At 37.9% G+C, this 72,089-nt stretch overlaps 2 protein-coding genes across 4 annotated transcripts; both read right to left on the reverse strand.

Moving 5' to 3' along the window:
• Positions 1–20,835: 20,835 nt before the first annotated feature.
• LOC147396545 (uncharacterized) lies at positions 20,836–41,931 on the reverse strand. Of its 3 annotated transcripts, XM_086451338.1 has the most exons (12): positions 41,789–41,931; positions 41,369–41,479; positions 34,728–34,886; positions 34,325–34,549; positions 33,967–34,044; positions 32,827–33,164; positions 32,579–32,689; positions 31,745–32,232; positions 29,428–29,596; positions 23,345–23,584; positions 22,200–22,334; positions 20,836–21,337 (listed from the first exon to the last, which is right to left on the reverse strand). In XM_086451338.1, exons 1-12 carry the CDS (start codon positions 41,832–41,834, stop codon positions 21,215–21,217), a joined length of 2,223 nt encoding a protein of 740 aa, XP_086307464.1. In that variant the 5' UTR covers positions 41,835–41,931; the 3' UTR covers positions 20,836–21,214. The 3 variants fall into 3 exon arrangements, with proteins under 3 accessions (XP_086307464.1, XP_086307465.1, XP_086307466.1); XM_086451339.1 differs by lacking the exon at positions 34,325–34,549; XM_086451340.1 differs by lacking the exons at positions 33,967–34,044; positions 34,325–34,549.
• A 22,551-nt stretch (positions 41,932–64,482) lies between these two features.
• Positions 64,483–67,371, reverse strand: LOC147396546 (uncharacterized). Its single transcript, XM_086451727.1, has one exon. It carries the CDS (start codon positions 67,263–67,265, stop codon positions 66,354–66,356), a length of 912 nt encoding a protein of 303 aa, XP_086307853.1. The 5' UTR covers positions 67,266–67,371; the 3' UTR covers positions 64,483–66,353.
• Positions 67,372–72,089: the final 4,718 nt, after the last annotated feature.

The raw sequence follows: 72,089 nt of genomic DNA on the forward strand, positions 1-72,089 counted from the left end.
GCTTTGCTCAATCCCAGGGCGACAATCAATGGATTTCGCTTCTGAAAAGGACATCAGCTCTGAAAGAGCCGACCCGGCTGCCGCGTAAACTACCGTGGTGATCGAGAGAGAAAAAAAACCCTAAGAACGAGCCCAGTAGTTGAAGGCTCGCTTAAGGCGCCTTCAGCCTTATCACCAAGTCAATAGGAACTCTCTTATCGCAAAGCTCGTTGAGCAAAAGACTTCGGAATGGGACCAAAAAAGTCCGAACGAACCGCCTTGACTTATTCGAGCTTTTCTTGCTTTTTTGTGTTATAAAGTGTTAAAGCCTACTGCAAGGGGGATGACAAGGTTGATAGGAACGTCGTGGAAGAATTCAAACGAAGGGGGCCCTCCACGAACCATCTCACCCATGATCTTGACAGCCAAGTCACAGAGATCATTGAATTGCAGGAGCGCAGTCTAGTTTTCTTCTAAAAAACAAAGCATTACACTTATAGCACTACCGCGACTAAGACTTTCTTTCTACGGGCTCCAAGAACAGAACGCTAACAAGTCGAAGTGATAAGACCGGAAGGATTGATCCTAGATGGCCAAGTGTAGTACTACGTTCTCGGGGGTACGTTATACAGAATAAACCCCAATTTTGAATTAGTTTAGTATATGTCGAAAATGGGACTTTTTTGAAACAAGTATTATCTTCCTTCTTGTTATGTAGTTCCTTACGTGTCTTTATGATGTCGCTTAAGGAGTTCCTTCTACTTGGCTTTCTTCTTGGTGAGTAGTACTTCTTGCCGAGTAACCGATTCAAAGAGCACTAAATTCATGCCTGACTTTTGGAAGGGAAGACGGAAGGTTTAAGACAGGTTGAAGGAGGTGTGCCCCCATATGGTGTAAGACTAGTTTAAGAAGGTGCTTTATTCATCCGTTAGTTGCTTTAAGACTAACTTGATGGATGTAGTCAGACTATTCAATCATACCGGGGCGCCTTCATTCTACCTCCCACCAACCAGTCATTGACCCAAACCCTTCACTTTGTTTCTTTATGTCCGTCTTTCCGACAACATGAGCAAGTGGATTTTCTAATGGATGCCCGGGGAGATGTAAGTTCAGTCTCTCAATCTTTATTGAAATCGGAGATCCCGGCTACCTCACCTCATGGGAGAGAGCCCTTATGATATCCCCAGTTTATTAAAAAGAGCTCTTGGGAGGTTAGCTTCCCGTTGTTCTCCGCTTTCTATCACGATGTGGGTTGACCGCACCGTCCCTAGGATCCCATGTCCAAAAGGCGACTATAGGATGTTTTTGGGTCGGGTCTTTCTTATCTGAATCTTAAGGACAGGACCCTACCAATCATTCGATTCCTCTGCCGAGCTCTACCCTGCCCGCATTTCCTTTTGAAGGGGGCCAAAGAAATGTCTCCACCTGCTGCCAACAGTCTTTCTTCGGAATTCTACTTAACGGCCTCCCCTCCCGTTTGTTTTAGCAACTTATCCGTCGGTCTCCTCGCCAAGAGCTCCCCGGCGACGACAGAGGAACCAACCCGCCTGCTGTGGCGGGGCGGCTTTTTTGTTTCACAATAAGACCTGGACGATTATCCCTACCCTCGGTAGCTTACGAGTAAAAAAAGATTTTGTCCATTTACCACCGATCCACAATAATAACTTTGTTACCGTGACGGATGCTAGGGGGAATAAAAAAATTGGGGCCTCAGCAGGTTGTTTGCAGGAATTCGAAGGGGGGTCTTGTCTTTCTCGGTATGTTGTTAAAGCAACTACAGAACATGTCAGGTGATCCGCTAGAAATTTGGGGATATTCCATTCTGGCTAGCGAAGTAGGGACTGAGCTTTCTAGTGCAGTTGCTTGCTTGGTTGCCGGGTCAAGGCGACTTGTTATTGTTATTCTTCTTTCCTAAACACCTTTTGCTTCTTTGTTCCGACCTTCACACTCTTCTAAACGAAGAAAGAAGGGAAATCAAAGTGGTTCTTCTTGCTTGTTCATTTAAATCCGCGTTGTTACTAGCTTTGTCAGTACCTTGAGTTGATCTACCAAGGCTAAGTTCTTTCTTTTACCGAGCTACGGATCCAGGAGCTTCACCTTGGCGCTACTATTTGCTATAACAAGGAACCAGCTAAAACGCTGCGCTGGCCTTTGAGACTGAACTTCGATGCCCTCGCCTGACGCAGCCCCCTTCTGCTACTGTTTTCTTGTTTCGACCCCCCTCGCACTCTTAGATCTCGCTAATGATCTCACCATTTTATAGTCGTTTTATCGAGTAGATATGGAAGATCACCATTTCTCACTTCTGGATATTCATATTATCTTTCGGAGCCTGAGCTGATCCGAATTCTGTAGTATATCATCCATATTTACCTACCTTGCTTGAAAGGGCGGAAATCCTCTTCTTCTGAGCTATGGTTTCATAATTGTAATTTGCTGAAACAACAACATATGTCTCCGCTCCGCTGTTTATTATACTTGCTGGCTCATCGCTGCCTACAGAGACGGGGTTCAGCCTCCTGGTCTGGAGAACAACCCTAGTCAAGATGGTGGTGCTGCTTCTGGTTCTCGAGATGGAAAGGATGCTTCGCCGAGTGGCCCTTCAACTCAATTACATCGACCCTGGGACTAGATCTTACTCAGTTTGGTAAGCATCTCAATCTAGGTATGCAATAACATATGCTCCTACCTACCTTGCCCTTGTCCCTGCCTTTGTTTCTATCTACGTTTCTAATCTACGGGCTAGATCGATGCTTTATCATCTCGGATGTTGAGGTGAAGTGCACTCAATTCCAAAGGGACTTGAAGTCAAACTGGCCGAAAGGTTTTTTGGTATCAAACTTTTTCTCAGTGATGCGATCAGCCCGGCATCCGTTTTACGTGCCACTGCTTCTTCTAGTGAACCTGGACACTCATTTCGTTCCTCTGCTGATAATAGAATGAGAATGGAAAGTGAGAACTTTCATTATTGCTTCTAACAATGTGGATAAAGCTTTGCATGCTTTCGACTTAAGGAGTACGTACCCCTTGGAGAAAAGGCCTGCTTTCGAGGGAGCCCAGACATGGATTTCTCAATGCTTTAAAAGCCAACCACTACCTTTATAAAGTCCACCCAACCCCGGGCTTACGCCATAGTAAAGACTCTCAATCTGCCTTTCCCGGTTGGGATGGTGGGTTAGGATTGATGATCATACATTGGATGAAAGCTAATTGAGTTGTCCCAATCGGGCACGTAGAACAGATATCGGAAAGGCTGTTCTGGCAGGGCAGAGGGATACATAGAGATAGATCTCCATCTATGCGCATGGGAATAGCTACGCGAGGGTTTGATCGGGATAAGTAGGCCGTTATATCTAGTGCCTGACCTCGCCTGCCCAACAGTAGTTGGCCTTGACTCAGTGAACCCCCGCCTATTTTTGGCCTCTAGTGATACGCACGGAAACGGTTTCAGGCACCAGCTGCCCTTTCATTACTTGGGCGTGTAGGTTAGCCTAAAAAAGCTCCATGTTATGCTGCTGCAAGACCCGGTTCCTGTTTAGCGCGGGGTTCCTGTCGAGTATGATACAGCTGGGCATGGAATTACGGACATGCTTCATATGATGGGTTGGGACTGCACCTTAGTACGATGAGATGAGTTGGATGTGGAATGTACAACGATGAGTCTTTCTTCGCGATGAGGTTATAGTATCTTACTACTCTCCCCAGAGGAGTGCAAGGGGGTGAGGGGTGCATTCAATGAAAGGCAATCGAGAACTTGATAACAGGAGGAAGTTTCATACTGGTCCTCCTAGTCTTGTGCGAATAAGAGGTCAGTCAATAATTTCTAATCGAAGAAGGCAACCCACCTGAGGACTGAGTTCAAGGACAGGGGGGTGTAGACACCCTATTTTTGCATCCGCCTGATTAATCAAGTCGTCAACCCGATCGCAAAGGTTCCCAATGATGGATGTCTATCCAATGCTTTATTTCGTTACCAGATATGTTTCAGAAATCCGGATGAGGTATTTCAAACTGACAAAACTTAGAAACCACGCTACGCTAGGAAAATACTACCCCAGAAACATAAAAATCATCATCCTGCAAACCAAAAAGAAGCTTCACGATAAAAATCACTAAAAATGACCAAATTACCAAAATACCCCTAACATCAAAACAACCTTAGAGCCTACATTACGCTTAGGAAAATCCGTTCAAATACATAAAACGTCAAATCGAAAGCAAATAAATCATTTCGCCAATTTTCACAAAATTTGACAAAATTACGAAAATACCCCTCATAAAATTCACGACCATTTCACACAAAAATTTTTATAAATGACAAAAACCAACATTCCCATTGAATTCCTTACGAAAAACTGATTTCAAAATATCCTGGAACATTGAAAAACGACTTAAAACGTAAAAAATCCTCTCCGAGGGCAAAATGGTAATTTCATAATTTTAATAATTAAAATTTTCTAAATTAATAAATAAATCATTAAATAATGTAAAGTGAAACATTAATAAAATTAATTATAAAATTTAAACCAAAAAATTGATCAATCAGGCTTTCAAAAAAAATTGTTGATGGTTCGCAAGATATTTCTTTAATGACCCCTCCATTTGGGGGTCCAAAGAATCAAAGATATAATAGAGGGGGGTTCTCCAAAAATTTAAAGTCAATCAAGCAAGACTAAAGTCAATCAAATAAGACTAAAGTCAAAATTAAAGTCAATTAAGTAAGACTAAAGTCAAGTATTAAAGTCAATCTCATAAGACTAAAGTCAAAACCCTAATCTAAACTAATCGAGTCAATCTCATAAGACTAAGGTCAAAACACTAAATCAAAACCCTAATCTAAACTAATCAAGTCAATCTCATAAGACTAAAGTCAAAACCCTAAATTAAAACCCTAAAAACTAAGTCAAAACCCTAATTGAAACCCTAATCAAACCCTAATGCTTCTAAAAACTTTATAAATAGGAGCCTCCACACCCTATTTTCGTATCAAAGAAAAAACCCTAAGAAAAGTAGGTAAAGAAGCCTCCATAGCCTCCCCAAAACCCTAATTTTGGAGTCCCAACTCCTTTCCTAACACCCCCTACTCCGATTTTAGCCTAAAAAACACCCAAAAACCTCTCAAAAACATCCCAAAAATTCACAACAAATTCGAAGCACCCAGATCCAAGAAGAAGATACCTTACCTCGGAGATTAGGAATCAGATCCGGAGATAGAACGAAGTAAGGAATACGGTACAAGGAGCCATTCTCACCAGATCTGAGGGAATAGCACTTTTGCAGATCGAAGGTAAGTTTTTTTTTAATCTAGGTTTGTCATTAGCGATGTAACTTTATTTGGGATAAGTAGAGACCGGCATTGGCCGGGCGAGGTTGGTGCCTAACACCTTCCAACCCCGTAACATGATCCCCGGATTCGAATTTTCTGTAGTAGATTAGTTTTTATCCATTTTAGAGTCAGTTTGGTTCCTAGACCACAATAACTAGGTGGCGACTCCCAAACCTCAAGGGTCAAAAGTGGATCTGCGCACCCCGCGGATCGAGGGCACTTTCAGGGGGAATTATAGCCACGTGACCATCAATGAAGGACTGCTGCTTGAGGGCTATTCTTTTTATCGATCGTTATGGGTAGGAATTATAGCCAGTGTAGGAAGGGCACTCGACCTTAGTCTCGCATAGTAGTTCTCATATTACATTGACCCTGCGTCTCCTGAACCTTCGGCTAATCAATTACATCGATCCTGACGTCCCGGACCTTTGAACTTGGCGGAACAGGCTCCGGATGGATTCACTAAATCTGTTTAGTCGGTGAGGGAGAGAGGTAAGAGCGCTTTATCAGGAGTCCTCGTCTTCTTAAGGAGAAAGAAGAGAGCTCTTACCGGGCCGGAACAACAACCGATAGAAGCAGACTTGTTTTGTCAATCCACTTCAGTTCCTGATTGATAAATCAATCTATCTTCCCGTCCCCCTTACCGTAAATAGGGCAGTAGATTGATTAAAAAATACACTCCAAATGGTCAGTCAATCAAAGTCCTGTTCGGGAAGACCTTAAAATGATCTGGAAAGGATCAGTTGAAACAAACCCCCTGTTCTTAGATGGGAGTAGAAAGCTTGAAAGCTAGTCTCTATCTCTGTATCTGGACAGCCAGCCTTTTCTCATCTCGGTGAGCCTTGCCCCTTAGAAATGAGAGAGGAGGTCATGATAATAGTTGATGAGTGAGGATCTGCAAAAGAATGAGCTAGTGATCGATTCTTCAGTCTCCCCCAAACAACTGGCCAGGATTTCATGGCATGCGAAGATGGAGATGCAAAAGTAAAAGCGAAGCTACCAGGTGTTGGTTCAGCTAACCGAAGGGAAAGCTGCTGGCTTACTCGGTCCAAGTGCCCTCTTTCTTTATCCATGGCGCTAGCAAACCCGGCCCCTTTTCTTTTCTTTTTTATTTACTTTATACTTTATTATTCTACATATGTGTGTCTTCTGCCCATGGAACCCTTCTTCCTGGATCACTTCCTGCCTCGTCTTCTGAGTCTGCTTTCTCTTCTGAGCAGTCATAGGTCCATAAGCGAAAGGACAAATGTCCGAGTGAACCGAAGCGAACGGAGGGTGCTCGTAGATCAGATTGAGCTTAATTGGTAGCCGCCCTTCATGCAGAGGGAAGCGAAGCGAGTCGTTCTAGTCTCTGTCCGGCAGGTGGCTTGAGCTAAAAGGTAAGAAGAACTACGGGTTCAAGAAGTTGTCCTGCGGGGGCGAAAGGTAAGATTCGCATTGAAGAGAAATATCTTGCTTTCAATCGGGCTCTTGGCCCTGCCCTAGCCTCTGATCTTCATTCCGATTCGACACAGAACTATTGTCAGATTTCCACGACTACGGATGAATACTATTCTGATGATTCAAAAGAACAGGCCAACAACCAGCATGTGCCTTCATCTGGAACTAGTCTAAGGCTTGGGAATGAGTTCTGAGATTTGGTAGTTGAGACAGTCTAGGCACACGTTCAATAAGGCAATAGTTTCAGCAAGCCCATTAAACCATTCGCGCACTGGCCAAGTCGCCAGATTCACCAAGTAGGAGCATGTGGGATTTGAGTCATCGAATCTGTTTCACATCCTGTCTTAAGTTTAGGTTTTCGAGTCTCTGAATCATCGTCAATAATTTCCTAATTGGGTGCTGGGAGGGTTGGGTTCTTCTTTAAAGATTAGGCGAGAAGATGAGGTGCGTGAATTGAGAGGAATGGGTAATTGAATCAAAGACGAGGTTTTCCGACTGAAATCTGAAACAAGGGTGGTCGTAGATCAGATGCAGTATCCGAAGTATATGGAAGGAAGTTAGTCATTTATTTCTTTATTTTATGGAGGAAAGGGTCGATGTAATTGAGAAGGAAGGAGGGTCAATGTAATATGAGAAACACTAACCCATTCCCAACCGAAGGGAGGGGCCGCATAAAACTCAAATGAAAACTCCCGGGATTTTAAGGTTCAAAAGCGGGATTGATTATCTCGAGCCAACCTCCTCCCCCTTTTGTTTATCACGGATCTCTCTTTTATAGTCAAGAGCCGACGCAGACAGAGGGCATGGTGGGAGCAAAGGACGGGAAAGCATCAAAACTGGGGAAACCATACGTGCGATTAATGAGAGGGGGTAGTCCCACACATACGGCTAGGGGAGCTTCTCGACTCGCATTTACACGTCCAGGTCATAATCTTGAGTGTCAGAGCTCAGGAGCTCTTTGGTTTGGTTGAAGTCGGCTCCCGGTCAATCAACCATACTGGCTAAGTATTACTAACCTACGAGCTATTTCCTCGATTCTAGGTTTTATCAGTCCCAGTAATAAGCTCCCATTCCAACAAATCTCTTCTGTGGTTCAGCTTTCTCGTTAGCGATTCCAACTGAGATTGTTTGAATTAGGGCTCATTTAGCGATTCGGTCTCCTCTCCTTCGGACCCTCTATTCGTTCTGATCACGAATCTCTGGTTTACAAGCCGATCGATCTTTGGAATCTAAGCGCCTCTACTTAAGAAGGACCTTGGCAATAGGTTTGCAATCAACACAACAGGGACATTTCTTTTTTGGTGAAGACTCTAGAATATTTGGAGTCGAGCATAGAAGGGCGATTTCTTTTCTAACCAATCACCATTGGATTGGAAGGCACCCTAGAGATAAAGCAAACTGAAAAAGGAAATACATTAATCAATCATAGTCGGAAGCGCCGCAAGCTGCTTACTAAGAGGGCATTATTTAAAGGGCACGCTCAACAGCAAGCATCTGTAACAGCAACCTAGCTCAAAGCTCCCCAACCCTGTAATGAAATGAAGGAAGCCCTACTTACCCCTATCTAGTAAAGCTCCTTGCCTCGAGACCATAGGATAGGGCAAGCAGTGGTGCTCCGTATTAGGTAGGGCTACGTAAGGCTGAGTTTGTTTTGCTCAAAGCCACTAGGCGCTAAAGCACCTTTACTAGTAAATGGGGTACTGACTTGCTAGTGGCTCACTCGACCTGCCCTTGATCCTAACCCTCGGAAGCCAAAAGGCGGATCTCAAGATAAGAATAACTGCTTATGTATATAGTGTAGTACCGTCAGGGTCGATGTAATTGAGTTGGAACTGCTGAAGCTAACGCGTAGAGTACGACAAAGCGAACCGAATGATTGTACTGTATGGACGGAACGAGTGGTGCTAAGGCATGGTCCTTCTGGCAATAGAGTGTCTCTTTCTTCCTTATCTGTATGAGCTAGGGTCATTCCTTTCGCGAAGGCTGACTACTAATGAGTGCCCACTGTAACTGGTCATAGGCTGCCTGCCGAGTGAGGGGTCGATGGATAGATCTGTTTCCGGATGATATGTGTCTGGGTAGTAGGTCCAAGGATGTAGGTGCAGTAGGTAGAAGTAGGCGAGCCACTACTTTCGTTGGGTACGATGAACAATGTGATATGGGAAGCAGGTAGACAGTAGGTGTACAAGTAAGGGTAAGGGCCTTTATCAACCAAGGCTGTGCCTATCTATGAACCATCGCTTCTTAGCGCTTGATTTCTTCCAAGTACGCTCTAACTAAAGGTACGCTCTAACTAAGGGTACGCTCGTAGATCAAACCTATCTTTGCGGCTTCAGAAGATAGAGTCAATCCTTTCCCATGACAAATCAGTCTATTAAAATAGAGCTTAGTCGCACATTCTTCCGACTTTCTTAATGTTTTCTTCGTGGCTTCTGCTTGGCCGGGGGATAATAAGGTGCGGAAAATCGATGATTTATCTTGAACTTCTTGCATAGGTACGCCACTTTCTTGCTCTTGAAATTAGGACCGTTATCGGGGAAGCCGGCAGGTGACTTTTTTTTTCGTGCGACCCCTTCTACCGGTTCGACCCATTTCGTGAAATATATTCGGAGTAAGGATCGATAGAAAGAATAGCCCTCAAGCAATAGTCCTTCATTGATGGTCACCTGACTATAATTCCCCCCTATCCTTGAACTCAGTCTTCGAGTGGGTTGCTGATGGTCGATAGTTGTATGTAATGTTGAGGGTCCGAAGGAGATTCGGATTCAAGAGGTACGACGGGATATTCCTCCCCGGTTCGGAACTAAACGTTGAGCGGCAGATCAAGTAAAAGCTGGCAATCCTCCACCTAACAACTCCTCCTTTACAGTATCCGCTGTTAATAGGCTCTAATAGACAACCAACCCCATCTATTCTGGATAAACCGGGACACCTTCCCAGCTTTATCGAATCGAAAGGGGTGGGTTCCGGGCGGACTCGGCCTAGCCATAAACCTGGGATGGTTCAGACGAGGAGAAAGGTGGGTTGCAGAGCTTGTTTGGTGCTTAACCTGTTCTGTGCCTTGGACGGGTCGCTTATTAGCTCGTTTGGCGCCTTGGGTGGGCCGCGTACTCCTGTTTCGCACTTAGCTGCTGCTGGACATGACTCGCGGGCATTAGTCTGCTTTTGCTATCGCACTTTTTTATCAATATGATATGGCTCTCGCTCTTGCTCGTACTTCCGGGTGACCGGAGCGGGCTACGTCCAACCGAAGGAGGGCGGGCTTATTAAGGCTGTTCAAGTTCATCAGCTCGGTCAACCGTCTCCGGGGCTGGATCTTTCCTTGCAATATTGAGCTAGTCCCAAAGAGAGTCCTCGTTTTGCTTTTATGCTGCGTCGGTGGTTGAAAGCCGCTCCTCTCGGGCCCCTCCTAAAAGGTGCTGAAAAACGAATATAAACGCGCGCACTTACGCTTTGGCGCGCAACTCTGCTTCTCGCTTCGTAAAGCTCGGCTAACAACCTGACGCGTTGCGGCTCCCGCCTACACTTGCTGCTCCGCTCGTTGCTTTTCAGCGCATGCTCCTACGCCGCTCGCTGTCTACTAAATGAGCCTTCACTGCCCGCCCGGCCCCTATCTAAAATCTTAAGTAAAGTTCAGTCAAATCAAGTTTAGCCCAACCTCTTTGTTTGAAGCTTTGCCAGGAAGCTTCTACTTGCTTGTTGAAGCTTTGCTTCCCCTAATTCCGAAACACAACAATAGACTTGCTACTATAGTATAGGAAAAAGCTTCTCTTTGATAGCGGTCATAGGGGGGTTCAGAAAGGATCTGATCGTAGATAGAGACTAAAAATGGCGTTTCCACGGGGTAGAACCTCCTCAGGGAATATAAGGTTTTCATGAGGCTGATCCTGAGCCGCCATCCAAGCACGAATACCTTCGTTTAAAAGAATATTTTTGGTGTAGAAAGTCTCAAATTCAGGATCTTCCGCTGCACGGATTTCCTGGGAAACGAAGTCATAGGCACGTAGGTTCAGAGCCAGACCGACTACTCCAAGAGCACTCATCCATAAACCGGTTACTGGTACAAATAACATAAAGAAATGTAACCAACGTTTATTGGAAAAAGCAACCCCAAAGATTTGGGACCAAAAGCGGTTAGCGGTGACCATTGAATAAGTCTCTTCAGCTTGAGTTGGGTTAAAAGCACGGAATGTATTTGCACCGTCACCATCTTCGAATAAAGTATTTTCTACGGTAGCGCCATGAATAGCGCATAGCAGAGCAGCGCCCAATACGCCGGCAACTCCCATCATATGAAATGGGTTCAACGTCCAATTATGAAATCCTTGGAAAAAAGGAGGTCAAAGAGAAGTGTTGGAAAAGCTCAAAAGACCATTTCTTTGGATGAAGTTTCATCAAGATTGGCAAAGGGCCTTGGTAAACAGGAGCAAAGAATCAGGAGGCCACTTCCAATCAGTTCTGATTATGCAGGCCAGGGGCTGGGAGGGGTCCCTTCTTTGCATAATATAGGGGGAAGACAATGTCTTGCCTTCTATTTTCCAGGACCCCACAGATACATTAAGGACAGTGATGATGAAACTAGCCCAAAGACAAAGGTGCAGGGAAAGGGAGTTCGAGAAGATACAAATCCTCAATCTGATCTACGAGCACCCTCCTCCTGCACTGTTCCAACTCGAGGGCAGGGGGCAGTGCTCCATCAGGGAGCAAACAATCTGCTCCAGGTGATGGAAGTGATGGTGATGATGGAAAGGAGAATGGAGAGAAGGGAAAACATGATGATATTAAGGGAAGGGTTAGAGAGGAGGCATTTAGGTAGGGAAGGTGGTGCTTGAGGACAGAGAAGAGAGAGGCTGCCGGCTGTGGAGATAGAGACAGTGGCTTTCTGGCTTTTGAGATCAGATCTGCTTTCTGGTCAGGGGAGGAGAGGTGGTTGATTGACAAACTATCTCTGTCCCATCTCGACACACGACTAGCTGTGATTAGTCTTCCTTGTCCATGCTCAGTGTTTTTGATGATATCACTCAAAAATAAAAGCGAGGGCAGCAGCAGCTTACTATGGCTATATATCCATTTCAATATCCGGATTATGCTACTCTTTGACTTAGGATTCATCCTAATAACTTGCCGGATGTAGCGCCGAAGATAGACTTTTGAAGATTCAACCGCAATTTCTACTTTCTGAGACGGTCGAACAACTTCTGCAGGTTGGAATCGGGGGGATAGATGTCCAGCAAGCAAATGTCTTCATGAGTAAGGGTCAATGTAATATGAGTGACCCACTCAACAACAACTAATATCTTTACTGGCCAGAGGCGGCGCATCTCGAGTGAGATCAGCTTGAAATTGGTGATGTGTAGGGTATAATGAGAGGTGGTCGTGAAGAATTTGAGGTTTGGGAGTTGGAATGAATGGAGAGATTGGCCATTCTGACTGGGAGTTGGGATGATAACTGGTTTGTTGTGTCTTGTGGTAATGCATTGATGCTTGATGACGTTGGTTCTTTTTTCAAATTGACTCTAACCTTAGAGCCAATGGGTGCTATCAAAATTGAAGGGTTGAAGCTTGGTTCATCCCTCTCTATGGCATTGACTGTCGGCCCATTACCTCCCCCATTATGCGTCGGTAGCGGGTTCTGATTGATATTCTGCTGAGGTGCTTGGGTTGCCGGACCATCCAGGATGATCGCTTTCCTATCGATCAGATTTTGAACTTGGTGCTTCAGTTGCCAACATTGGTCAGTGGCATGCCCTGGCGCACCCATGTGGAATTCGCAGAATTGATGGGGATTGTACCCTGGTCCCTTTACGGCCTCTGGGTTTGGCTGCCTCTTAGTGAGATATTCTCCCCTGAGTAATGCTGGGAGCAGTTCTGACAGAGTCATAGGCAAACGGGTGAAGACTCGAGGAATCCTGTTGGGTCTACGCTGCTCGTTTTGATGATTTTGGACAAATTGTGGGTTTTGTCCAAATACTGGATTTTGACCAAACTGAAATACTGGTGGAGCCGGTGCAGCTTGAGGTGGGTTCATCTTGAAAGGGACCTGAGGTATTGGCGGCCTCTGGTTTGAGATGAAAAAAGGTCGAACAGGTTGTACATTGTTAACTTGTGCTTCTTCTTTCTTCTTGTTCAAGACTACCGGTTTCCGTTGAGTAGACCCCCCTGCTGGTGCCCCTAGACTGGACAAGCCGTAGATCAGACCTGACCGAATACCGTCTTCAACTCGATCCGCCACTTGGACCAATGACGAGAAGCTTGCAGTCGTATGACCCACTAGATGCGTATAGAATGAATGGCCCAAAGTTGAGATGAATATGGTGTTCATCTCTTGTTCAGTCATAGGTGGTTTAACCTTAGAAGCCGATTCTCGCCACCTTTGGGCATATTCTTTCACACTTTTCTTTGGCTTCCGAGTCATCTTGGCCATGTCATTCCAGTCTAACCCCATATCTGTATTGAATTTGTACTCTTCTGAGAAAATCGTAGCCAGATCCTGCCAGCTCTTGATTCGAGAGTGATCCAATTGTGAAAACCATGAAAGAGCTGCCCCTGTCAGACTCATTTGAAAGAGTTGAACCAACAACCTGTCGTCATCCCCAAATTGGCACATGGATCCACAATAAAGCTTCAAGTGTGATAGAGGGCATCCAATGCGGTTATACTTTTCGAAGTCAGGACACTTGAATTTCGGTGGTAGTGGTGCATTTGGGTAGAGGCAAAGATCTCTGAATCTCATTCCGCTCATAGAGTCCTTGCCTTTCATCTTTCTAATCTCTTCCTCGACTGCCTCGAGCTTGTTAGCAAGTTTCTCTTCTGTGGTACTCCTTACTTCAGCTGCCCTGAATTCACATTCTTCCTCTTAATGACCTCATTTCGTGGTGGATTACAATGAATGTGAATTGGTGGTCCTTGATTGGTAGGGACGGTGGGTGGTAAGGTATTCGGTGCTTGCTGAGGTTGTTGTTGCAGTTGTTCGGGTATAGCCTGATTTGAGCCGGATGCCTGATGTTGTACAGCTTGCATGATGCTTGGATTTGCCATTAGCAGATCTAGAATCTTATCATGTTTTTCCAATGCCTTCACCACTATATCTAGCTTTGAAGTGATATCTGTTATTACTTCTGTCACTGTCTGCTGAGGTTGCTCTGAAGTGCTCATAATTGGTTGTGAGCGTAGAAAATATGGAGGATTGTCAGGTGGTAAGTACTTCTTTCTGGGTCGTTTGGCCACCTGAGGTTAGGCATTAATATATCATTTATACAATGAAGATGCATGATGATTTATTAGGCCAGATTAGATTAATTGGTAGAGTTGCACTAAGAAAATCCTGAATTTGGTTGAGGTTGAGTTTTTTGTCAGCACGGAGCTGGGGTTCGTCGGCACGGAGCCAGATATTGATCAGCACGGAGTTGGGGTTTGTCAGCATGGAGCTGAAGGTTTATCAGCACGGAGCTAGAAGTTTGTCAGCACGGAGCTGGAGGTTCATTGGCACGGAGCCGGAGGTTTATCAGTACGAAGCCGATGGTTGTTAGCACGGAGCCGAAGGTTCATCAGCACGGAGCCGGAGGTTGTTAGCACGGAGCTGGGGGTTTATCGGCACGGAGTCGAAGGTTCATCAGCACAGAGCCGGAGGTTTGTCAATACGGAGCTGGAGGTTCATCAGCACAGAGCCGGAGGTTTATCGGCAAGGAGCCGAAGGTTGTCAGCATGGAGCTGGTGGTTTATCGGCACGGGGCCAGAGGTTTATCGGCGCGGAGCCGAAGGTTCATCAGCACGGAGCTGGAGGTTCATCGGCACGGGACCAGAGGTTTATCGGCGCGGAGCCGAAAGTTGTCAACACGGAGCTGGGGGTTTATCGGCACGGAGCTGAAAGTTCATCAGCACGGAGCCGGAGGTTTGTCAATACGGAGCTAAAGGTTTATCAGCACGGAGCCGAAGGTTGTCAGCACAGAGCTGGGTTTGTCAGCACGGAGCTGAGGGTTCATCAGCACGGAGCCGGAGGTTTATCAGCACGGAGCTGGGGGTTCATCAGCACGGAGCCGGAGGTTTATCATAGATTATGGACATGGTTGAGATTGAAATATTGATAGGGTACGGGTTGGGGATTCGACTCGAAATGGATATGAGTCGTGAACCCATCTGAAAGCGGGTATGGATCGTGGACCTAATTGGAAGTGGATATGGGTCGTGGACTCGTTAGGATATGGATATAGGTCATGGACCCAATTGGAAATGGATATGGGGTGTAGGCCTATTAGGATATGGATGTGGGTCGTGGACCCAATGGAAGTAGGTATGGGTCGTGGACCCATTTGAAAGTGAATATGGGTTGTGGGCCCATTCGAAAGTGGATGTGGGTTGTGGACCCATTTGGACACGAATATGGGTCGTGAACCCATTTTGAGAGTGGATATAGGTGGCGGACCCATTTGGAAGTGGGTATGGGTCGTGGACCCATTTTGAGAGTGGATATAGGTGGTGGACCCATTTGGAAGTGGGTATGGGTCGTGGACCCATTTTGAGAGTGGATATGGGTGGTGGACCCATTTGGAAGTGGGTACGGGTCGTGGACCCATTTGAGAGTGGGTATGGGTCGTGGACCCATTTGGATACGAATATGGGTCGTGGACCCATTTTGAGAGTGGATATGGGTTGTGGACCGATTTGGAAGTGGGTATGGGTCGTGGACCCATTTGAGAGTGGATATGGGTCGTGGACCCATTTGGACACGAATATGGGTCGTGGACCCATTTTGAGAGTGGATATGGGTTGTGGACCCATTTGGATATGGACATGGGTGAGGTTGATAGTGGGCCATGTTGGGTTGAAATCAATTTCGATAGGTAGAGTGTAAGCGAGCTCTGTTTTGATCAAATACAAACTTGAGTGGTAGGCCCTAAGTTTAACGATAAAAACGATGTATTTAATCATTTTCAAGCCTTAAAAATCAAAAGAAAAAAAAATCCAAGAGAAAAGTTATCAAGACTGATGTCACGGACGAAATGAGCAAAAAAAAAATTTTTTTTTTTTTTTTTTTTTTTTGGGTCCGTTTTTAATGAACGGACCGAAATACTTTTGTACTAGTCCGCTCTTTAAAAACGGACCAGAACCTTAATTTTCGTCGATTTTTTTTTTTTTTTTTTTTATGATGCAAAGCATGAGCAAAGATTTCCCCCTTTACCTAGGGGGACATGTAAAGAAATAAAATAAATAAAAACAAGCCTAAAACCTATACAACTTGCCTTCGTGGGCTAAAAAAAAATACAAAGTCATCTCCTTGGATTGGAAAAATTACAATAATGAGAGGGTTGATAACTCATTTTTCAAAAATTGTGTCCTAAACCTCTAATCGTATTGAATGCATGCGGCTATAGGTGGCTTCACGGTTACCCATTCTTCAAACCTCAATGCATACCGAAGTACACATGTCTTAAGTTGGTGATTGGGTTGGATGTGTTCGTCCCCGTACCCGAAATAAGCGATCTCGAGTCGTGAAACTATTAAGCATCCGGGTTTAAACTTTTATAAGTAGAGGAGGTTTGTGTAATGGGCTATGCAAGCGTAAGTGCACAAGTGCATTTTAAAAACAAGTATCAACCCCCTTTTACAAGCATTCAACCCACAAAATATTAAAGAACATATTACCACCATTCCCCAAGAATAAGAAGATAAAATATCAAACAAAACACAAACAACAACGATGTTAGAAACATATATTGAAATTTGTTCTTTTTTTTTTGTAAAAATGGCCAAATGGTCATGGTTTGAACCCGCAAATTCCCCAGTGGAGTCGCCAAGTTGTAGACATGAGAAATGTTCACCTTTGAACCTCAATGCTACGTTGTTTGGAGTCGCCACCATTCTTTTTTGTAAATGGGTGTGAATGGGCACCCGAATCGATTCTTTTGAAAACCATTTTTTATGGCATTGTAGTGACTCTCAATCATGGAAAAGGTATGGTCTACCTAAGATCTAAGTAAGGGGATTCGGTTAGAGAATGGGGAAGGTGTTAAGCACCCCATTCTCTCCACCTAAGGTGGTTACCTTTAGATTTGGTCATTTTTGAAAAGGATTAAAATAACAAGTAGAATGCATGAGATGCATGAAGTGGGTGGGTGCATATAGTGTGTATGTACCTCATTGGAAGAGGTTTTGATGTTAGTGTTGACATAAGAGATATCTTATGGAAAAAGACATTCTATGGAGTCAACACACTTTTGCATGAGTTGAAATGTTGGTTTATGATTTTAGAGAAGTTCCATGAAAGGAGTTCTCTTAGATCTATAACCTTAATGCATGCATGTTTAGCTAGAAGCTTAGTATTTTAACCCCATCAAGAGAGTTACACATTTCTTCATCATAGCCAACATGTGTGATGTGTGTGCATAGTGTACATTATGGTGCATGATATGAGAATGGGTTTAAAAGGGCTTCAACCTCCATCCTTTCGACCAAACCGCCTCAAGCATTCCATGCCCAAGGTTGAGGTTCAATCTACTCGGGATGAAGGAGGGTTCTCCATTACATCCTAAGGGTTTCTATAAAAGAAAAGAGAGGATTAGAAGAAGAAGATGCAAGATGAAAGAAAATAACTAAATAACTACTATCCCACCTTGTCCCCTTGGAGGTCTTGAATGAACTTGAGCTTGAAAAGTGAACTTGAGAGTTAAAAGATGTAGTTGAGGGTGAGTTGAGAGAGTTGAAGGTTGAGAGATGAGAGATGAGTAGAGAATTGGGTAGAGTTTTAGGTTGAGAGATGGGGGCTTGAGAGCATGAGTTGTTCTTAGAAAATGAGGGTATTTATAGAGTTTTTGGAGAACTTTTGGGGATAAAGTGGTCCAACCCTAAAAATAAAGAAAATGGACATGAGATTTAGGTTGTTTCTTTTTGGATTTTCTATTTGTATGAGGGTAAAGATGACATTTGTGAAGAAACCCAAAAAGCATGCTTTGATCCTTGGTTTTTTGGTAAATAGAGGTGAGAGAATAAAAGTACTTTTGGGAGGATGAATGGGGAGTGACATGTGTAAAGGTGGAGTGGTAGGTAAAAAGTAGATCTTGGTTTATTTGTAAATAACTCATAAAGCAAGGGTGGAAGTGTAGTTTTGAAATGGACCAATAGGAAAACAAAAGCACATTTGGGAGGGTAAATAGGAGAATGACATGTGTAAAGGTGAAGTGGTAGGTGAAGAGTAGATCTTGGTTCATTTGTAAATAACAAATAAAGCAATGATGGAAGTATATTTTTCGAATGGACCAATGGGAGAACTCCATGTATGTACTTGAAGATTCCCACCTTTTGAGGGCATAATGGGAAGTTCTCTCACCTTTATGGATTATTACCAAAGACCAAATAACCTTTTTGGTTTGACTAAACTTTTTGAAAAGGGCATTCTTGAGTTTTCACAAAAGAAAGGTTGACTCTCCAATTAGATGATGCATTGGGTGTTGGAGGCTTATGAGGTATCAACATGTGTCATCTTGTGAAGGGGTGAGAGAATGGACTTGGTGTTGGGCTTGGGTATGGACTTGGTGTTGGGTTTGGATATGGACTTGGGTTTGGGCTTAGGATGGACTTGGTTTTGGGTTAGGGATGTGGACTTGGTTTTGGGTTAGGACATGGACTTGGATTTGGGTTTGGATATGGAATTGGATTTGGGTTTGGGTGATGGGCATAGGTTTAGATGGATTAGGGACAAGGTATGGGCATGCGATGATATGAGATGATGCATGTATGCATGAAAATGATGCAAAATAGCAATGTGGGTCCGTCGAAGAACTTGAGTTCTAAATCGAAATTAATTCGAGAAAATTTGGATTTTCCTATGGGTTCGTGCAAATTGGGGTGTCTACAGGGCTATATTCCGATTCAACACAGTGTTAGATTTCCACGACTACGGATGAATACTATTGAAAAGCCAACAGCCGCGAAGGATAGGAATCATGTGATGTGCCTTCATCTGGAACTACTGGAATAGGGGTGGTCAACCACCCAGTGAGCCATAACTAACAGATAGGTGGGCAAGCTCTATGCAGAAAACCTCGAGCCCTTCTTTGTCCATGCCTGTGCTTCTATCGTACTGCTTTTGGCCTTGCTTCCACCCGGGGACCTATATCTGGGCAAGGATCTGAAAAAGATGCTAGTGCTACCGTCGATATGGTCCTAATAAGGGTAAGAGTATGAACTGATCTTAGTAAATAAAATATTGTGTAAGAGACTCAATCTGACCTATGACCACCCTCTCTCTCCTATCTAATAGAGGAATTGAGTGGTTCATCTCCTTGTTATGACTGGGCCTTCCCCCTTCCTGTGAGTCTACCTCTTTATTTTCATCGTGGTACTGCTAGTCACTCTTTTCGGCACATCATAGACCTCACCGAATAGGAATCCCTTGATCCGAGAAGGAAGGCCTTAGGAACGAAGGGTCAATGTAATATGAGATGACAAAACTACAAGCAAAATTAAAGTGTCATGTTGGATAAGAAGACCTAAAACACCAATCAAGGGGTCGGTAAGAAAAGGTTAAGTCACATAAATGATCCACTTTGCCGCCGCTGACATGACCATCTCCAAAAGATATGCCTCAATCTCTGGCAGATCAACTATATATATATATTATATATATATATATATGGGGACGGTTCAACGGCCCTAAAGTTTTCCAAGTTTGGTGCCAAACATTTTTCAAAATATGGGTTAGAAGTTTTGGAATGAGCTGATTTTTTGTAAGGATGATCTCTATGATGAGGAGATCATCCTCACCAAAAATCAGCATATTCCAAAACTTCTAACCCCATCAAAAGTGATTTACAAAAATTGGACGGTCCACGATTCTTCAACTTGAAAACTAGGGTTAGAAGTTTCAAAATGAGCTGATTTTTTGTGAGGATGATCTCTTCATCGTAGAGATCATCCTCACAAAAATTCAGCCTATTCCAAAACTTCTAACCCCATCAAAAGTGATTTACAAAAAATGTTTGGCACAAAACTTGGCAAACTTTAGGGCTGCCAAACCGCTCCCTATATATCTATATATTAGGTCCCGTTCCCCACCCTAATCTTTACCCTACGCTTTACTAAACATGTCTTGTCCTACATAGGTTAGAAGTTTTGGAATAGGCTGATTTTTGGTGAGGATGATCTCTATGATGAGGAGATCATCCTCACCAAAAATCAACCCATTTCAAAACTTCTAACCCCATAAAAAATGGTTTACAAAAAATGGACGGTCCACCATTTTTCAACTTGTAAACATGGGGTTAGAAATTTCGGAATGGGCTGATTTTTGTCGAGGATGATTTTCTAATCGTAGAGATCATCCTCACCAAAAATCAGCCCATTCCAAAACTTCTAACCCATGTAGGACAAAACACGTTTAATAAAGCGTAGGTAAAGTGTAGGGTGTTGAACATTTCCCTATATATATGTTTTTTAATTAACTCAAAATATATGTAGCAAGAAATAAATTAAAAAATACATTAAAACTAAATTAAAATATATAAATAATATGAAAATATTTATGAATAGCCTTGGGTTGAGCCAGGTTGCCGAAGCACAACTCGAATTAACTTATCCAACCAGGTCTCAAGTGTTAATGGTAATTCCAAATTTTGGAATTCACTCATAAATGCTTCCCAATGCAAGTGCCCTATGGATTCTAAAAAAATAGAAATATGCTAAAAATAATGTTATTGTAACATTATTTATCTCAAAACTTACTAAAGTGTCTATTGTGTTATAAAAAGTGTATTTTGGATTATTATTTCTACGAAATTGACATACCAAACATACATAGATCATTTGGGATTATATATTCCAAGTTGTCATCCAAAGCATATCAATTGCATTGGCAAGTGTCAAATATGACATTTTCACTTTATTGTTTCAAAAAAATGGAATTGAAAGAGGCAAAATATAGCATTGCCAGATTCTCTCATGTTCTACCTAACTCAGCATAGGCTCGCCAGTCAATCGGGTTGAACCTGGAACAACCCACCCTAGTTAAATGACGCTCAATCAAGGCCGGCTCAAACCCACCCATTGACACATTAGTATGACAAATTCCACCGACCCGCATGCACTTTTACAGTTGGTTATCCCTGGAAAACCCAGTAAAAGTTGAATCAAGGCATAAGCACCATCTATACATTGTTACACTGGGAAACCAGCATTTTTAAGGCATAAGAAGCAACCCCAACCCCAATCCCAATCCCAATCCAGAAGCATCTCTACAGCAATTTGATTTTGCATAACAAAGTTACAAACAGATGCGGCTCGGCTCTTGGTTGAGGATTCGACTAGTGAAGGGCATGGGGTGGTAAGCATAAATGGACCATGAGAGGTTTTAGGCCCGACTCTTGATTTGTATGACTCACCGCATCCTCCTTCGGCTTGGACATTTACACCTTTCTCATCTTTAGTATATCTGATGAAAAAAAAAATTGGCTAAATCACATCTTCAGCAATTTTGGATTACTCAATTATTTGGGTTACAATCCCTACTGCAACGGTTCTCCCAGATGCTCGTAAGAACACCCTTCCAAGAACTCGGCAATGAGAGAATTCTTCCACACAAACAGCTCCATCCAGAATCACCTGCAATTAGACAAACATAAATATAAAAATGATGCTAACTGTCCCTACTGCACCTTCACATAGATATGCTGAAATAGAACCAGCACAATAAAATAGAAACCAGTTTTAGAGAAAACAGATTCCATTCTCCACTTTTCTTTTTCTTTTTCTCTTTATAAGTTTTTTGTGGGCGAGCAAGTTGTGTGATTTTACTTGGTAGTAGAGAGCTGCTATTAGCACTCCAACTTTTACTTATGACACCCCCAATTTCTTAAATTATTGTTATTATTTTTTTTTTCTTTTTATGACGGAGTTTCCAAACCTGTAGGCCTGACGTAAGGGCGAGGCAATTGGCCTCTTAGAGCACCGTATCTTGCCCAAATCCCTCGGGTACATGCAAAAGCCCACAAGCCACAAATACCAGGTAAGCCGGGATTAATCCCTGAACGAGGGAGCTTGAACTCAAGACCTCTCCCTTTTGGAGGGAGGCCCCGACCACTGCACCCAACACTCGTTGGTTAATTTCTTAAATTATTTCACCCTAATTATAGATTAAAACATACCATTCAAGCATTATAAAAGTTTGGTTCAGTGTTTTCAGAGGCACTTGAGACGTAAGCCTCGAGGCGCACCAAAAGGGTGTTGAGACATTGGGGTGAGGCGACCAAACATCTAAGGTGTGGTTGAGGTGTACACCTCAACTGAGGCGTCACTGTGGCGCACGTATTTTTAAGGAAAAAAGAGTTTCTATTGGCACCCCAACTTTTACTTATTCTCAGCCATTGACTTTCTATGTTTGTTTCTTTAATTGGGGTGTGATAAGTAAAAGTGTGGGTGCCAATAGCAGCTCTCTAGAAATATCAATGAATTATGTTGGTCTTACCTCTATCAATGCACTCTGCTTGGCTGTAAGACAACGGGGTGCTTTTTTCGAGACCTTGCCAGTTTTCTGATCAAGCAACGACAATATCCTTACCACTCTAGCTGCCTCTTTGGCATGGTGTATATGAAATTCCACCTGCATACTAGCATTATTTCATCCAGCCCAGAAATGGAAATATTTCTTGCAAATATTTTGACATGAGTGGACGTACAACTCTAACTACATATTTAGAACACATTGCCTAACTGGAAAAAAAACACCCACACACACCGCATTCACTACATGATTGCATAAACATGAACATGCTCAAGCCACATCTTATTTCTAAACTCTTATTTAAATCTGATTCTCAATCACAAAAATAAGATTACGAATGTCTAGTAAACTAACTTTAAAATAGTTCTTGGAAAATGTAGATCATTTTTTCTACATTTAGTGCAATTATACATGTGAATCAAATTTAAAGTAAGAAAATTAAAATAAAATAAAAAATTCAATACCAACAAAATGTTATAACAATATAACCTCTCAAAATGCACATAAGAAATCTTTAAAGATGTGCATAAATCCTTTCTAATGCATCATAAATCTGTAGATATATTGCATTTACACCAATAAAGCCTATTTCCACAAAAATTATATAAAAAAATTACATTCAGAAAGATCATCATTTCCTTGCAATGCTGAAAACACACTAATTCCCAGCTATTGTCGCATAAAAACAATTTTAAACACACTAATCCCTAGCTATTGTTGCATAAAAACAATTTGAAAGGTCATAGGTTCTATTTATAGTTACTTGAAGAATCAAAATTTGAAAAATAACAGGTGATTTGATTAACATCCTAAGCTAAAGTGTCAAATTTGTAACATTTAGTTGAAATTCATTGTTCACGGTCAAAATGAAGCATGATTTCATGAACGTATAAAAAACAAATGTAGAGATCCTTTTTGTAGTCTATGAAAATGGAAATATTCTATGAAATATTAGTATAACACATGGCCTTAGGTATAATTGGATAGAGGAATTTGCCATGTTGACGGAAATATTTGGGATAAGGCTTGGATGATGATGATGATTCCTCCAAATGATTGCAATTTTATTTTATTTTAATTTGTAAAAACAAATGAATGATGATAGATACCTGAGAGCCAATTAGGATGGGCATCGCGACATCCAACATGACAATCTTCAACTCTAGACGGGTAGCGACTGCAACAGGGAAATCTGGGTGACATAGCACTCCCCCAGACTTCACACGAGTTCCATCAATGCCTTGCAAACTGACAGCCACATTATCACCAGCTCTTGCAATAGTGCAAGCTTGAGAGTCACGTTCTAAGGATCGCACCGTTGCTAAATCTCCTGATGGCATTACCAAAACCTACAATAATCGCATATTTACAATGTTACTAGTAGGAAACTAACCAAGGTTTTAAAATTTCGATTGGTTCATATTTCAATTAACTTAAAAATAGAAATATTCTGTAAATGTCAAAATAATGTAGAAAAACAGATTTTATGTAATTACTGTAGAATTTATCAATAACATAGAAAATATGCTTCAAAATTCTATGAAAATAATGACGAAAGCTTAAGTCGAGTGGTTCCTCAAACCCATAGGGAACCATAACATAGAAATGCTCATTTTTTGTTCCATAAAAGTCATTCAGCATAACCATATTCATTGGTAGCTATAGTTGTTTGTAATGTTGAGATTTGGGTAAGAGGTATGATGGGAAATGGGAGCCCGCTCCATAAGCACACTCATAATAATTAACAGGCATTTGAAGTTATAAAAAATAAAAATAAAAAACTTATAAATATTGTTGGTACACATTTACACAATTATTTGAAACTTGAATTAGTCAAGAACAACACAATTGAATATTTCTAATCATTACACATAAGTATATGACATCAAAAGTAGCTTTCTTTTTTCTTTTCTTTTTTTCTTTTTTCTTTTGATAAGTAGAAGTTTTATTAGAAAAAGAGGTCAAGATGACCAACAACCAAGCAAAACAAAAGCCAAGCAAAGCCCCTACACCAAATTGATATCATACACCCGATCCCATCTACAAATGAAATCCTCAAAAATACCGCTCTAAAGTCCTTGAGAAGTTACACCAAAAGAACAATAACCCTATAATTGAGGGAATGATATCCAGCACCTAATGCTCCTTTCCCTCAAAGACCTGACCATTCTCTATAACCAAATACCCCAATGTTAATGCAAATAATGCTTTTATTTGAGTGCGTGGAGGATAAGGGTGAGGTGGATCTGACACCCAATTTCCATATTTGCACCCTTTCTCAAAGAGAGACCAAATACTAGAAACGGGTCGTGAAATTTTGTACACCGAGCAACAAAAAAAATCCCTTTCATCAAATATAATAATTATTCGGTTAAAGTCCTTACAATAATTTCTTCATTATAGACTATTCCAACTTGCAATTTACAACTCTAAATGGAACGATAGGGGTCTTCTATTCCAGTTCACTAACATTCGTCTCTTCTTCATCTACTGACATAGAATATCAATAAGCGAAGAAGCTTAGCAAGGAAAAATATATATTATATAAAAAATTCAAAAGAATGAGACTGTCAAACCAATCGCATAAAAACAAATCATGTATAAAGGTGCCCTTTGTGGTAGCGTTATTAATAACCTTTATCTGTATTTGCATCTTTTATCTTTCCTTATTACTACTTTTACACCCGAGCCAAACCTCTTACTGTCCTAGTTCAGAGAGATACATGACTAGGTCATCCCCGTCTTGGGAATTACCTCCCTAGTAGAGATTTATACCAGCCTATTACTTGTGAAATCCTGACTCAACCTCTCTTGAATCCATCCCCCAAAGGGTTCTTTCTCAGGGTATATTGTTAGCCATTGGGCCACTTATCTTGAGAGTCATCATTTCTACCTCCCAGAATGGTCCTCATCGAATATCTTACCTTTCCACTTTCTTAATCTTAATATCCTTAGGTTCATTTCGTTCCCGCACTTTTACTAGTGGTTATTCTTTTCTTTCTTATATTACAAATCGTTTCGGGTGATAACCTAAGTATCAAAATATCATCATAGATCATACTTTCAATGGTTAATCCATGCACTAAACACATGTATTTTCAAAGCAAGCAAGATATAATCACTCAATTACCATGCCACACATAACACATCAAATATAAGGTTATATTCAAGCAAATAGAGAGTAATAACCATTACTATCTCTTACTTTCCATTATCCCTATCCATGAGACCAATTAGCTTTAACAAATAAGATGTATCATCTTCCCATGGTGTGGTTATGCATGTAACATACCGCAAGAGGATGGCATCGACCATGCTAGGTGAACCACAAGAGAAAACCAATTACTCTATAGTGTGTCTCAACATGTAACGTAGCTCAAGAGTATGGCATCGACCGTGTGAGACTAACCACAAAAGGAAAAGCACGCTATTCTTCCATAGTCGTTGGTCCATCATGCATGCGATAGCAAACTTTAACCACATTTGTAACACTTTTTATATGGTTCACACGGCTTCAACAAATAAGGTGATGCAGGACGATGAAGGGAGATAAGGAAACAATGGGGGTTTTACGGAATTTGATTTATAAAATGGATTGAGTGGGGTTTATGGAGGTTCAAAACAGAAATTTAATAGAGAAAATGGGAAAGATGTTGAGAAAAAAAAAAGTAAATACCTACCTCGATAGAGAAAACAAATGTTACTTTGGCCTCACTCCAAAATGGCCTCACACCACACCATTAATGGGAATATCATAGCTCCAATCTCAATTTTATTCATCATTAAAGAAAATTACAACAAGAAGCAAGTATTTATAATGTTCTCTAAACTCTAAATCTAATCTCAACCATCCAACTAAAATAATGAGATCTAATGGTTGTAAATAAAACTTAAAACCTAAATAAAACAAAAGCAGAAATATCATATATATCCCAATCTCGTAACTTTATTTCCCATGAATTTTCAGCCTATGAAAACGTATTATAAAGTTACCAAATTGCACCTAACACCTATACTAACATCATAAGCTAATAAAACATCAAGATAAGCCCAAAAAATATATAATTAAAACCATAAAATAGAAAACTAAATAAAAACTAAAATCTACTCTTCAATATTTGATGTCCCCATCATTCTCTTTGGCTATGAAGATTTCGCCATTGGCAAAATAAAATTGTTGTAATTTTCCAGCAAATGAAGTCTTTGTAGTCTATGTGCAATATGATCCTAGCTAGTTTCTCAATCAATACAACCTCCACGCTCCAATATATATCATCAAACCAAGTAAAAATTCCTTGAACTCTTATTTTCTGGCAAGAACTAAAGTTCACACTCTAAAATGCTCCATGTATAATATAACTCATTGGTTTATCTCAAATATCATCTACTTCTTTTATGTATGACAACATCTGTGTAAGCGATAAATGATGTGGCGATTCAATGATTTTCTTTTCCAATTATTCAAATTTTTCAGATATTGATTCTTCTTCAAAATCCAATAATGATGCCTCACATTCATCAATCTCACTTTCGCTTAAATCAGGCTCGTAGATTTTTTCATTACTCGCCTTGAGTTTAGGTGCATGGACTTTTATCACATTTGTTTCATTATCCCTATTTGAGCACTCTGATTTAAAGTGTCCAAAATGATTGCACTTGGCGCACAAGTTTGGTTGTTTAAACTCATACCATGGATCACTTGATTGCTTGTGCTCTTCGCTTTCAATATGGTGACGAACAATGAAAAAATATGCCCAAGAGTTGCATGTTCAACGTAGTTTTGATAATATATTTTTCAGCTCCTCTGATAACATATTTCTCGATAGAAAAAACAAATGATACCTTGGACTCAATTCAAAATGGTCTCAAATCATACCATTAATGGGAATATCATAGCTCCCATCTCAATTTTTTTTTTTTTTTTTGTTGCTTTTTGTGGGTATCTCACCCTTGGGGTGAGACTAATCCCTCGATCACACGCACCACCCCTTCAAGGAGTCTCTCCTCACCTTGTCTTGTAAAGACAACTGACCAACCTCCTCCTTCCTACTTAGCTGCTCTATTTCAAACAACAGTTTTTTCTTTTTGACCCCTACTCTCCCAAACACTAGCTTATTCTCCTCCAAGAGAAAATTACCTATAAGCCCAAAATTCTAAAAATTTACTTAAAGGCTTGCCAAAAATGCGATTTTAATGATCATGACCTAAGATAACTACAATACCATCTCATCCAACGAGATCAACAATGAAATATCCACTAAAAGTTAAACAAATAATTACATAATTTTGGTTATGGCTGACAATGATTCAATTTTTACCCGGAATCCAATCCAAAAAAGTCGGATTTGGATACAAGATTTGAGCTTTTGGATCATAATATTAAAAACTAACAAAATCTCAGGTCAATTTCGGAGTAGTCTCAAACCAATCCAATTTCTTTATACATAAGTGGTGTAACCTGTAGCCCATTACCCACTCATTCGATCTCTTAATTTTTTTTCCTCTACAACTCATCTTCCTCAATAGAACCATCTCAAACCCTAGGCTCCCAAACACCCATATTCAACCTTGCAAGGCCATGGCTCATGACGACAATGAGTGCTTGATAGGCGACAGGGAGGGCTCAAGCAACAGAGATGGTTGGACATTGAGGGCTTCACATCTCTCTCTATCTCTATCTCCAAGTACGCCTCTCTCTCTCTATCTTTCTTCAATTGTAGAGTGTAGATCTGTATCTCCATAGACGATCTCTTAACTCTTTTTTCGCCTAAACTCCATCTTCCTCAACGAGGGTTTTATCCCCAAAACCCATCTCTTTGTTTGTTTTTTTCTCTCAAACCCTAACTGTAGGTGGTATTTTCACAAAAAAAAAACTATTGGATCGCATTAGGATTGATGAAATTTTAACGAGATCGGATTGGATATGGATTGTAGGGTGAAAATTTCGGATCGGTAGCAAAGTGGTACTGATCCGGTACCGAACCAATCCTTTGACAGCCCTAATTCCGTTCTTACTGAAATATTAAATAAGATATTATTATTATTATTATTATTATTAATGAAGAGGTTCAAAGTTGGATAGTAACTATGTGGATTTGAACTTCAAATTTGGAGATATGTGGTGGTTACCCAATTTTTCTATTTATATATCCATTACTATTATTTAAAATTTTCCATGCATGGAGGCCTACGTCTTAATGCCATGAGGAGCTAAAAAAGCCAAGCGCCTCATCTCACTCGGCATCTAAAAACAATGCTCCTGACACCTACCAATTTATTTTTCAAATCTCTATCTACTACTATATGTACATTTTTTTTCCAAATTTTCACTGTGTACCAGAGTTTGTAGGTAAGGGTCATGGAGGTGGCAATAGAGATCACTGGAAGTCCGACCTTGTGTCCCACATCCCATGTTGTGTAAGAGGCCTAAGCATTAGTACACCAAAGCAATCAGCTTGTGGACCACTACAGGTGGGAAATTACATATTTTATCAAGTTAGATACAATCTCAATCATTAAACCAATAACTAAATCGTGACTAGCTTTAGAGTTAATCATAGGAAAAATCCATAAATAATTAAGATGTACCAAGTCATATAAGTTTTGGGACAAGTTCAATCCAAATATTGATATTTTGGGACAAGGCTTTGATGATGATGTCCTGTCACTTGTATGGGATGCAGAACACAAGCATTGAGCCTGTCACAGATACAAATTCCATGCACATTTTGGTGACACGAAACAGATCCATGAGCATTCAGGGAATTTTATATGTATAAATCACCATATTCCCCTGCACATTTTGATGATTCATTGGATTTTTTTTTCTAGAAAACAGAAAGTCGATTACTTACAGAAAACAACCATAACCAAGATGATTCAAGAAAGGCTCAAGATACCCCAGGTTTGGTTTAAGAACATATGCTGGAAAAAACTAAAAACTTTATCCAGAAATCAAGCTAACAGAAGACATTGCTTTAGTTAGAACTGAATGGAGGAACGGGATAAGCTTCAATGATGATCCAAGAATAAAGTAAAACAATATTTTTAAAACCACATTCTAATGTCTTAATAAACTTTCGCTCAGAAAATTATCAAATAGCACCCTTGTAAATGGTGCCTCTTTGTCAACTATCAAGGTGGCCATACTATCATTTACTCAAAGACAATCACGAGGTCAATCGAGGTGTACCTTTAAACCACATCGAAGAGCTCCAGTCTCCAATTTACCGCTGGCAGCCACTTGTCCAAAGGAATGTGACTTGATGACATCACAAATGGGCATAAGTAATGGCTTCGAGATATCCCTTATCGGAGGTTGCAATGAATCTATGGCATCCAATAGATATGGACCTTGATACCTGCAATTCATCATTCTTAGTCAAAATTTCATAGTAGTTTAGACAAAAACTGTTTTTCCAAACAGAAAATAATAGTGATGAGTTGTTATGTCTGACAATTAACGAAGGACAAATATTCTTCCTTTCAAAAATAATCTGCAGTTGAACAAGTCATCTCGATATGTCACAAAGACGCATCAACTAGAGCATCAAGCGATCATCACTGAGCAAAGTGAAACAAAGCGTGGCAAGGATGAATGAGCATCAAGTAAGAGTTTGACTATTTTTATTATGAGCTGACCCAAATTTTTTGGTATAAGGCTTTGTCTTGGTTTTGTCTCTGTATTTCTTGGTTTGTCTCGTTATGTACCGGTCAAGAAAGTGACAAGGTCTTGAGACGTCTAAAAGTATGGTCCCATCTATCCCTTCTTTCCCGATGTTACCAACGTAATTTTCCCACAAAAGAAGTTATTGCACTTTGAAAATACCCATCTAGAAAACATACAAAATCTAGAAGTATATGCACAAAGAACATGATGCAAGGCTGTGAAAAATAAACTAATATGAGAAAATTGAGATCAAATAACAATTACAAAGAGCAAATGAAATTATAAACTAAGGTTAGTCTACGACTACTTAGGAAGTCTTCAAGGCAATTAAAAGACACCTCAAGACAAAATCATTATCCCACAATACTAAACATTAGACTTCGAAAGATGTTCCCAATGGAAGGCTGTACTTCCACTAGCTTAGGTTTTCAAATCAACAAAATCAGATTTCTTTCGATCCATTTAAGGATTTTGAGAAAACAGCTAGGCTCGAGTGGTTATCTCCCTCATGAGTCAGGCTGGAAATCAAATGTCATGGGATTTTGGATTCAGGAGAAGCTCTAATGATTGGTTTATTGATTTACTCTAGTCCGGATTTAATTCTCTTTATCTCATAAAAAATACTCTTTATCTCAGGTTAAGCTTTCATGAATCATTCTGGCTTAATTGATTGCATTTCTCATATTCAAATCAACCCTTTTGAGGAAGACAGTCGAGACTGAGGTGTCGCTAAGGGCAGAAAATTCTCAGTTAAATCTCCTTACAAATCATTGATTCCAACTTACACAATTCATTTACCCGATCTAGCCATTTGGTGTCCAAAAGTTCCCTCCAAGACCTTCATGTGGTGAGTTGTTTGAGATAAAATCTCAACATTGGATGACAATATGAAAAGGGGTGTTCCTTTGGCCAATTTTTGTTTCATGTGCAAATCGAGCAGTGGGTCAGTCCATTATCTTCTCACTCATTATCCTTTTGCTTCAGAAGTTTGGAATCACTTTCTATCCCTTTTCACGAAGTTATCTTGTCCATCTTGGGGCTCATTTATTATTGTGTGATGTATGAGGGTCTTGTAGTCTTTTGCTTTGTTTTGCTTCCTCATTCGGTGGTCGCCTTGCCATTTTTCTCCTTCTTTTTAATAAAATGTATACCTGTCAAAAGAAAAGACATAGCTCTAGGCATAATTGAATAGATGAATAAGATTTGTTAAGTAGACCCCTGATCTTTGGGATAAGGCTTCAACCATGACGATGGAGTGCATATAAACTGCTATAAATATTGTATTCTGTTAGGCAAAAGCAATTTTATTGTTTAATAATCCATGAGGAATCCCCTTGTAAGATGAATGTTTTTTTTTTTTTTTTTGACTGATTAGATGAATGTTGAAATAAAGATTGGAATGAACATAGCAGCTTATGTGGGGAACTAGTTTTTGACAAGACCCACTGCAACATACACAACAGCTCTTTTAACAATCAATATTATCAATGATTCACTTCCTAAGACAAATATCAAAATTATACAGAAATGAATGCCTAAGCCTCAAGAGGAACAACCTCTCAACATGGTCCATAGCTACAACAAAGGCAGGCAAATCTTCCACGATAAAAAAACTTGAGTTCGACATGTTCTTGACCAAGACCATCAGTTTGAATCTAGATCCATATATAAGTAGCTACCACTCAAACACAAATAATTCAACCAAAACCAACAGCTAAAAGGAAAACATGCATAAATTTGCAGATTTAGCAACAACAACAAAATGTATAATGAGAATACTGGATAGACATACTTATAAATTTAAAATATTATTGGAATCAACACTCAAGAGAAAACTCACCAAGAAGACAAACGAACATCGGACGCAGCTGTCACCAAATTCTGATTTTCCATGGCACTAAAGGGGATCCATGACAAAAGAGAATCCTTGAAACCACAAGATCGGAGAAATGTTCCAAGTTGCAATTTTATTGAATCAAACCTTTCTTTTGAATAGTCCACAACATCCATTTTGTTAACAGCCACGATAACTTGATCAACACCAAAACTTCTAATAAGTAGTGCATGCTCTCTTGTTTGTCCTCCGTTACTGTCCATACCTGCTTCAAAAGAGCCGATCGAGGCATCTATAACAAGAATTGCGGCATCTGCTTGTGTAGCACCAGATATCATGTTTGGGACAAAATCTTTATGGCCTGGTGAGTCAAGGACAACAACATGATATTTCTTTGAGAAGAAGTAAGCAACAGCTACTGTCATGGTTATACCCCTCTCCCTTTCTTCAGCACTCTCATCTAGTGCCCACGCATATGCAAACGATCCCTTTCCCTGTGTTGGGCAATTAACAGCACAAACATCCCCCAAATGACAACTAGACAACTTCGAAGATATAAGGGTTTTGTTAACATGTGCTTAAGCTGCATTTAACACACCTTGGAAATAAGCATCTGAGGATATTTTTGGTAAAAAAAATATTTTGAGGGCATTTTTTGTAGGAAATTCAATTTCCAGGTTGCATTGAATGAAGCTTAATGTGTGGCCTTAGGACACAAGTTAACAAAACCCCAAAAATAAATAGCTCAAACAAAAGGCGTATATGCAGGGATTAGTCCCACTTCCAAAGGGGTTGGGGACAGCCTGTCACATATTTAAAAAAAAAAAAACGATTTAATACCATTAATTTAGCCTCCTTTGCAAATTTGTGCATTTCTTTCTGGGAAATCCGACCCAAAAGATTTAATAGCCTCCCAGACAGTGTTGATTTTCCAGAATCAACATGGCCCACCTATTACAAGGTTTTAAAAGGTTTAGAAAAGTAAATTTATGAACAAAATACTTGAAGAGAAAATTTGATAAGAAGATAATAGCAAATAAATGTGACAAAAAAAATGGTGGTCATACTCAACCTGATAATTAACTTACAATAGCAAGATTTAGTTGAGTCAATGTCCCTTCTTGGTCAGCAAGCATCCATGCTTCTGGCTTGTATTTGGAATTTAATGTGGCTTTTCTAGTATTTATAGAATTCTTCAAGCTTCCAGAGTCAACATCCACATTTACTTTGTTGAAACTACCTGTTAGATCTGACTTGTCTGCATTGACTGAGGAACAATTGCCCTCGTCTTCACTTGGTCGTCCAACTTTTAGCAGTGAAACAGATGAATTATCTAACTTCTTTGTGCTAGGTTGAATTTTAATCTTTCCCTTCTTCACAGGGATGCTTGAGGAAGCTTTAGAAGATGCCAATTGTTCAACATTGTCTACAGATAAAAAGTAAGGTTGAAAACTGAAAAAGGTAAATAATTACAGATTTATCATTTGTTAGAAATGAGCCTTTGGAAACTATTACCATGGCAAGAAAAAACAATCTAATCAAAGAAGTTACTAAACAAATATGAATTTCCAAAATATTGAATAGAATGCAACTGAGTACTAACATATGATATTTTCCTATCCAATATATGATTTCCTTTTTCCCTTTTTTTCTGGGTGCACAGAACCACAGCACTACTAATATTCAGTACAGAAAAATAGGACATCAAATTAAGGGGTAAATGGATGGTGACACTAATTGCATATTATTTATATCTATAGAACTTCTCTTACAGTCTTGAATCGATCTTCATTGAGTTTTTTTAGACATTTTGATTCAATTCTGTTATTGAAGAAACATGAAAGGATCTAGCTATTAGATCATCTGGGACTTCACCATTTGCTCCTTAAAGCTTCAAGTTTCTCCTTTGGACACAAAAATGGTAAATTTCACAACCAGTTGTCTCTCATTCAATTCATTCCAGAAATAGAATACATCTTTGCATAACTCTTGCCCACGCTTTCCATAAGCACCATGTCCAGTATTTCAAAAACTTGCATAACATAGTAGGATTATGCAAAATAGAAAGCAAATTGGACAAGATCCATAAGTAAACAAAGTTCGCTTCATATTCTTTGTTCATGGAAAGTAGTCAAAAGGTACATCAGAAAATGAACCTACTAGAAGGCCATGGTTTAACATGCATTAATTGGAACAGGAGCAATCCTTAGTGTTGTCAGGACAGGTACCTTTCAAAATGTTCTTGTTATAATGTTTGCCAGAAGAAACCAAATCATCTGGAGAGAGGCTATCAAACTTGAAACGGTCTGTTACATCAAAGTGTTCGTTTTAGAACCTCTATGAGGCAAACAAGATAGACATAGCAAAATGACTTCACAATGGCTTCTTCCATAGCAGAAAAATTATTTTGTAGATATGTATCAGTGGCGTAAAACTGGTATATGATTTGAGATTGCAAAAGAAATAATCCTTATTGAAGAAAAATTATTTTGTAGAATGTATCGGTGGCATAAAACTGGTAAATAATTTGCAATGACAAAACATAAAAGAAATAACCCTCTCTCCCATGATATACCATATGCAGACCTATATTACTATTGTACTTGCAATGAGAAAACATAAAAGCTTTGCAGAAATCAGAATAATCTCCTAGGATATTCCCAATCTTGTGGAAGTTATTGGCGCCTTTGCTTGCAAAATCATCATTTTTCTGATGAAAGATAACATCCATTTTGGGAGCCTGGCGAGGAAATGATGCAAAAAGAGACTTGGCCAATAGGGATGCTCCGAAACCTTGGGACCTGTCATCAACTGCACGAAAGAGCTCCATTCCATAAAGGAACAAAGAACATGATGCAATGGAAATAATACTACACAAAGGCCAACTTACAATACTTGTCGGCCCGACCAGTATCAGATATAATATAACTACTAGATAACAAATCGGAAGAAAGAAAAAAAAAATTCTCAACACCTTAAAGTTGTATACCTGTTTCTGTATTGCCATTGCTGCAAATGTTGGTCACAGGATCCCGAAAAACACCACAGATATCACAAGTAGATGCACTTTTAATATTATCAAATGTGCAAATAGAACATCGCCAAAGCCCAGGCTCGGTAATTGCCTGGTCTATCTTATATTTTTCTCCTGTAGTAGAAAGGGAAATGGAAATAAACAAATATCATGTCTGAACTGCTAATAATCAATGAAGTGGGGGGAAAAACAAGAGAAAGATATTTGCTTACAAATGAAAAGGAGAACAATAATTCTTGAAAATACCACACCTCTACTTGTGCAACATACAATTGTTGTTCGATACAATTTCCATTTATCAATGTATTTCTTTTTTGATGGAATTGAACCCGTGACCTTATTGTTGTGGCTCTAATTGTTCACACGATCTACATAAATTTTTATAGTCAATGATCAAATAATTTAGATTATATGTCTCCCCTTAGCTTACGACATGAAATATGTGTTATTTCATGGGAATAATGACTTGGAATATAATATATATATGAGAGAGAGAGAGAGAGTGGCGTTCAGAGGCCCTAAAGAGAGCCAAACAATTTTTTTCAATATATGGGTTAGAAGTTTCGGAATGGGCTGATTTTTTATGAGGATGATCTCTATGATGAGGAGATCGTCCTCACCAAAAATCAGCCCATTCCGAAACTTCTAACCCCATCAAAAGTGGTTTACAAAAATCGGACAGTCCAAGTTTCTTTAACTTCTAACCCCTATTTTGAAAAATGTTTGGCTCTCTTTAGGGCCTCTGAAGTCCAAACACTTCCCATATATGTATACAACTGCTGAAGACTTACACGTACATAAATCAACAAACAAAAAATTGAAATCATTAATCAGAAAAGGTAACAATTAAAAAAGAGAGGAAATTGATTATTTGATTAATTAGCCCTAATTAGGCTTTAAAGGTTACATAATCTAAAATAGATGAAAAGACCAAAAAGGACACTACTACGTATTTTAACACTCCCCCTCAAGTTGGTGCGTGGATATCAACGACGCCCAACTTGGACAAGATACCTTCAAAGGTGATTTTACTAACACCTTTAGTCAGCACATCAGCAAGTTGTTGAGATGTAGGAACAAAGGGAGTACAAATTTGTCCAGAAATAATCTTTTCTCTAATGAAATGACGATCAATTTCGATATGCTTAGTTCTGTCATGCTGAACCGGATTTGCCACTATATTAATAGCTGATTTATTATCACAATATAGTAAAAAAGGGCTGGTACAGGAAGACACAGGTCATCTAATAAAATCTTGAGCCACAACAACTCACACACTCCAAGTGCCATAGCCCTGTATTCTGACTCAGCACTCGACCGAAAAACACATCCTACTTCTTACTGCGCCAAGTTACCAAGTTACCATCTACTTTGGTACAGTACTCAGAAGTAGAGCGTCTATCAGTCATTGAACCAGTATAATCTACATCTGTCCATGCCTCAACACGAAAATGACTATGATTACTGAATAAAATACCTCGACCAGGACATCCCTTAAGATATCTAAGGATACGATAGACTGCAGTAAGATGAGATGTCCGAGGCGAGTGCATAAACTGACTTACAACGCTAACAGCATACGCAATGTTGGGCGAGTCATAGACAAATAGATCAATTTTCCCACAAGTCGCTGATACTGCCCAATATCCGACACACACTCCCCCTCAGAATCAGCCAACCTGTGATTCTGCTCAATAGGAGTATCAGCGGGACGAGAACCAAACTGCCCTGAGGCACTGAGTAAATCAAGGACATATTTTTGCTGAGAAATAAATATATCAAGGTCCTTAATCTCAAATTGACGTTCTAAGTAAGTTTTTACCTCAGAAATGCCATGATCATCATCTCCAGTAATAACAATATCATCAACATAAACAATCACAGCGACAGTTTTACCCTGGGAGTGACGTAAGAAAAGGGTGTGATCAACAGAACTCTGATGGAAACCAAATTGATGCATTACCTTAATAAAGCGTTCAGACCATGCGCGAGGAGACTGCTTCAAGCCATAAAGAGAACGGCGAAGACGACAGACATGTGTAGGAGAAGCAGAGGTAAGAAACCCAGGAGGTTGGACCATATAAACCTCTTCCTGAAGATCACCATTGAGAAACACATTCTTGACATCTAACTGGTAGAGAGGCCAGCCTCGTATAGCGGCAATAAAAAGAAGAACGCGAATGGTGGTCATTTTGGCAACCGAAACAAAGGTCTCTTGATAATCAATCCCATAAATTTGAGCATAACCTTTGGCCACCAAACGGGCCTTATACCGAGCAATAGTACCATCCGGATTATGCTTAAGGGTGAAAACCCAGCGACATCCTACAGCTTTCCTTCCAGGTAGGAGAGTAACAAGTTCCCAAGTCTAAGTCTTTTCAAGAGCATTCAACTCATCAATCATAGCGGTTCGCCACTCAGGATGGGAAATAGCATCTGCAACAGTTGTAGGAAGAGAAACAGTGAAAACAGAGGCAAGAAAACTCCAATAGGAGGATGAGAGTGCAGAATCAGATATAAAATTAGAAATAGGATAAGTACAAATACGTTTACCCTTACGAGTGGCAATAGGCCGATCATCACCGGAAAGATAAGGAAGCGGATTTGAAGGCAAGGAGACGAGCTGGTCTGACATAGAAGTGATGGTAGTATCACGTGGACGCCGAGAGTAAACCTGCAGAGGAGGGGGTGACAAACGGACAAGAGGTGAAGATGGAGGAACTGGTAAAGGAAGAGGAAAGGAACCAGGGAGGGGATCATCCAGGGAGTCTAGGGGAAACCACTCAAAGTGAGTGCTAACGAACCCATTATAATATGGGGTATGCTCGAAGAAGGAAATATCTCGAGAAATGAAACGCCGTCGAGAAGGAGGATGGTAACACCGGTAGCCTTTCTGGGTAGAGGAATAACCCAAAAAAATACATTTTATAGCTTTGGGTCAAGTTTAGTACGAGATTGATCAAGAATTTGAACAAAACATACGCACCCAAACACACACGGAAAAAGGGGAAACAGGGGACGATCTTGACGGAGCTGAGAAAGGGGCGTGGCAAACTGAAGAACCCGAGAGGAGGTTCAATTAATAAGATAAACAGCAGTAAGAAATGCATCGACCCAATAAGACTGTGGCACGTTCATACCCATAGAGATGGCACAAGCTAACTCTAGAATATGACGATTTTTTCTCTCTGAACGACCATTCTGTTGAGGGGTCTTAACATTGGACATTTGATGCTCAATGCCAGAATCTAAACAAAGTTATAAAACCTCACTATAGGTGTACTCAGTACCATGATCAGAACGAAAGGTCTTGATGGTACGACCAAACTGGATATGAACCATAGCAAGAAACTGTTTAAAAATCTCAAAAACCTCACTCTTGTGTTTCATAAGATAGACCCAAGTGGTACGACTATGGTAATCAATGAATAAGACAAAATAACGAAAACCAAGAGTGGATGGGACTGGGGAAGGACTCCACACATCAGAATGAACTAAGTCAAATATAGCAGGTGCAGTAGTATTCATACTAACAGGATAAGAAGAACGCACATGTTTAGCTAATTGACAAATTTCACAAGAAAAATCAAGTAAATTGTTATTATTATAAAATAAAGTAGGGAACATGTGTTTCAAATATCCAAAAGAAATGTGGCCTAAGCGTAAGTGCCAACGCATTAAAAGAACCTTATTAGATTGACTACTACTACTAATCTGGGAAGCAGAATAGGTGCTAGGTAACTCGGGTACGTCCAACAGATACAGTCCATTCACTTCACGTCCAGTGCCAATCGTCCTACTCGACCCCAGATCCTAAAAGACACAATGAGAGGGATAAAAAATTACACTGCAATTCAAATTTTTTGTAATGCTACTAATAGATATAAGATTAGTAGTGAGTTGAGGAACATGCAATGTATTAGTCAAGGATAAAGATGTAACAGGAACATGACCTTGACCAGCTATAGAAGACAAAGAACCATCAGCAAGGCGAACCTTGCAATGACCAGAACAAATATTATAAGTATTAAATAGAGAGGACGTACCAGTCATGTTATCGGAGGCACCAGAATCAATGATCCATGGTGAGGAAATGGTGGAAACACTGTGTGCGAATGCAAAATTACTTGAGTGAGCAAATGTAGAGACCGACTGAGATGAGGTCTCCATCTGATTGAAAATTTTCCTGAACTTGTCAAGCTCAGTCTGGGAAAGAGATACCAAGTCTGATGAGGATGTACTAGCTGAGGGAGGTGTTGAATCAGTAGTCAATTGAGAAACTGCATGAGCTGAAGGTCGTTGAGACTGTTGACGTTGCTGATTCGGACGACCATGAAGTGCATAACATCGAGCCTTCACATGACCCAACTTACCACAATGATCACACTTATGTCGCTGACGGGTAGGCATAGACCCACTAGAGGATTGCGGTGAAGATAGACGAGTAAGCATAGCAGAGTGATCTCCCGCAGAATGAGGTAAGACAGCAGCACGACGACTCTCATCAGCCAAGACATACGAATATGCGGTCTGTAGGGATGGAAAGGGGTCCATACCCAATAAATGAACTCTCGCATACTCAAACACATCCCGGAGACCAGCTAGAAACTGAAAAACCCGATTCTTATCCAGAATCGACGAATATAATGTCTCATCAAGAGGGTCCTTCCAGGCATAGGACGAGGAATAGAAGGTCAGCTCTTCCCACTGAGCACGTAGCTGTGATATATAGGTAGTAACTGAAAAATCTCCTTGTAAAAGACGAGAAATCTCACGTTCCAAGTTGAAAATTCTGATGTTGTTCTGACGTTGCGAGCAAATGCTCTTTGCAGAATCCCATATCTGTTTTGCTGTCGAGGAAAACATAAAACCAGCCGCAATGTGTGGTTGCATAGAAGTGACTAGCCAAGAACGGACCATAGAATCATTAGCAAACCAATGTGAGTAAGAACTATCTGTCTGTGCAGGTTGTTTGTCCGCTCCTGTAAGGTAGACAATCTTCCCTTTTCCACCAATGAGCATTTCAACTGACCGTGCCCAAAGGAAATAATTCGGACCATCTAATTTTACTGTAGTAATTTGTATACCGGGAAAGTCGGTCAGATGAGAAGGAAGACCACTCGATCCATTACTATTACCAGTGATCGAGGAAGAAGATGTCTCAGAGGCCATCAAATAATCCGAGTACTCTGGTTGGATGAGAGTTCAAGTAAGATGATGGCGCGACTCCCTAGAATAAAGTGATCGCAGCACCCTAAAGGTGACAATACACGGTCGAAAAAGAAGTGAAAGCTGATTAAACACTACTGTAGGTTATCCGAACAGTCATTCTCGCAAGTGTAGAAACTAAAGGAGTAATATTGCTGTTAGAACAGCCCCAAAACAACACCGTGTTGTAATCACAGACCTTCGTAGGTCTTTAAAACAACTGTTGTTACCCTTATAAAACTCTTACTGTGATCGAAAACATAAATAACAGCCACCTGCTCTGGTCTCAAGGCTCATAACAGAGGTTATAGTTTCATACCCAACAAAACACACACACACTGGTAAAAAACAGCAGCTTGCTATGATCGCAGGGTTTAACACACACTTACCAGCGTCGTACAAGAGTCGCCTGCTCAAAGGGTATCACCGACTGTGATCACAAGACCTGCACGAAGCTTTCTTGGGTGTCGCAAGACTCACAGACATCTATTGTGGGTGTCGTAAGATCTGAACGAAGCTATCTTGGGTGTCGCAAGACTCACAGACATCTACTGTGAGTGTCGTAAGGCCTAAACGAAGTTGTTATGTGTGTCGCAAGACTCATATACAGCTACTGCTGTGAGTACAGCATCACTGCTGTGAAGAAATCTAAATCGCAGGCTCTAAACAGTCTTAACTCCCTATCGCATGATGCGATTAGGGTGTGTATACACAGAGGACCCCCGTAGGGGTGATAAGAATTGAAAAACGAGAGAGAGAGTGCTGATTTTAGGGAAGAGTTGGTTGCCGGAGTTTGTCGCAGAAGAGGAAGAAGTGGAAGATCGATGGAAGCTCTGATACCAAATTAAAAAAGAGAGGAAATTGATTATTTGATTAATTAGCCCTAATTAGGCTTTAAAGGTTACATAATCTAAAATAAATGAAAAGACCAAAAAGGACACTACTACTTATTTTAACAGTAACTAATGTTGATGGACACATATTTTGAATGGGGGACCAAAAAACTAGAGCTACAAATAAAGATCCTTTTTTGTCAAGTAAAACATATACAAGACAAGGAAGACATGGACCGTCTCTAGGACAAGAAACCGGCAACATCATAGGTATTTCTTGAAGTATGGATGAAGATGATGGAACATCTTCTAGTTAATTCTCTCATCTTGGATCCCTCCAAGAAGTCAAAAATTGAATTGAAAGCTCTTTTTTGACCTTCAATTAATCATCTTCTAAGAGATTGGAAGATAATCATGAGCAAGTACATTGAGGATCCACAAAGCATTAAAACAAGCAGAAAATATTGGAAAAATCCACAAAACAACACTAATAAATAATAACCATAATCCATTAAACTTAACAGAACAAATTAAATCATCAATAGTAATACTGACCATCTCCTCGTTGTACATCTGAATCATCATCATAGTCATAATAATCATCCCAACCGTCGTACTCTGCATCGTAATCAACTCCATAATTCACTTTCCGAGGCATGTTCGTTCCTAGACAAAAAGAAGAGTAGAAAATACAAACAACAAATGTTGGTTAATGAATTGTTGGAAAACAATTCAACATCTGCAAAGTTTTAAAAGCATGTTCACAATGATTTACATATCCAATTTTTCAGATCGAATAATCCTTATTATATATACACAACAATAACATAATTGCAATCCATCAATATTCAATATTCAATATACATAGAAAAGTAGAAAACAAAACCCTAACCAAAATGCTCGCTCTTCACTCAAAAGTTGCATATAGAATCTAAGAAATAATTGAAGGTACAACAGAGACATCGAATGACATACCTCCGAAAATGTTAGATGAATAATAAGCAGACGGATGGACGGTCATTCATTGTCCTCCCCTTCATTCACTTTTAAGAAGAGGCTGAAGTTTCCACAGAGACAGACAGACGGAGAAGAAAGAAAAGACAAGATGCCTATTTCACTTTTATTTTAGGGTAATTTAGTAATACCCCCTTAAAAATTGAAGATATTAGAAATATCTGCAACATACAGGACAAGATAAGGCCACTACCCCTTGACCAAGGTCAAGCATTGCTGACTGACTGTGTCAAATTTTATTTTCAGCCTAAGGCCGAGTAGGAATAGGACTGGCAATGGGTCCAATAATATCACTTTACCTGACTTGTCTTATCAGATACATTTGGGTATGGGTACAAATTTTTTATCTGATTAAGAATTTAAGTAAATTTATGCGCAATTATTTTCATTCAAACATTTTTAGGATTGGATATGAATATATATCATATCCAACTGAATATTTATTTATTCGAGTTTAGTACCATAAATTCACAATAAAATATATGTATAACCTACAATTAAGGTTTTTCTATTATCTTCACAATGAGGTATATATATATCGAACTTGGATATCTGCTTGAACTTTGGGTAAAGGTCAATATAGATATCCTTTAAAAAAAGTGGATGAATAATCGGATAGAGATATCCTTAGAGTAAGTGACTAAAAAATTGGATATGGATAACCGGATATAGAGTTGGATTAAGGAGATGGAAATAACTTCATTCGACTCACACCCAGCCCATTGATAGCCCTAAGTAGGAATGGTTGGACACCAAAATTTGAGTGGCCATAAATGCCCCCACCTTAATGTTTATACTTTGAGTGTGATTTTCTGGCGCCTCCCCCTCTAAAAAACGCTCCCTAATGCGGCATTTGCTAGAACCATAGATTTCCTCGAGATACACAACTGTACATCTCCATAAATATGTGTAGTTGTGTATCTCGAAGAAAAAGATTTATGGTTCTAGCCCATGCCACGTTGTGGGGCATATGTCAAAAGGGAGTGTCAAAAAATCATTATTCTTATATTTTTCTTTACTATTATATTATATAAAGACAACATTCTGTAGACAAAATCGTAGATAATGTTCTAGATAAAGTTTTGTCTTATATAGCTAAAAAGTTTTAGAATGGACTGATTTTTGTGAGGATGATCTCTACGGTGAGCAGATCATCCTTACAAAAAATTAGCCTTCTAAAACTTCTAACCTCATGAAAGGTGGTTGCAAACTAATGGTAAAATATACGGTCCATGATTCTTCAACTTATAAATTGGGGTTAGAAATTTTAGATCTCACAAAAAATCAGCCCACTCTAAAACTTCTAACCCCATGACAAGTGGTTACAATCTAACGGTAAAATATATGGTCCACGATTCTTCAAATTATAAATTGGGGTTAGAAATTTCATAATGGGCTAATTTTTTGTGAGAGTGATTTTCTACTCTGAATTTCATAATGGGGTAAAGTAGAAGGGTTTCAACATAGGATTGTCAATGAATCATATCAGACCTGAAATCAAATTTAGTTAAACCTCCTAGAAATTGGCGATCTTAGAAATAATTGCAACATACAAGATGAGACCACTTACCCCTTGACCAAAATCAAGCATTGTTGACTCACAGTGTAATTTTGACTCTATCTTTACTAAGGTGCAACTTGGTCTGATTCAAATTAAAAACCGAATCAAACTAATAGTTTTAGGGTGGTTTTCTTTTAAGTATGGAACAAGTAGCAGTTCGGTTCTAGATTAAGAAAATGGTGACCCAATCAATTTGGTTCGGTTCTCGGATCAAACTTTTATAGAACCAAACCAAATTGGAAACCGAACCCTTATGTAACATATATATAGGGTAGCGTTCGACAAACAACGTTGGGAGACAAAGTTTGTCCTATATAGGTTAAAAGTTTTGGATTGGGCTGATTTTCTGTGAGGATGATCTTTAGTATGAGGAGATCATCCTCACAAAAAATCAGCCCAATATCAAACTTCTAACCCCATCAAAAGTGATTTACAAATTAACGATAATAAATCGACAGTCCACAATTCTAAACCACTTTTGATGGGGTTGAAAATTTCAGATTGGGCTGATTTTTTGTGAGGGTGATCTCCTCTCCATAGAGATCATTCTCACAAAAATTCAGCACATTCGGAAACTTCTAACTTATATAGGATAAACATGTTGTCTCTCTAACGTTGTTTGCCGAACAGGATCCATATATATGTATGTATGTTCTGTTGACTCAAGATATGACACGAGATCTTGATTGTATAAACACAAAATTGAGCAGTTGAGATTTTATGCATATCTCAACCATATATATATCTCCCATGATACTTATCTCAAGGATAATTTTCAATCATTTCGATTTTGTATTTACAAAGTCAAGATCTTGTGTCATATCTTGAGTCAACGGAAACCAACCTATATGTATATGAACTATTTTAGGAGTTAGGACATAGATTAACTACTTTTATGGATAAATTAATGACTTTTTATGGATAGATTAATGATTTAGTGTATGAAATTTTATATTTATTATATATTTTTCATTAACAATATGTTACTTCCATTGGCATTTTGGTTCGGTTGTAGTCTTAATTAGTGGAATCGACCTATGTCGATTTGGTTCCAATATTTCCTCAAATCAAACCAAATCAGACCAAGTTGCAGCCCTATTCTTTACTATTATACTGAGAGAAGGCAGAGTAAATGGGTTCAACACCAAAATTTGGATTCCAAAAATGCCCCCACCTAACATTTAAACTGCTGCTTCTTTATTATGAAGTAGAAGGGTTCGATACCAAAATTTGAGTGGTAAAATATGCTCATTCTTTTATATTTTAATTTAATATAATCAAAGTCATTTTGGTCAAAAAAAAATTAAAAATTGTATTGCCACTTCCCTAAAATGACATTGGTTAGTTTTCAAATTTACAAAAATATCTATGTAATCTTCAAAACCACCCCTCATTAATTTTAAAATTACAAAGAAGTCCTTCAAATACAAGTGCATTTGCACATGCCACCTCTAGTTTATAATAACCAAAGTACTTTTCATAGATAAATTATAAAACCACCATAACATTTAAATAAGTGACTCACACACCACTAATTGTTGGTTGCACATAAAGCTTACAAAATATCTTGTTTATATAACCTCTATTTTAATTTATTAATTGTACTTCATTACAGTAACCTAAGGTTTAGGGTTGTGGGTACACAATTAAGTTCAATAATGTGGATTAATAAGAAACTCAATGTGGCCAGAGGTGCATGAGAAGGTTTAATCATGAATGACTCATGTGGCGTCATTAGTCGGTAAATCTTCTCAGCGGATCAATGGTTTAGTAGGGCATCCACGTTTCAACTTGACTAAGCCTTTAAAAGTACTAAGCTTGAGTGACACGTGTGATCAGTGTCTCAAAACATTGATTTATCTACACATTTCCTAGGCATTTATCTCAGTCTAAGTCCCAGTTTTACCTTTATTAGCAAATAATCATGTTATGCCTCATATTTTCTTGTTATATGTTCTATCATGTTAATTTGGCATAATTGCATGAAATAATACATTTATTAGAAAATTGATTACGCGTGTGTTCATTGTGCAGGTCAAAGATCAAAAGAATAAAATTGAACATCACACATTAGAAGGACTTTGCATTGCAAATAAGAGTGTGTAGACACCCCATTTTTGCATCCGCCTGATTAATCAACTCGTCAACCCGATCGCAAGGATTCCCAATGATGGATGTGTATTCCGTTGCTTTATTTTGTTACCAGATATGTTTCAGAAATCCAGATGAGGTATCTCGAATTGACAAAACCTTAGAAACCACGCTACGCTAGGAAAATACGACCCCAGAAACATAGAAATCATCATCTTGCAGACCAAAAAGAAGCTTCACGATAAAAATCACTAAAATGATTAAATTACCAAAATACCCCTAACCTCAAAACGACCCTAGAGCCTACGTTACGATTAGGAAAACTCTCTCGAACACATAAAATAACAAATCGGAATCAAATAAATCATTTCGCCAATTTTCACAGAATTCGACGAAATTACGAAAATACCCCTCATAAAGTTTACAATCATTTCACACAAAAAAAACTTCATAAATGACACAAACCAACATTCTCATTGAATTCCCTACGAAAAACCGATTCTAAAACATCCTAGAACATTAAAAACCGACTTAAAACGTGAAAAGTCCTCTCCGGGGGCAAAACGGTAATTTCACAATTTTCATGATAAAAAATTCGAAAATAAAACATTAAATAATTAAATTTAAACATTAATGAAATTAATTTAAAATTTTGAACCTAAAAAATCGATTAATCGGACTCTCAGGCAAAATTGTTGAGGGTTCGTGGGATATTTCTTTAAGGACCCCTCCATTTGGGGGTCCAAAGAATTAAAGATATTTTAGAAGGGGGTTCTCCAAAAATTAAAAGTAAATCAAGTAAGACTGAAGTCAAGGTATTAAAGTCAATCAAGTGAGACTGAAGTCAAAATTAAAGTCAATTAAGCAAGACTAAAGTCAAGATATTAAAAGTCAATCAATTAAGACTAAAGTCAAAACATTAAAAGTCAATCAAATAAGACCAAAAGTCATAATAGAATTATAATTGATTAATAACTTTATCTAATAGAGTTCTAACTTAAAAACAATTCTACCTAAAACAATTCTAATTAAAACACAATTCTACCTAAAACAAGTCAAACTAAAACACAACTCTAATTAAAATATCTCTAATTAAACACTAACTCTATCCAAATCAACCCCTAAAAACATCTATAAATAGAGGTGCTCACACCCTATTTTCGTATCAAATAATAAACCCTAAGATAAGTAGGTCTAGAAGCTCCCCTAGCCCCCCATAAACCCTAGTTTTGGAGCCCCAACTCCTTAGCTAACATCCCTCCTTCAATTTTAGTCTAGAAAACACTCAAAAGCCTTCTAAAAACATCCCCAAATCCACAACGAACTTGAAGAGTTCAGATTCAAAAACAAGGAGATACCTTGCCTCGGAGATCCGAAGTCAAATCCGGAAACAGAACGAAGCAAGGGAGCACGGTACAAGGAGCTCTTTTTGTCAGATCTGAGGGAACCAAGTCCTTGCCATCGGAAAGGTAAATTTTTATTTTTTATTTTTATTATCTAGGTTTTAGCAATGTAATTTACTTGGGAATTTAGTAGAGACCGGCTTTGGCCGGGCGGGGTTGGTGCCTAACACCTTCCAACCCCGTAACTTGATCCCCGAATTCAGATTTTTTATGGTAGATTAGTTCCTTTTATCCATGTTAGAGTCAGTTTGGTTCCTAGACCACAATAACTAGGTGGCGACTCCCAAACCTCAAGGGTCAAAAGCGGATCCGCGCACCCCGCGGATCGAGGGCGCTTTCAGAGTGCAAAAGAAAGACCCAACCCAAAGCCTAACTTCACCGCAACGCAATAAAAGTTAAAAAGGTCGCCCTAAAATCATGTTGATCATTTACTTATGGATGAAGCAATCATCTTGGGGCGGAGTCTTGAAAATGATCCTTATAGAAACCCTAATTTATTCTATGCCTATTATGGAGGGGACCCTTGGACCTTGTTCCTCTTCTTTAATCTTTTGACATTTAGCCAATTCTTCCTTTATCCATTTTTAAATTAGGTTCTTCTTTAATTTTCTATAAATAGTGAGAGTGAGAGAGAAGAGGGGGTTTAATTAGGCCTGTCAATGGATATTAGAAAATCCGAATTCAAATTCAAATTCGATTCGAAAAATCAGATATTATTCGAATTTTTGGAATATCGAATTCGAGTTCGGATGTTATTTTAATATTTGAATGAGTTTCGATAATATCCGCTCCGATTTAAATATATATGTTATATATTCATATTATACAACAAAACTTATCTATATGTATATATAATCTTGTGTATTTGTGTTATACAACGAAATTTAATTTTAAAACTTTATCTTCTCTAAACCTCAAATGCAAGAACCAATCAGCAGCCGACAAAAATGGTGAGGGTGGGTTTCAACAACGATCTCCACAACCACCGTCTTCTCCGGCCGACGAGCTTCCATGCTTTCAAGTAGATACTTTATCTCCCCCCCCCCCCCTCCATCTCTCTCTCTCTCTCTCTCTCTCTCTCAAAGTAAAATCCCATTTTTTTCCTTTAAAAATCCATCAGCTTCAACCTCAAATCAAAATAGGAAAATCGATTGGATTTTTTACAGATTGAAGAGGATGGTAGAGATCGAATCTAGTTTTTGTAGGATTTTTATCGAATTGGATATTCGATATACTTTTCAAATTCGAATTCGAATCTTGGTTAGTGATATTCAATCGGATTCGAATTCGAATTCGGATATCGTTATTTTTTTTTATTCAAATTCGGATATAGAACTATTCAATCAGATACCTATCCGTTGACAACCCTAAGTGTAATACTTTATTACTTTAATGAATACAAGTATGTTGGTCTTTCTCCATCTTTTTTTCTATCTTGTTATGACCTTAAGCTAGTATCCCTCTATTAGAGAGAGGAGAAACCTAGAACAAGTCTATGTTGCCTTAATTTAGTTGTTATCCTTTTAGTTTAATTTTAATGTTTATGAGTTCTCTTCAAGGCTTGTCCAACTTCAATGGACTAAGGTTAGAGACGAACACCTTTTATGCTAAAGTTTATTTTTGCATACTTAGATAATCTCAAGATGCTCCATGCTTGTTTTAGATATTGGGTAGTAGGGATTTTACATTATAATGATTGAAGGAACCCTAATTTAGTTTTCCAAATTAGATTTTATTGCAAAACTTTCCAATCCAAGGAACAACACCAAGTTCCTTGGATTAAGATAGGTAGATGACTCTAAGTGGACCCTTATCTCTAATGGCTTTATTTTCATTGTTTTAGTTTAATTTTTAACAATTTCAATTCTATTTTTGTGACTCTCAATTAACTAAATTGTTTTAATTTCTTGGTTTGATTCATCTCTTCCCTTTATTTTGATTTCACCCCATTTCACTTATGGTTCGACCCTTACTTGCCAACTAAGATAAGGTATTAAAATATTTAAATTATGCATTCAAAAGCAACACCTCTTCAAGAATACATCAAGATTTTGGCGTCGTTGCCAAAGAAATATGTAATAATTTTGGTTTAAATGGCTTTTTGCTTCAATCCATTCAATTTTTTTGTTTTTATTTTTTGGGAGTCCAAAAAAATTACAAAAATCAAAATATTTCTTATTCATTACAGTCAATGGGATAACAAAATATCTTTGTGAAAAAATAGTATGAGAATATCCTGTTCTCACCACATCGTGTGCTGGCCTTGGCTCGTCACAGTCAAACAATGAGCTTCTACTTTCTGATTTTTTCTGGAAGCCTTTGTGATACTATGGATTGCAGTGACATTCTTTATTTTTCTTATATGTTCTCTATGTAGTCCAGTTTCTAATTCTCTATTTTCTTTTGTAAGTTTTTTACATCTTGAAGGAAGAATCCAATGATCAATCACAGAGAAGCTTCAAGCCATTTTCATTTTTATTTTATGTTTTATTTTTTTTTTAGTTAGGTTTAATTTTAGTAATAGAATATCTTGTATCAGAATTCTTTGTAATTAATTTTCATTAAATATTAAAGAAGGCTTGGATTGTAATAGACTAGGGAGCGACGGCGGTTGGATGATACCATCATGACTTTTTAGGTTTTCATACCAAATTTGGAGTTGGTGGCCTAAGTTGACTAAACTTGTCTTCCCCCGTCTAGTACGGGAGGTATTATCTGTAACACCCATGTAACCCTTGCTAGTGGGTTACTCATTGCTTTTGTTTATTAATTTTTAATTTGCATATACTTGGATCACTTTAATTAGTAAAGAGCACCTCTATCAAAAGATGATACAAAAGATATAAGGATTGAAGGTCATTACCAATTCCTTACTCTAAATTAAAACAGTTAACTCACTAGTCATCAAAATTAAATTAATTATAATCATTTAGATTTGACTATAAGGCTCACGAGCTCGATAGGAAAAATTCGTTTCAAGTTGCATCGATTACTCTTCTTGATCATTTTCGGTGCTTAAGACGATATTGTCCTTTAAAGGGATAATCATTGTCTATTCAAGAAAAAGAAGGTGATAAAAGTGCCCTTATTTATGCATTGTGTACTACCTCTAATCTAGATATTCAACTTGCCAAATTTGATTTCATAGAACCGGTTCGAATTAGGCACTTTGTCTAGGTCCAATCTTTTCTTTTTATTATTTTGGGACCGACTGTGTATTTCTCCTGCTTGGTAGAAGTTCGATGAATGACATATCAGAACCTCTAGATCTTGAAATCGAACGTATCATCAATAAAATTCATAGGAAACCATCATTACCTATGATGGGTGATTGTGAGCGAATTCTGAATGAGTTTTTTTGCTCTTGTTTTCACTACCCCGCCTACTTGCATTGTTTTATCATTCAACAATGTCGATCAATTCAATATTAGTATATCTACCATAAACATGATGCATAAGTGCTACAATTTAGAACGTGAACATTCTTACAACCACCTTAATAGATTTTTGACTATCTATCAAATCTTTAGGAATCAAAATCTAGATGAGGAGAGTATCAAACTGTAAACACCCTATTTTTGCATCCGCCTGATTAATCAAGTCATCAATCCGATCGCAAAGGTTCCCAATGATGGATGTCTATTCCAATACTTTATTTTGTTACCAGATATGTTTCAGAAATCCGGATGAGGTATCTCGAACTGACAAAACTTAGAAACCACGCTACGCTAGGAAAATACTACCCAGAAACATAGAAATCATCATCCTGCAAGCCAAAAAGAAGCTTCACGATAAAAATCACTAAAAATGACCAAATTACCAAAATACCCCTAACCTCAAAACAACTTTAGAGCCTACATTACGCTTAGGAAAATCCGTTCAAATACATAAAACGACAAATCGAAATCAAATAAATCATTTCGTCAATTTTCACAAAATTTGACAAAATTACGAAAATACCCCTCATAAAATTCACGACCATTTCATACAAAAAATTTTATAAATGAAAAAAACCAACATTCCCATTGAATTCCTTACGAAAAACTGATTTCAAAACATCCTGGAACATTGAAAAACGACTTAAAACGTAAAAAATCCTCTCCGAGGGCAAAACGGTAATTTCACTAAGGTCAATCAAGCAAGACTAAGGTCAAGATATTAAAGTTAATCAAATAAGACTAAAGTCAAAATTAAAGTCAATTAAGTAAGACTAGAGTCAAGTATTAAAGTCAATCTCATAAGACTAAAGTCAAAATCCTAAATCAAAACCCTAATCTAAACTTATCGAGTCAATCTCATAAGACTAAGGTCAAAACCCTAAATCAAAACCCTAATCTAAACTAATCAAGTCAATCTCATTAGACTAAGGTCAAAACCCTAATCTAAACTAATCAAGTCAATCTCATAAGACTAAAGTCAAAACCCTAATTGAAACCGTAAAAAAACCCTAATCAAACCCTAATGCTTCTAAAAACTTTATAAATAGGAGCCTCCACACCCTATTTTCGTATCAAAGAAAAAACTCTAGGAAAAGTAGGTAAAGAAGCCTCCATAGCCTCCCCAAAGCCCTAATTTTGGAGCCCCCAACTCCTTCCCTAACACCCCTACTCCGATTTTAGCCTAAAAAACACCCAAAAACCTCTCAAAAACATCCCAAAAATCCACAACAAATTCGAAGCACCCAGATCCAAGAAGGAGATACCTTACCTCGGAGATCAAGAATCAGATCCGGAGATAGAACGAAGTAAGGAATACGGTACAAGAAGCCATTCTCACCAGATCTGAGGGAATAGCACTTTTGCAGATCGAAGGTAAGTTTTTTTTTTTTTTTTTTTTTTAATCTAGGTTTGTCATTAGCGATGTAACTTTATTTGGGATAAGTAGAGACCGGCAATGGCCAGGCGGGGTTGGTTCCTAACACCTTCCAACCCCGTAACATGATCCCCGGATTCGGATTTTCTGTAGTAGATTAGTTTTTATCCATTTTAGAGTCAGTTTGGTTCCTAGACCACAATAACTAGGTGGCGACTCCCAAACCTCAAGGGTCAAAAGCGGATCCGCGCACCCCGCGGATCGAGGGCGCTTTCACAAACTTAGATTGTTCCTACTTTCTTTGGAAAATCACGCATCTGCTTGATTGAACTCCTTAGCACCTAATTTTATATCTTTTTAGGATGTTTTATCCAAAAAATTCATGGCAAAATTTTATCATGTGATCAAAATTGAAATAATGAAGGATGTCATTAAGAATTTTAGAGGGCATCTTGATGAAGAATTATCCCAAACTTGGGAGAAATTTAATGATCTATTGATCAAATGCCCATTCCATAACATTGACAAAGCATAGTTCATGTGAATTCCTATAAAAGATTAATCATAAATCAGTGTACCTTAATTGAGTACATGCATAAAGGTCAATTCATGAACCAAACAACTACCAAACGTACGATTTTCTACTCAAGTTAGTTAAAAATGCTCAAAACTAGAATACTAATCATGGAAAGTTCGATAGAGATGATCTCGTGAAGAAGTTGGACATATATGAGATAAAGGCAGACCCTGATCTCAAAAATGTCAGGATTAGTTTAGTGAGTAGTATGAATAGTCTTACCAAGAAACTAGATGCTTTCACCATCTCAGCATCTAACATTCAGTATGATTCTCATTCAATTTCACAAGTGCCAATCGAGCTGAGTACTTTATGTGTCTTGTGTAACAGTAACAACCATTTGGTTGAATGTTGTCCCAACTTGCTATTCATTAAGGTCGAATAGACCAATGTTGTCAATGACTACAATACTTTTAGGAAACTAACACCTAATTTGTTTAACCAAACATACCATCTAAAGAATAAATTTCATCATAATTTCTTAATATATTAGTCACATAATAAAGATGGTAAAATATTCAAAATACACTCATGTGTTGAAATTAAAAAAATGTCATTCAATTTAAAACACATAAATGTATTCAATATAATCGTTCTAAACATAATAGCCTCAACCCTAATAGTTCTCAATCCTGTTTCTCATGTATCTAAATCTAAAAATTATTATTTTGAAGCTAAATCTCATCATTTTCAACTCATTTTGATGATTATCAACTAAATTTCGTACTTTTCAACCTAATTTATCTCATTGTTTTCATCCTAACTTAAGAGCATTCTTTGACCCCCAATGCTGAGAATCTCCATATGGAAAACACTGAAACAAAAAATAAAAAATCAAGAAAAAAAGATGAAACAATGAAGAAAATGAATTTAGTAACACCCCCATCCTGTAAATATGAATATTAGCTCTACCCCCATATGCAGTAAAGAATGAAAATAGTTTTTGGCTTAATTTCTTCTGCAAAAATTTAAGCCTTGACGTCAAAATAATCAAAAGAGCTCACCAGAGAGTCCAAATCTCCATCTATTCCACGAAATATGGAATCTTTAACTTGATCTAACCCAAAATCAAAATCAAAACAAGGACTAATTAGAAAGAAAACCTTCTGTCAGGGACCATTAAGTAATTTTTTCCTTTTACATATTTACCATTATGAGCATTTAGAATGAACCACACTTTGTCATAAAGAAATAAGGAAAAATACTTAATAATCCCTGGTGGGAGGTTTTCTTTCTAATTAGTCCTTGACTTTTAGGGGTTAGCTAAATAGTCTATTTAGTAAATTCCTCTTTTTTAATCAATCCATGAACCCCACTCCACACATTTCTCATGATTGAAATGTTGAAACTGCCCTAACCATTTAAACTCACTATTTTTTATCAAAAAAATTGGATTTTCGCCATCCCGAATGAGTTTTGGAGACTTCATTCCAATGAAAAGGATTTGAGAAGGAAGAAGAAGCCATTTTCATGGGTTTTTACAAGTATTTTGAAGATGTGTGTAAAAAACTAAGAGTTTTCAATTGTTTTACCCATTTTTGGATGAAAATCTATCAAGGGTGGTTCTTTTGGATTGAAATCATCTACACAAGTCATTATGTCAAGTTTTAAGTCAATCTTTCCATGTATTTTAGTTAAAAAAACTCAAAAAAATGAAAACATGTGTGTTTTACAGTGTCAAGTTCGACAATTTTTATTTTTGAGTTCAATATTTTTATTGTTGAGTTCGACATTTTTTTTTTAAATTTGTCAAACTCAACAATAAAAATTAGTGAGCTCAACAATATTGAAAACTGATGAGCTCGACAATAAATAAAAATGGTGAGCTCAACAATTTTTTTTTTTTTAAATATCGACATTGACAATAAATATAGAACTCAAAAATAAAAATTGTCAAACTCGACACTATAAAACCCACCTATTTTTCATATTTTTCAAATAAAATACATGGAAAGATCGACTAAAAACTTGAAATAACGACTTGTGTAGATAATTTCAAACCAAAAGAATCATCCTTGATTGATTTTCATCCAAAAACGAAGAAAACCCATTTAAAAATCTTAGCATCATTTTTTTTGTTTTGTTATAGATCATCGAAATAAATAATACATTTAAAATTTCAAAATGATAAGTATATCATTTCCATTCATCATTTCAAGATAAAAAATTGTCGAAAATGATTGGAATCAACATTGGAAAACCTAAGTATATAAAGAAGATGGAAAAGGGGTAGTTTCGGTATTTCAAAAATATTATAACCTGAGATGAGGTTGAGGGAGAAGGACCATTAAGAAAAGAAAGTTTTACTAAATGGACAATTTAGCTAACCCCTAAAAGTCAAGGACTAATTAGAAAGAAAACCTTCCCTCAGGAACCATTAAGTAAATTTCCCAATAAATAAATAATTAGTCTTTATTGAATATTTGCACTACCATATTTTGCCCAGTCTTCATAGACATTAGAATACCATCCTATGAACCTAATGATGGATTAGAAACTCATAGAGGTTCTCAACGGAAAGGAGGTTCAAAGAGGTAATTTTTTGCTCCACAACCACAACCATCAATAGCTAATATATGCCACCCTTTTCTCTAGTTCTAAATTTCAAATTGCATCTCTCTATGTTACAGTAGTATTAAAATTAAGTCACTTGAATACTAAATAATCAACTTTATAAGGTCTTATCCATAAATCTACTTCTTCTTTTTTGGCTTTTTGTGGGTCCCTCGGTCATAAGCACCACCCCTTGGAAAGTCCTACGTGTAACTAGTTGAGTCGAGGATCAACCGGACCCAGGGAATTCATTGCTTTGTGGGGCTTCGAACACTTAGCCTATCCTTCACGAGGAGTTTATCAAGACTCATGGCTTGCCACTAGGCCAACCCCTTGGGGTTGACAATATGGTTCAAAGGCATCAGTAAGAAGACATGTTTCGCTGGCACATGAATCATATTTATTTTATTGTTTATCAGAACTATAAAAAGGAAATATCGTACACCATGGGAGCATGGGTTGGTGATTCTTTAAAGAAAACAAAGTTGTGGTTTACAAGTCTCTACTATGATCATGAGAGCACAAAGTTGTGGTTTGAGAATTAGATTCAAGAAACCAATTTCGGAATGCTTTAAATCACAACAAATGCCCGCTTCATCTTCTTCCGTTGAATTTTAAAGTTCATATATTCATTGTCTATAATCAGTACTTCACTTCTGACCGCCATAATGAGAAACCTTTAAACCGAAAATGTTAGGAAGTTGTTGTACAAGGCACACAATTACAACTGAAGTAGAAAAGAAAAAAAAATTGAAAAATGATGAACACCAAAATTTAACATGGAAAAGCTTCAAAAATTGGAGTAAAAACCACGGGCAAACTGTAAAAAGATTTCACTATTACAAAAGAATTACAACTATTTCTCTATATAAATAAGGAGAGCACAATTGATAATACATTATATCTTATCATATGAGAAAATAAACTCTCTCTCTAACAAAGGAAAAGCTATGAAGATTAGGAGAAACCTAACATTTTCTCTTTAAACTTTCTTTCCCTCTCTCTTAGTTAGGATGGGACTATAACACAAGACTGGGATAATCTCAGAAGAAGATGAAGCATATATATATAGGGAGATAGGTGGTTATCCAGTCGTCATATTTGACTTATCCAGTTGTCAAATTTGACTTATCTAGTCGTCATATTTAACATATCAAGTCGTCAAATTTGACTTTTTTTAACCACCTTCAGCCAACAAAAGTAGCTTTATTATCTGACAATTTCCCACTTAAAATCATTTTTACAATTTTTCTATCCTTTCTACTTGTCATTTACATACTACTTACGTTTCTGCTAGGCTAATAGAGGATCAACACCAACTAAACTTATCATTGTTGATCGACTTTGTTAACATATCAGCTAGGTTATCTTTAGTATGGATTTTATATATATCCACACTTCCTTCTTCCACCTTCTCACAAACGAAGTGATACTGAACTCGTATGTGCTTTGTTTTTGAATGAAATGCTGGATTCTTTGCTAGATGCAAATCGCTCTAACTATCACAAAATAGAGCAATCTTCTCTTGTTTATGTCCGAGCTCCTCCAATAACATTTGCAACATATTGCCTCTTTGCTAGCTTGTGTAGCTGAGACGTATTCTGCCTATATTGTAAAAGTAGCCACAATAGACTGTAGTTTCGAAACCCAACTTACAGCTCCTCCAGTAAGAGTAAACACATAACCTGATGTGTACTTGTTATTGTCAAGATCACCTGCATAATCTGAATCAACATAGCCTCTAACAATAAAATCTGATCCTCAATAACATAATACAACATTTGAGGTACCCTTGACATATCTCAGGATCCTCTTTATAGCATTCCAATGCTCTTTACCAGGATTCGCCATGTATCGACTAACCGCTCCCACTGCTGATGCGTACGGTACTCAAGACATTTCCATCATCTCTGCTTCGTTGCTAGGACTCATCTTTGAGGATAACTTGAAATTAATAGGAAGAGGGGTAGAAAATGACTTACAATCTTGCATATTGAAGCATTGCAAGATTTTTTTCAGATAGTTTTTCTGAGAAAGCCATACCTTTCTATTATTTCTGTCTTGGTAAATTTGCATCCCTAGAATCTTGTTTGCTGGTCTCAAGTCCTTAATTTCAAACTCCCTAGCCAACTGTGCCTTCAACTCTTTAATACGATCTTTGCTAGGGCTTGATACCAACTTGTCGTCAACATACAACAGTAGAATAATGAACTCATTATCACTAAATCTCTTGTAGTAAGCACAAGGATCTGAAATACGTCTATTGTATCCAAGGCTCATGATGAAAGAATCAAATCTCTTATACCAACATCTTGGCGATTGTTTGAGATCGTATAGAGATTTGTTTAACCTGCAAACCAAGTTTTCTTTTCCTTTTTCTTCAAAACCTTTTGGTTAGAGCATGTAAATCTCTTCTTCAAGTTCTCCATGAAGAAATGCAGTTTTCACATCTCTGTTGATTATCACCTTGTGAGCAGTGGGATCTCACAGGCGGTACCCCTTAACTCCATCAGCATACCCTAAGAAAATACATTTTCTGGATTTTGGATCCAGCTTTGATGTTTCTTGGGCATTGTACATAATGTACACAAGACTTCCAAATGTATGTAAGTGAGAATAATCAACTGGTTTACTAGTCCACATCTCCATTGGTGTCTTTAGATCAATTGTGGTTGATGGTGACCGATTGATTACATAACAGGCGGTCTTGACTGCTTCTGCCCAAAATGACTTGACCATCCCTGCAGTTCTCAACATCGCTCTTGTCCGTTTTAACAAGGTTATGTTCATCCGCTCTGCTACTCCAATTTGTTGTGGAGTGTATGCCACTGTGAACTGCCTCTTGATACCTTCTTATAGATAGAAGTTAGCAAATTCATCACTGGTATATTCTCATCCATTATCCGTCCTCAAACACTTGATCTTCTTCTCAGATTCAAGCTCTACTCGCGCTTTGAATATTTTGAAAACTGAAAATACGTCTGCCTTCCTTTTGATTGGATACACCCAACATCTCCTGGAGTAATCATCAATAAAAGATACGTAGTATCTTGCACCTCCTAGGGATAAAACCGGTGCTTGCCAAACATTAGAATGGATCAGTTCTAAGATAGCTTTACTTCTAACATTTGCACCTCCTAACTAGTAACACAGTGCTCACAAAAGGGTAATGGAATCTTTTTGAGCATTGGAAGAAGCCTTTGTTCAGCAAGAATCTTGACATGTGGCCAAGTTTACAGTGCCACATCATCGTTAATTCTTCTGTCGAATTTGCTGATGCAAAAGACGCTTCTCCTTCTTGTTGTGTTTCTCCTTTAAGCATGTACAAATTTGCAGTTATCTTTTCCACTTTCATCACCTCAATCACACCTTTGACTATTTTCATGATCCCATCTTGAACATGGGTTTTGCACCTACTATTATCTAACTGTCCCAAGACAATATATTTTTCTTCAGGCCCTTCATGTGCCGTACCTCCTGGATGGTGTGAACTATACCATCATACGTCTTCAATTTGATGGTACCAATACCAGCAATCTCCAAGGCATGATCGTCTCCCATGAACACAGATCCTCCTGAGATAGGTTTATATTGGTGGAACCATTCTCTCCGGGGAGTCATATTCCATGTTGCTCATGAGTCCATAACCCAGATATCAGCAAATCTTCTTCTGCCTTCAAGAACTTTTGTTGTCTCACTGTATAAGATTTCGCCATCATCTGAGGTCCTTGTTACACAACTCAAGACGTTTTCCTTTAGCTTCTTCGTTCTTCTTGAGATGCCAATACTCCCTTTTGTAGTGTCCTTTCTTGCCACAGTGATGACACTTAACATTTTTCTTACTTCTAGATTTTGATCTACTCTGATTTTGACTCACACTAGGGCCATGTTCCGTTGATCTCCCTCTTGTCATCGTTCACCCTGCTGTGAGCTTCCCAGTCTATCTTCTTTGTTCTTGCGTCGACTTTCTTCTTCAAGAGCTACAATATCATCGAAGACTAGAACTTCCATGTTGTTGGTTAAGTTGATGATGAGTTGATCATACGAATCAGGTAGACTTTGAAGAGAATTTCAGCATGTTCACTCGTCTCTATGTTAAGCCCCATTGTTGTGAGCTGTGAACATAAAGTGTTGAGGGTGTTGATGTGGTCGGTCACCGGAGTTGACTCCATCATCCGAAAGGTGTAAAGCCTTTTCTTCAAGAAGATTTTTTTGTATAGTGATTTGGCCTCATACAATTTTGTTAGTTTATCCCATATTTCTTTTGTTGTCTTTTTCTCCGCCACACTTGACAATACTTCATCAGCTAGTGCTAAGTGCAGATTAGCAATAGCATTGCCATCCATCTCGTTCCACTTGCCGTCATCAGTGATTTCCTCGGGCCTATCTCCAATTGTCGCCAAATAATTATCTTTTCTCAAAATTGTTTTTATTCTCATTTTCCACAATGAGAAATTATTCCCATTAAACTTTTTCTATTTCATACTTCATCGCCATTATTGAAAATGTCTCTTTTCCACTAACTGGATCTGACTGTAGCACGAAAACCAACTATAAACCTGGCACTCTGATACCATTGTTAGGAAGTTGTGGTACAGGGCACACAATTACAACTGAAGTAGAAAAGAAAAAAAAATGAAAAATAATGAACACCAAAATTTAATGTGGAAAACCTCCAAAAATTGGAGTAAAAATCACGGACAAACTGTAGAAGGATTTCACTATTGCAAAAGAATTACAACTCTTTCTCTATATAAATAAGGAGAGCACAATTGACAATACCCTCTCTCTTATCATATGAGAAAATACACTCTCTCTTTAACAAAGGAAAGGCTATGAAGATTAGGAAAAACCTAACATTTTTCTCTCTAAACTTTCTTTCCCTCTCTCTTAGTTAAGATGAGATTATAACACAAGACTCGGATAATCTCAGAAGAAAAGAAGGCATATATATATAGAGGGAGATAGGTGGTTATCCAGTCGTCATATTTGACTTATCAAATCGTCAAATTTGACTTTTCTTTACCTCCTTCAGTCAATAAAAGTGACTTTATTATCTGATAGAAAATACTCACTTTGTTTGTGAATCTATCTATGTTCACATCATCACCACCTCTCAAAACTCCCTGTTACTGTCCTCTTGGACAGAGTTGAAGAGGCCTCGGGATGGATGTTGAATCATAAGTTGGCCATCTTCAGGGAAGAAGGCTTATATATCATCTTGGCACAGTTGAGAAATTTTCATTTTCATTTTCAAATGAGGATGTCGGGATGGATTAGTGGTAAGGATAGTGTCCCTTAGGGAAGAAAATAAAAAATTGGTATTTCCCCCTGAATCTAGGAATAACCCTACTACTTGGATATAAAATAAGGAAGGTCCATTGAAATGGTTTCGAATAAAGCATATGTATATCAATTATATTGTTGTAATCTTTTAATGCATTTCAGTGTATTCATACATGAGTTTACATTTTATTTTATTTTTAAATTTTATATTACTGATTTGTTTGTCATAGGGCTATATGAATATGTTGGCAGTATCAAAATCAGAGTTTCGGTTTGTAAATACAATCCAATTGGTTTTAAGTTTAGGCAACACATAAGCTTTCAAACTCGAGAAATTTCCGACTCAAGATCCAGGTTGTGCAAACGAGCTCCGAATCATTAAAACAAACCTCTAGAAATTGATGGTCGGGATCAAAATCAAAATTCTGATTTGTAACCAGGACCTGAGGTTTTATGTTTCAAATTTAAAAAAATTTCAACTCGGGGTCCAAAATGGTCAAACGAGGTCCAAATCAAACGAAGCCAATTTCTATAGCTTTGTCTAATTAAAACAAACCTGTAGTAACTGATAGTATGGAAATTGGAATTTTGATTTATATCTGAGACCCGGTTTTAGGTTCAGGTAACACAAACTTTCAAAATTAGGAAATTTTTTACTCGAAGTCCAAAACGGGCAAAGGCACCCTAAATTGAACGAAACCAATTTCTATAGCTTTATTTAGTGGGGAAAAAAAACCTATAACAACTAACGGCATCGAAATCGGAGTTCTGATTTGTATCTCGGACCCAATTTTAGGTTCAGGCAACACAAGCTTACAAATTTCAGAAAAGAAAATTGACTCAGGGTCCAAAACGGGCAATAAAGTTCTAAATCGAATGAACCAATTTCTATAAAATCGTCTAGTTAAAACAAACAAACTTGTTGCAACTATGGGTATCAAATTCGGAATTCCAGCATGTAATGAGGACCTGATTTTAGGTTTATGCAACACATAAACTTCTAAACCCAGGAAATTTCTGACTAGAGATTCAAAACAGGCAAATAAGCTCTGAATCGAACAAAACTATTTTCTATAGCTTCCTCTAGTTAAAACAAACTTTTAGCAACTGATAGTATCGAAGTTCTGATTTGTAACCAAAACCCAATTTTAGTTCTAGGCAACACATAAGCTTTCAAACGTGGGAAATTTCAGACTCAAGGTCTAAAACAGGCAAACAAGCTCCGAATAAAATGAAATCAATTTCTTTCCGAGGCAACGTAGGAGGTTTGGGAGCTGTTCTTAGAGACCACACAGGGAGAGTAATCAGAGTCATGGCTGGAAGAGGGCAGGGGGTATCGGTTCTCCACCACGAGCTCCAAGCCATTAAAGAAGGGGTGCAAATGGCGATCAATTTGAACCTGCAAAGGCTCATCATTACTAACGACTCTCTCATTGCCATAAATTGCTTATTAAGCAAGTGGGAGGTCCCTTGGAGGGTCAAAGACATAGTGCATACTTCCAATGGCATAATTACGAACACACCTATAGAGAGGCCAACCGAGCTGCTGATCACCTAGCTTCATTTATGTTGTCTTCTGATATAATTCAATGGTCCCCCCCCCCTCTGTCTAGGGATTTGAGTAAAATTATTGAGAGGGACGCCTCTGGGCAACCTTTCTTGAGAATGTAATGTTCTTTGTTAATTTAATTTAGCTGGTCGGGGGTCTGCCTAACCCCTAGCTTATCTTCCAAAAAAAAAAAAAAAAAAAAGAAATCAATTTCTTTAACTCTGTCTAGTTAAAACAAACTTGAACCAATTTACAGTATTGAAATCAAAGTTTCGATTTTTAATCGAGACCTGCTTACCTCAAACATTGGCAGTGCACATGGCCTACCCTTGATTATGCAATATTGGTGCATTTATTTTTCAAAAATATTATTTTAGGAAAACATATATGTTAATTAATCCTGCAACGACGATCATAGATGGTTGTCGCAATATGAGGCATATAACAACAGTCATTGATTATCGCTATAGGCTTTTTATTTCTCGCGAGAAACTTAAGAGCTTATAGTGCTGACTGGTGGTTGTCGCTGATCGAACATTTTCCTACCATTTTTTTTTTTTTGGAAAAAACCATATAGTGACACGTTGTGTTATATCAATCATCGTTGCAACAAATAACTACTATATTTTTAATGGTCGATCATAGATGATTATTCTTAGCCATCCTTATAACCGTTATTTGTTGTAGTGACATGTAGTATATCAATTTCCCTTATTTTGCAAAGCTAAGAATTTCTAGAGAAGTAAGGTATACTCAATAAATAGAACCTAGGATGGACAGGACAGGGTCAGGGAGGATTCAAACAACTCTTAAAATGTATACAATCAGATGGCTGCATTTAAATAAATATATCATTGTTACCTAAAAGAAACATTTTGGAGACTATCAATCGAAACTTCAAATAAAGATAAAATCTTCAAGCATTTCTGATACCATCAATCATGATATCTGGAAAAAAAAAATTAATAAGTAAATGCTTGGTTAGTATACGAATATTGTTAATTGTTAAGAGTTAGCATAAAAAATATGGGTTCAAGGGGTTTGAACCTAGGACATGGAACTAGGAGTGCAACTTGATCCAGTTCAAATCGAGAACCGAATCAAAACGATAGCTTTCGAGTGGTTTGGTTCGGTTTGAAACAAGTTGCGGTTCAATTCCGGGTTGCGAAAATGGAGAACCGATCAATTTGATTCAATTCTTAGATCAAGCTTGTATAGAATCGAACCAAGCCGAGAACCGAACCCCTATACAATAAATATATATGAATTATTTTAGGAGTTTTGACATAGATTAGTGATTTTTTATGGATAAACTAATGACTTTTTATGGATAGATTTATGATTTATTGTATGAATTTTATGTTTGTTTTTTTATTAAAAATATTACTTACGATTTATAGAATATTGGCAATTCGTAGAACCAAACCGACTTTAATTTGATTTGGTTCCGATGGAATTTGGTTCGATTTTGGTTCTTATTTCATGGAACCGACCTATGTCGGTTCGGTTCCAATTTGACCTCAAACGGAACCAAGTTGCCCCGTACTAGGAACAACCTCCACAAGTCTTACCACTTAGGTAAGTGCACTTCTTATGATATCCAAAATTCCCAGGAGTTCAGGCATGCTGTATAACTAACTCATATCCCAGAACTTATCAATAGGACAAATTTAATTCAAGCTTCAACCTTCCCAGGTCCACCACAAACATCACAATAGAGAACTATCTTGAAATTTAATTCAATAACCAAACCTACTCGCTATAAGCGGAGTCAAGGCACCCATGAACAGAACATTAGAATTCATGCAAACCCAAATTACTGATATATTAAGGAATTGTGTAAACTAAAACTGCACGTGGACAGAGAGTACTTCTTCACACTCATATAAGTAGATTTAGTATTAGAGCTATGGTTCGTTTTTGTGTCTTTTCAATCAATACCAATTATTAGAAACTGTAACCACAGATTACTCAGTTACATAGACCCTTCCTTGTTTCTGGTTCAACAAGATCGACTGATTTAACAACCACTTCCTTTACAGCTGCTGTCCTCCTTGCTTATGCGTTGAGCTACTTTGGAAAGACACAACAGGCATAATCCCTGAAAAGGCAAGGTATTCTTAATTGGGAGCTAAGAAGGTGAGAGACCAAACAGTTTGACAAACTTAACCACCTCAACTACACTAAGTGTGGCAAGTTCCAGCCCCATCAATGTCTTTGTCACATGAAACCCTCCATTTTTATGCCTATTTTCTAAAAATTGAAAAATGAAAAATTAAGTGGGTCTGACCCATAATGATCCCTGCATGACAAAGTCCAAAGTAGGTAAGATCCCACTACATCCAATGATCAAGTGACCTCATGAATATATAAAGCTATCCACCAAACTGGAAAATCAAATGTAATTGTAGTAGGCAATTTGGAGTTGTTAAAGGAAGCATAAATTGTGTACAGGCATTCAGGTCATAGGGCATTTCCACATTCTAGAATTCTATTTTGACATAAACTTAGCCATTAAAAACCTCAAAAAATAATCAGAAAAAGCAAACAAAAGGGCAGAGAAAACAAACCCAACCCAACCCAACCCCAAAATTTCACAATTTTAACAGAAATCTAGAATTTAGAAATTGAAGACCAATGCAAAAAAATATAACTTTGATCTACTGACCTAAGATTAATGGATACACCTCAAGAGGGAAATTATCTTGAAAGTCACTTTAAACCAAAATCGCAGCTCACTGGAAGAAAGCCTGCAAACCACTCCATTACAATAGTGCTTGAAATAAAATGGACAACCAAGCAAGTTAAGAAGATTGCCTATCCTTCCATCCAACATGTGTACCAATGAACCACATGTCTTCACCAAGAATTGAACCAGTTAGATAGTCCTAACCACCTGACCAACAGTAAGGACATTGAAGGATACATAAAAGTAGGTGCAATCAGTCATTTATCTGATTACAGAGTTGAACCAATATCGAGTAATGGTGTCACAAGTGTGACTAAAACCTAGAGAATGAGGACTATTGAATGAAATTACAGTACCTACAAGTATATAACAGCAAATGAGTAAGGGTTCTCTGTAGAAAGAACACCAGTCTCAACAACAGCATTTAGACCCATGTAAGCAACAAGCCTAGAAAGTGTTTCAAGGAAACCTTCAATGAAATAACTCTAGCACTTAGGTGCAAGGTACCAATGGCATATCAAACTTGACATTGGTAGAAGAGTTTTTCAGGGGTAGGAAAAATCGGTTCTAAAGGATACAGGAACATATATGAAACTTAGTGAACCACACATGCATAAAAGATGACGAACAACAAGAAAAAAGTATGGAAGCCAGCACAAAGGATTAACCAGTGTCGTCAACATTTACAATTAAGATCTAATTTGGATAATATAGACATCAACGTAAAAAAGTTGTATGATAAATTAGAAATCAACAATAGCTCAACTAATAATCTCTACACACAAGAGAAAGGATACCAGATTGGGCGCATCATCTCCTCATACACTTCTAGTACCATTTCCAACCATTACTAAACTTAAAAAAGATCAATAAAAAGAAACAACTTACTGATAATATACTCTTTTTGCTAATACCAAGCTAAAGTTGTCTTCTAGGGCCTTACAACTAACTAGTTACGAAACATATAAAACACTCCTATTACACATCAAGACCCATATCAAAGATAGACTTAATTCAATATTTAACATAATACATCAGTGAGGAAAACGTGGTTTTAGAACACATACACTCGATCGTCGGAAGCCAAGACAAAGTCAACTCGGACAATCCAAAAGCTCCGGAGCCAAATCAGTGTGAAATGAACACATAAAAGACAGGGTTAAGAAGAATAAAGGTCAATCCAGATACAATTCAAATCCAAGTCAATCCAAACATCAGGGGAAAATCCCATTTACCTTAGGCAAGTCAAAACTAGATCACAAAATTTATTCTGATATATATAATGTGTGTGTGCATCACCCAATTGATGCTTATGTTTAGTTATAGTACTCCCGACGTACTATATTATTTGTTCTCTAACACATATATCAATCTCTCAGGCAAAGAATGAAAGGAGGCCATTCATTACCATCTTCAAGAATATGCAATAGAAAGTAGTACAAACATTTTAGACTACAAAGATATTTAAAACATCAAATACAGAAGTGCAATTTGTTGCATTTCCTAACCTAGGCCATCTAATATGAAAAAAGAAATGTCAATAATTAGGAAATCCAATATATTAAAAATACAGAATCCAAGCCCTAGTTGGGTGGCTCTTTCTTTTCTTGGGTTAGTCACTTCGACATGTTAACAATAACAACAATGCCAACACCAATCAATGAAACATAATATATCATCATGTTGATATGATAATAAGGACTGATATAGTACGATCACATCGATAACCATATGATAAAAAACAAAATAGATCCTCACATCACAAGAGGACATATTTCTCCATGAACAAAACCCATGTCTTAGAACAACTTAAACCCCTTTCAAAAAACAAAAAAATCCTTCCAAAAGGGCATATTTCTCCATCATAAACCCAAAAAAAAAACCCTTTCTAAAACAAAATGTCTATCTTCTCCAATCTAACAGCCCCTAAACTTCAGAGTTTTATGTGCATCAAGTAGACTAGACTAGAAACCATTAATCATAACTTATCTCATGTAAGTTCATCCTAAATCAACTGTGTCTCGGTCTCCTGAATTTCAAACTCGAGCCATTGTAAGTAAGACTGAGGATACAATAGTGCCAAACTATCAAAACGATCTTTGAAACCGGACGAGGACGCAATATCCTTCTTCATTTCACCCCATATCTTTAGGGATAATTTATAACATTCGACATCATGTAATTTTGTAAAATTGGGTCTCACCCTCTTAGCATTCCTCTGGTATCTCTCCTTCAATCTTCTCATTTTATATTTTAATTGATCCTGGGTAGGATCAATATGAAGAGATTTCTTGATGAAATCAAGAAATCCAGTAATATTGAAGGAAGGTATTAATCTCTTCTTCTCCCGGAAATCTATCATTCCCTTCAGAATCACTATTTCATCACTCTCATCCCACACCCTTTGGAACAACTTCTTGCCTTGAACACTCTCAGATTTCTTCTTCTTATTCAGAGATAGCTCATTTCGGTTTTCTTGCTTTATCTTCATCTTTATGTCTGAGAACTCTTCTTTGATCTCTTCAAGCGGTCGTTTCTCACTCTTTGGGACCTTGATGGTTATGGGATTCGTAGGAGGAGGGTAGGCAATGGGAGTTTCTTCTTTCTTGATGGGTTTCATCTTCTTATCTTCCTGTAAAGATGAATAAGAAGTTTCTTCTTCCTTTTTGGTTATGGGATTCTTAGGAGGAGGGTAGGCAATGGGAATTTCTTCTTCCTTGATGGGTTTCATCTTCTTATCTTCCTGTAAAGATGAATAAGAAGTTTCTTCTTCCTTGATGGTTATGGGATTCTTAGGAGGAGGGTAGGCAATGGGAGTTTCTTCTTCCTTGATGGGTTTTCTCTTCTTATCTTCCTGTAAAGATGAATAAGAAGTTTCGATTGGGTCTTGAGGAGGAGATTTACGTTTCGGAGACATGGATGAATAATGGGTATTTCTTACTACCTCTCCTTCTTAGTGGAGAGATTGAAATTTGAGATGGCTGTTTTCTTATCTTACCAGAGGTCGAATACCAAGGGTCTGCTTCTGTATTAGGGTTTATCAGCTGTGTGATGAGAGAAAATTCGATGTTTTAATATGTAGAAAATTTGATGTTCATGTTCTATTAAGAGCATCTCCAACCGTTCATTAAAACTCTAAACATAAATGTCCAGGTAATCCAACCAAACTCCAACCGTCCTTTATTTTGAAGAAAGCACTTTAAAATTTAAATCATTATTTATTATTGAATAATGCTCGGGTGACAAAGGCCTTACACTGTAATTCTCACAAAAACTAACGTCACCTCCTCTTCTCTCCTTGTTTCTTGTAAGATATGCAACGGTTCTCTCCGATGTGCACGATCAACTGAAGTTACTGTTCGATTTAATTCTCCTCATAAACTCTCTCTCTCTCTCTCTGTATTTCTTCTACATTTCTAGAGAGACAGTAGTGATTGATGACTAGAACAAACAAATACGCCAGTGTCAACTTCAATGAAATCTTCGAAAAGTTCATCAATTTCTTCGTCTTTCCCATCTTTAACAACAACAACAATCCAATACAGAGAACCTCCACCATTATCAAAATCAGAGCCGTTCGTTCCTCCCCATCTACGTCCAGGATTTGTTGGTCGAGAAGAAAGGTTTGGGCAGGACAGGCAGAAGACTCAGGGTTCCCGATCTTGTGATTTCGGACAGGGGTAGGGATAAGTGGGTTCACCTAATTGGATCAGTGAAGATAGGCGTCCAAAATCTGGATGAGGATATGAGAGGATGCAGAGAGACGGTGACTTGGATCTTGGCAAGATGAATCAGCCAAATTCGAGTGGGAATCATCAGAGTTCGGGTGGATGGTATGGTTCTTCTTCTTCTTACAGGTCTTCTCCTCACTATTAGATGATGCTCATATGAAGAAGAAGGATTAGAGGAATAGCTGTTGTTGTTGATTGCTTTTGTTGTGATCTTTGATTTTTCAATTTAAATTTAAAAAAATGGGTACATTTTTAATTGTTTGTTTGGCATTAATTTGAACTCCATCATGTTTTTTTTTTTTTTTTGCTTTTTAATTCACTTTTGGATCTAAGTTCTTGATTCAAATTACATTTGATTGAAGGAAGTTATCCAATTTATGATAGTTATGTAGGTAATTTTAAGTCAAAATGTTTTCAAGATTTGATGACTCTTCTGTAATTTTTTTTTCCGATCATTTTCCTCTAGAATAATTTATCTTTTAATTAATTTGATAAATAAATTTCTTGATTGAGAGCTTCCACTCTTTTGAAACTCTATAATTTAGCTATCAATGACATTGGGTTGAAGATAGTATCCAATCTCTAATAGTTTTGAAGGTAATTTTAACTTAAATGATTTTCAAGATTTGATGACCTATTGTTATTTTCAAAGTCCCACTGTGGTTCATGTCTACTTTTAAGATGTTGTTATTGTTTAGAAGATGGTAAATGACTAATAAGTATGTTTTGGACATATTTTCTTATTTTAAGTCATCTTACTATGTTCTGACACTAGTGGTAACTGATTGGTTTCAACTTCATTATCATATTCAATGACTACAGGTTTAGAACTACAACTAAGCATATATGACACAAACATCAGTTATAGTGACTTGATTGATAAGGTCAATGTATGACCCATCCAAATTCCCATAATAAAGTAGCTACGTGTCTTTTAAAATAATCAACTTTTATATGGCTTCACAAGGTCAGGCCTCAATTTTATTAAGTTCATAACTTAAGGAAGATTTTGTTTATTACTTTACTTTCTTAGTTATCTTATTATTTGTGACGTCCTACCAAACGTTAACATAAAGTCCCATATCACATATCGAGGCACTAGGTGGCACCTCGAAATTTCAGTATGGTCTCCTCTGTTTATGATAGCATTCCTAAGCGTTCAACATATTTAACCTAATAAACAAAATCTACAATATCTTGTATATACATACAAGAACAGAATAACAACGAAAAATCTATATACATCTAGCCATGTAAGATAGATCAGAGTGCAAAAGGATAAATAATATACAAGATTACTCTAAAAATCCTCACTCTAACAAAAATTCTAATGCTCAATAAAAAATCTATAATACTCCTGGTCTAACCGACACCATTAGGGGGTATAAATCCAATACTCACTAGGTAATGGACTCTGGTCGTCTATCTGACCCACTAGATGGTCCCCACTTGTTGGTTCTATGCTTGCCTCGCCAACTGCAAGCTTTGAAACTAAAAAAAACAAAGGAAGGAAGGGTGAGTAACAATGGTTACCTAGTAGGAAAATAAACAATTTTTGCCAATAACATTCTCCTAACATTAACGAATAAATATATTGAATCATTTTAAAATATAAAAAGTTTTAAAGAAGAAGCTATGATTAACTGATACATATAGCTAGGGATGAGTAACTAAATATTTTAAAACTCATATTACATCTATCAACAATACTCACTATAACATTTTCTTTTTATATAAATCTAATTGATCAAATGAAAACATTAAACATGCATTTCATTTTATATATTAAAATAAGGCAATAGATACATAATTGAAAGCGCCCTCGATCCGCGGGGTGCGCGGATCCGCTTTTGACCCTTGAGGTTTGGGAGTCGCCACCTAGTTATTGTGGTCTAGGAACCAAATTGACCCTTAAATGGATAAAAAGGAACTAATCTACTATAGAAATCTGAATCCGGGGATCATGTTACGGGGTTGGAAGGTGTTAGGCACCAACCCCGCCCGGCCAATACCGGTCTCTACTTATCCCAAATAGATCTACATCGCTAATGATAAACCTAGATTAAAAATAAAAATAAAAATAAACTTACCTTTGATCTGCAAAAGTGCTATTCCCTCAGATCTGACGAAAACGGCTCCTTGTACTGTGTTTCTTACTTCGTTCTATCTCCGGATCTGATTTCTGATCTCCGAGGTAAGGTATCTCCTTCTTGGATCTGGGTGCTTCGAATTTGTTGTGGATTTTTGGGATGTTTCGGAGAGGTTTTTGGGTGCTTTTTAGGCTAAAATCAGAGTAGGGGTGTTAGGGAAGGAGTTGGGGCTCCAAAATTAGGGTTTTGGAGAGGCTATGGAGGCTTCTTTACCTACTTTTTCTAGGATTTTTTCTTTGATACGAAAATAGGGTGTGGAGGCTCCTATTTATAAAGTTTTTAGAAGCATTAGGGTTTGATTAGGGTTTCTTTTAAGGTTTCAATTAGGGTTTTGACTTAGTCTTTAGAGTTTTAGGATTTTGACTTTAGTCTTATGAGATTGACTTGATTAGTTTTAGATTAGGGTTTGGATTTAGGGTTTTGACCTTAGTCTTATGAGATTGACTTGATTAGTTTAGATTAGGGTTTTAATTTAGGGTTTTGACTTTAGTCTTATGAGATTGACTTTAATTTTGACTTCAGTCTTGCTTGATTGACTTTAATTTTGACTTCAGTCTCACTTGATTGACCTTGACTTCAGTCTTGCTTGATTTACTTTTATTTTGACTTTGGTCTTATTTGATTGACTTTAATATCTTGACTTTAGTCTTGCTTGATTGATTTTAAATTTTTGGAGAACCCCTTTCTATTATATCTTTAATTCTTTGGACCCCCAAATGGAGGGGTCCTTAAAGAAATATCCCACGAACCCTCAACAATTTTGCCTGAGAGTCCAATTAATCGATTTTTTAGGTTCAACTTTTTAAATTAATTTCATTAATGTTTCACTTTAATTATTTAATGTTTTATTTATTAATTTCGAATTTTTTTTAATTATGAAAAATTGTGAAATTACCGTTTTGCCCCCGGAGAGGACTTTTCACGTTTCAAGTCGGTTTTTAATGTTCTAGGATGTTTTAGAATCAGTTTTTCGTAAGGAATTCAATGAGAATGTTGGTTTGTGTCATTTATGAAAATTTTTATGTGAAATTATTATGAACTTTATGAGGGGCATTTTCGTAATTTTGTCAAATTTTGTGAAAATTGGTGAAGTGGTTTACTTGATTTCGATTTGTTGTTTTATGTATTTGAGTGGGTTTTCCTAAGCGTAACGTAGGCTCTAGGGTTGTTTTGAGGTTAGGGGTATTTTGGTAATTTAATCATTTTTAGTGATTTTTATCGTGAAGCTTCTTTTTGGTTTGCAAGATGATGATTTCTATGTTTCTGGGGTCGTATTTTCCTAGCGTAGCGTGGTTTCTAAGTTTTGTCAGTTCGAGTTACCTCATCCGGATTTCTGAAACATATCTGGTAACAAAATAAAGCATTGGAATAGACATCCATCATTGGGAACCTTTGCGATCGGGTTGACGAGTTGATTAATCAGGCGAGTGCAAAAATGGGGTGTCTACAATAATACACAATAGTGGAGTAGTGGAATTAGAGAGTTGGGATTCACGACTAGATCGCTCTCAATCGGGACATGAACTTACAATACTTTTTTTATTTTTAGTTTCTGATTTTGTGGTTGGTACATTTGGTTAACCATTTATCGGGTCTAGGCTGGTTGTTTGACGTGACCATAAGCAATAAACCTCTTTTCGATATTCAGAACGTTCGACTACTATAGATTGTTAGTGATCATTGATTAATCATCTTCGTTTATGCCTATCAGGCGTGCATGTGATTTTCAAATATACAATCCATTCGTATACGACCACCTTTACATTACAAGTTCACTGGTAAAGATAAAAAAGAATAAATTCGGATTTCAGTAATAACTCCACTCTCATACACGTCCCAAACCATGTATGAGTTTGGTTG

Source organism: Akebia trifoliata, chromosome 8 (assembly GCF_017979445.1).
Source record: "Akebia trifoliata isolate Shusen 1 chromosome 8, ASM1797944v1, whole genome shotgun sequence".
Classification (NCBI taxonomy): Eukaryota; Viridiplantae; Streptophyta; class Magnoliopsida; order Ranunculales; family Lardizabalaceae; genus Akebia; species Akebia trifoliata.

Coding starts and splice junctions, on each gene's coding strand:
- LOC147396545 (XM_086451338.1), bottom strand. CDS start 41,834: ATGACCGTCCATCCGTCTGCTTATTATTCATCTAACATTTTCGGAG. Junction 34,045..34,324: donor CAAGTACAATAGTAATATAG/GTCTGCATATGG, acceptor TTGATGTAACAG/ACCGTTTCAAGTTTGATAGC. Junction 29,597..31,744: donor GATGTTCGTTTGTCTTCTTG/GTGAGTTTTCTC, acceptor GATGAATTGCAG/GTATCAAGGTCCATATCTAT.
- LOC147396546 (XM_086451727.1), bottom strand. CDS start 67,265: ATGTCTCCGAAACGTAAATCTCCTCCTCAAGACCCAATCGAAACTTCT.